Here is a 54298-nt window from a genome sequence, read left to right as displayed (position 1 = left end):
AAGAGCTTAAAATGGCACACCTGCCTGCTCTTTATGCTATTGCTGTCTTACATTTTATATCTACAAACACTATAAATCTAACAATACGTGTTGTGATTTTGAATTAAATATCCAGAAGAAGGATAGTTTTTATATCTGTCCACATATTTACAATTTACTTGTTCTTTATTCCTTCATGCAGATCTGAATTTTTAAAAACATATTTTATTTAGTTATTTGACAGAAAGAAACACAGCAAGAGTGAGAACACAAGCAGGAGGAGTGGGAAAGGGAGAAGCAGGTTCCCTGCTGAGAAGGGAGCCCAATGTGGGACTTGACCCCAGGACCATGGGATCATGACCTGAGCTGAAGTCAGATGCTTAACAACTGAGCCACCCAGGTGCCCCCACAAGGGGTATTATTAAGGACTCGAGAGTAGAGAAATCTTTGTAGAAATAACAAAACTTGAATGGAGTGAGGCATTTAGATTAGAGGAGGACTAATTGAAGAACTTTCTAACGAGGTGCCTGGGTGGCTCAGTGGGTTAAGCCTCTGCCTTCAGCTCAGGTCATGATCCCAGGGTACAGGGATCGAGCTCCACATCAGACTCTCTGCTTGGCGGGGAGCCTGCTTCCCCCTCTCTCTCTGCCTGCCTCTCTGCCTACTGATGATCTCTCTCTCTATCAAATAAATAAATAAAATCTTAAAAAAAAATAAAGCCTTTCTAACAAAAGGAAATGCACATGGAAATGAGCATGAAATGTCCTACATGGAGACTAGGCTTTCTGTTGGGGACTAGCAAGGAAATACAGCTAGCTGGATCTGTGATAGGATCAGAGAGTGAAGGATGCTGACTGCTAGATCTAGAAACATAAAGTTGAGCCTAACTGTAACAAGGGGAGGTTTTTGATCATGGGATTGACCGTGTTACAGTGATATATTAATAACAAAATCAGTCAGTAGAAGGACAAAGGATGGAGTAGATGATGAGAAAATAAGGGAAAGAAAACAAGTTCAGTTGCTACTGCAGTATTTAGGGCCAAGATGATAAGAGACTATACAAAGATGACAGCACTAGAGACACAAAGGAAAATACTTTAGACAAAAGAAGCCATAGAATTTGACTACTACTAGATAAAGAAATTGAAAAAAAAAAAAAAAGAAGAAATTTGAACTCTGGTCATTCCGTGAGTGACTGAAATAAAAGGTGCTAACATTGATAATCATTTGGAAAGGGGATGGTAAATTGAATTTAGGACATAAACAATTTGAGGTTATCAAATGTATGAGGTATCCAAGGTGAATTGCCTCAGTGGTAAATTGAGGTATGGACTGAAAATACAGATCTGAGAGAAATCACGTGAGAGGATGGACTTGAAACTAGAAAATAAAAATTGCTCCCTAAAAGAGTAGAGAGAACAGAAAAGAGGATCACACTACAAATTGAACTCTGGGAAATAGCTATAGTAAAGGAGTAAGGGAGAAAAGAAGGATTGGTGGTAGAAAAGTAGATAGAAAATCAAGAAACTTCTGTGTAGTGGGAGCCAAGAGAAGCAAACAAAAGCCAGCTGACTGTTCCAGAAATGTTCAGATAATGAAACTCCAGTTCTTGGAAGGAAAAGGTAAAGGTAAATAATTGTGAAAAGGGGACTGAAAGTTTGTATAGGGTCTGTGTAAGTAACAGTTAGAACCTTACTTTACATCATGGGCGCCTGGGTGGCTCAGTGGGTTAAAGCCTCTGCCTTCAGCTCAGGTCATGATCCCAGAGTCCTGGGATGGAGCCCCACATCGGGCTCTCTGCTCAGCGGGGAGCCTGCTTCCTCCTCTCTCACTCTCTGCCTGCCTCTCTGCCTACTTGTGATCTGTCAAATAAATAAATAAAATCTTTAAAAAAAAAAGAACCTTACTTTACATCATATACAAAAATGAACTCAAAATGATATAAAGATTAAATGTAAGACATGAAAGTATAACATTTCTGGAAGAAAACAGGGGAAAACCTTCATGACACTGGATTTGGTGATGATTTCTTGAAAGGTGCAGGCAACAAAGGCAAACATAGACAAATGTATCTAATCAAACTTAAAAACTTCTGTGCACAGGCACCTGGGTGGCTCAGTTGTTAAGCATCTGCCCAGCTGAGGTCATGACCCCATGTCGGGGTCCCTGCTCTGTGTGAAGCTGCTTCTCCCTCTCCCACTTCTCCTGCTTCTGTTCTTTCTTTCTCTGTCAAATAAATAGTCTTCAAACAAACAAAAACAAACAAAAACCTCCCACAAAACTGGGCATAAAAGAAAACAATCAACAGAGTGAAAAGGCAACCTACAGAATTGCAGATAATATTGCAACACATATATATGATCAGGGATTAATATCCAGAGTAAAGAATTATAAAGAATTCCTTTTTGCAAAAACTCCTATTTGCATTCACATATATGACTAAGGTTAATATTCACAATATATAAATAATTTCTATTTCAACCACAAAAACCTAATAACACAATTATAAAATAGGCAAAGGACTTGAATGAACATTTCTCCAAATAAGATATACAGATTCTCAACAAGCATATGAAAAGATGCTTAATATCACTAATCATCATTGAAATGCAAATCAAAACCACGTGAGATATCATCTCATACCTATGAAGGCAGCCACTATTTTAAAAAAATTGAAAATAACAAGTATTGGCAAGAATGTGGAGAAAAGTGAATCCTTGTGCACTGTTCATGGGAGTATATATTGATGCAACCACTTTGGAAAACAATACAGAGGTTCCTCAAAAAATTAAAAATATAACTACCATATGATCCAGCAATACAACTTCTGAATCTATATCCAAGGAAATGAAAATAAGATAACAAATAGATATCTGCAACTCCTATATTTATTGTAGTATTAGTCACAATAGTCAAGATATGGGAACAACCTAAGTGTCCATCAATGGATGAATGAATAAACAAGAATTGGGACATACAATGGAATATTATGGAGGCACCAGAAACAAAGAAACCTTGCCTTTTGTGACAGGATGGACATTGAGGGCATTATGCTTAGTGAGATAAGCCAAACAGAGAAAGACAAATACTTCATGGTATCACTTATAAGTGACATCTAAAGGATATCATTTAGTGTTATCTAAGTGATATCTAAAGGATATCATTTAGTGTTATCTACAGTCAAGCTAATACAGACAAATAGTAGGAAGGTGGTTGCCAGAGGCTAGGGAGTAAGTGAAATAAAGAGGTTAGTAATAAGATAGAAAATTTCTGCTGAGTTAAATAAGTTCTGAGGATCTAATGTACAACAGGGTGACTATAGTTGATAACACTGTATGTATAATTAGGTTTTGTTAAGAGAGTGGAAAATGTTCTTACCAAAAAAAGAAAAGAAAAAGATAAATATGTGAGCTGTTGGGTGTGTTAATTAACTAGACAGGAGAATCCTTTTACAGTGTGCATGTATATCAAATCACAACAATGTACACTTTAAATATCTTAGAATTTTGTCAATTATATCTCAATACAGTTGGGTGGAAAATGAATGAATTTAATGGAGTTAACTGATTCTTACCACACTTTGAAGAAGTTTGCTGGTGAGTGAGAAAGGAGTATGAAATAAGAGCTAAAAATGGGCCTGGTGTTTGTTTCCAAATAAGATCTTTTTATGCTTGAAGGTAGACATAAAAGAGTTAGTAGGTCTATTATTTGTTGCTCCCAAACAAATTAACCTAACACAAAGCTGCTTAACTGAACAATAAACATATATTATCTCACAGTTTCTTTGGTCATGAATTTGGGAGCCTCTTAGCTGGATGGTTCTAGATTGAGAACATTCGTAAGATTACAATTTAAAATATCAGCTGGAGTTGCAGGCACCTAATAAAAAATGGTTCATCCAAGGTGGATCATTCACATGGGTAGCACCAGTCTTTGTTTTCACCATCTGGACTTTTTCATAGAGCTGCTTAAGTGTCCTCACAACATGGCAGCCAACTTCACTTTATTCCTTCTTCCAAGGAAAGAGCAAGGTAGAAGTCACAATGGCTTTTATAAGCAAACCTCAGAAGTCACATGGTCAACCTTATTCAATATAGAAAGGAACTACACAAAAGTATGGACACAAGAAGTGACAATCATTTGGAAGCATCTTGGAGGATGGCCACCTCAGGGGAAAAGAAAAAGTAAATAGAAAATGCATTAAGAGAGGGGTCTAAGCCATTTCTATTTGGAGCGGCATGGTTCATAGAGTGTCATCATTTGAGAGACTGTCAGAAATATAGAATCTCAGGCCTTGTCGCAGGCTTACCAAATCAGAATTTGTTTTTTATAAGATCCTCAGGTGACTCATTTGCATATTAAAATTTGGGAAACATTGATCCAAAATACAGAGATAGGGATTGACTTTAAAGAAGTAGATTTCATCCTCCACAGGAGAAAAGAAGTGTGGAAGTAAGTTTTATGACAGAGGTGAAGGGGAGGGTTATTGAGAGTGCATATAATAAAGATGACCACCACATTGAGTTAGTTCACTGAAGGCCTACTGGCAACTAAATTAGGAGACTTAATGTAAATTAAGTCTGCTTTCTTCAGGAAGTAATATAATGCAGTGGAATGAACATAACCTTAGAATAAAAAACTTGAATTTATATCCTGATTCTAGTACTTATTAGTTGTTTATCTTTGGGTAAGTTTCTTAACCTCTCCAGTTCTTTATTTTTTTAAAGGTTTTATTTACTTACTTGAGAGAGAGAACACAAGTGGGGAAGAGGGGCAGAAGGAAATGGAGAAGCAGACCCCCTGCTGAGCAAGGAGTCTGCTGTGGGGCTCCAGGCCACGTCAGACACTTAACTGACTGAACCATTCAGGAGCCTTTAAGCTCTCCAGTTCTTAATTTTTTTTTTTTCAGATGTAATATCATGATAATGCTAATTTCATAGAATGAGTGAAATTTAAAAAAATTATATAAAGGACCTAATTCAGAGTAAGTATCTGAAAAGATCATTTTCACTCCTTATTTCCCTCTCTTATTTCAACTCTTTAAAATCTCTCTTTAGTCCTATCTTTTGGCCTTTCAATTATAGTTGTTACTTGGGGGAAATTTCTCTTGGATTCTCCAGATTCTCCAAGCTCAATCTTTATAATTTTATCCGAGTGCATTGATTAAAGAGAACACATTACATTTATGAACACCTTATCCAGAAAAGCATATATATTCCAGAAAGACCTTGATTTCTCTCTCATTTCATCAGAGTTGATGTAATAATAGGTGCTATATTGAGCATAAAATTTTGGCCAAACAGTACAGCCCAATTGTACAGGTGAAATTGTGACTAGTGTTATCACATGGGATTCTGCTCCCTGGACATCACTTTCTGGAATAATCCCTATCCCCACCTTATTGTCTAGCATTGGACATTCATCCTCTTTGTAGTTCCCCTGGGCCCTCTTGAAAGCCTAAAACAGGTTTCCTATTTCTTCCTCTTTTTTTCCCCTTATTTTTCCTTTCTATTTTTTCCCAATACCTTACATTTGGGACTTTTCAGAAGACATTTTATTACTACTAACAAGCAAACTGATGAATCTAATAAATATATGAACAACCATGACATGACAGTTATAAGAATTCTTCAAAACAAATACAAGACATGGGCGCCTGGGTGGCTCAGTGGGTTAAGCCGCTGCCTTCGGCTCAGGTCATGATCTCAGGGTTCTGGGATCGAGTCCCGCATCGGGCTTTCTGCTTAGCAGGGAGCCTGCTTCCTCCTCTCTCTCTCTCTGCCTGTCTCTCCATCTACTTGTGATTTCTCTCTGTCAAATAAATAAATAAAATCTTAAAAAAAAAAAAAAAAAAATTTAAAAAAAAAAAAAAAAAAAAAAAAAAAAAAAAACAAATACAAGACAAAACTATTAAAGGTAGTTATTATCAACAGATTGAAAAGACAACTCACAAACTTGATGAAAATTTTTGCAAATTCTATATCTGATAAAAGACCTGTATCTAGAATATGTAAGGAAACTTTATAATGCTATCATATAGACAACTCAATTTAAAAGATAGGCAAAAGATTGGAATAGACTTTTTTCTTTAAAAAAAAAATACAAAAATGAGTGATATCCCACACTGATAAACAAAAGGACAGGAATCATATAATCCTCCCAGCAGATGCAGAAAAAGCACTTGACAAAATACAGCATCTTTTCTTGATTAAAAACTCTCTACACTGTAGGTATAGAAGGAACATACTTCAATATTGTAAAAGCTATATATGAAAAACCCACAGCGAATATCATCCTCAAGGGGGAAAAATGGAGAGCTTTTCCCTTAAGGTCAGGAACACAACAGAAATATGCATTCTCACCACTCTTGTTCAACAGAGCACTGAAAATCCTAACCTCAGAAATCAGACAACAAAAAGAAATTAAAAGATCCAAATCAGCATAGAAGTCAACCTTTCACTCTTTGCATGATACTCTATGTAGAAAACCCAAAAGACTTAACAAAAAATTGCTAGAACTGAAACAGGAATTCAAATATAAACATAAATACATGCAGAATATAAAATAAATGCACAGAAGTCAGTTGTATTTCTATTCATTAAAGATGAGGTAGAAGAAAGAGAAATAAAGGAATTGATCCCATTTACAATTGCACTGAAATCCATAAGAAATCAAAGAATAAACCTAGACAAAGAGGTAAAGGATCTGTGCTCTGAAAACTATAAAACACTTATGAAAGAAATTGAGGAAGACACACAAAAAAATGGAAAAATGTTCTTTGCTCATGGTTTGGAAGAACAAATATTGTTGAAAAGTCTATGTTACCCAAAGCAATCTAGACATTCATTGCAATTCCTATCAAAATACCACCAGCAGTTTTAACAGAACTGGGAAAAACAATCCTAAAATTTGTATGGAACAAGAAAAGACCCTGAATTGCCAAGGTAATGTTGAAAAATAAAACCAATCCCAGACTTCAAGCTATACTACAAAGAAAATATGGTACTGACACACAAAAATGGACACATAGATCGATGCAAAAGAATAGAGAACCCAGAAATGGACCCTCAACTCTATGGTCAACTAATCTTCAACAAAGTGGGGAAGAAAATCCAGTGGAAAAAGGACAATCTCTTCAATAAATGGTGCTGGAAAAATTGAATAGCCACACGCGTAAGAATGAAACCGGACCATTTTCTTACACCATTCACAAAAATAAACTGAAAATGAATGAAAGACCTAAATGTAAGATATGAATCCAGCAAAATCCTAGAGGAGAACACAAGCAGCAACCCCCTCAACCTTGGCTGCAGCAACTTCTTCTTAAACACATATGAGGCAAGAGAAACAAAGCAAAAGTGAACTATCAGGACTTCATCAAGATAAAAAGTTTCTGCAGAGCAAAGGAAACAGTCAACAGAACTAAAAGGCAACCTACAGAATGGGAGAAGATATCTGCAAATGTCTTATCAGATAAAGAGCTAGTATCCACATTCCATAAAGAACTTATCAAACTCAACACCCAAATGACAAATAATCCAGTCAAGAAATGGGCAGAAGACATGAAAAGACATTTCTTCAAAGAAGACATACAAATGGCCAACAGACACATGAAAAATGCTCACCAACACCAAATCAAAACCACAATGAGATACCACCTCATACCTGTCAGAATGGCTGAAATTAATACCTCAGGAAACAACAGATGTTGGCGAGGATGCAGAAGAAGGGGAACCCTCTTGCACTGTTGAGGGGAATGCAAACTGGTGCAGTCACTCTGGAAAACTGTGCAGGTTCCTCAAAAAGTTGAAAATAGATCAACCATAGGACTCAGCAGTTGCACTAGTAGGTATTTATCCAAAGAGTACAAACATGGTGATTTGAAGTAGCACATGCACCTCAATGTCTATAGCAGCAATGTCTACGATAGCCAAACTATGGAAGGAGCCCAGATATCCATCGACAGATGAAAGGATAAAGAAGATGTGGTATATATATGATGGAATACTACTCAGTCATCAGAAGAAATGAAATTTTCCCATTTGCAATGATGTGGATGGAACTAGAGGGTATTATGCTAAGCAAAATAAGTCAGTCAGAGAAAGACAAATCCCATGTGATCTCACTCATATGTGGAGCTTAAGAAACAAAACAAATGAACATAGGGGAAGGGAAGGAAAAATAAAATAAGATGGAAAGAGAGAGGGAGGCAAACCATAAGAGACTCTTATCTCTAGGTAACTGAGGGTTGCTGGAGGGGAGGCCAATTGAAGGGTGGTGTAATTGGGTGGAGGGCATTAAGGAGGGCACTTGATGTAATGAGCACTGGGCGTTACATGCAACTGTTGAATCACTAAATTCTCCCTGAAACAAATACAATATATGTTAACTAACTTGAATATAAATAAAATCTAAAAATAGTAAAAAAAAAATTAGAAACACTGTAGACTAGCTAGTCGGCCCATATTCTGATACCAGTTTAACAATTTATGAGCCATTAGATGTTGGGCAAATTACTCCTATGTATCTTATTTTCCTTATATGTGAGAGAGTGAAATGTGTACCTACCTCATAGGATTGTTAGAGGATTAAATGGGATAATACAAGTAAAACAGTGTGGAAAAAGAAAAGGAACTATTCAAGGAATTATAATAGGATACTGACAAATATTCAACTAATAAAAAAGAAATTAGAGAAGAAAGAAAATAGAAACAAAAGAAAAGATAGCATAAATGGAACAGAAAGAGCAAAATGGTAGACCTAAATGAGGTGATTTCGAATATAAATGAGTTAATATTCCAGTTAAAAAGCAGAGATTGTCAGACTGATTGGAAATAGAGTCCAACTGTATGCATCTAAAAGAAGCTAACTTTATTTTTTTAAAGAGTTTTTTACTTATTTGAGAGAAAGAGAGAGAGAGCACACAGGGGAAGGTACAGAGCAATGGAAGACAAGCAGATTCCATACTGAGTAGACAGCCCACATGGGGCTCTTTCCCAGGACCCTGAGATAATGACCATTAGCTAAAATCACAAGTCAGTGGCTTAACCAACTGAGCCACCCAGGCATTCCCACCAAAAAAATTAACGTTAAATATAAAAACACAAATGAATTGAAAGTTAATGGACAGGAAAAAAATACCAAATAAATGAACATCACAAAGATGGTGTGACTGTCCTTTTTTTCTCTCTATTATATATAAAAAATATGTATACATATATACACATAATAATATGTAAAATATACAAAATAATATATATACTTAATGAAATAAAGTAAGATATAAATATATATTTATATGTAAAAGCTTTGCTTTCCTTGTGATTTTGGGATGTAGTGTCCTCTAACACACAGACCAAAATTCAATCAGAAACAAGATCACCCTGCTTTGTCCACCCTGTGAGATTATAGTCTCTCTTTCCCCCTTCCCTTTTTTTATTGTTTTGTTTTATTCTAGCTTTGTTTGCTTTTCTGTGGTGCCTTCCAACCACTTAAGATTTTTTTTTCTATGGTGCATTTTGCTTGAGTCACAGTTGATAATTTCATTCAGTCAATCATCCTTCCTTGGGCAGAATGATAAGGAGGAACTAACAACAATGGAAAGAACCAGAGGCAACATTCTCTGCCACAGAGCTAATCGATTTGGATAAAAGCAAGATGGCAGAGATAGAATTCAGGATAACAATTATAAAGTCACTAGATAGGGTTAAGCAAGCATAAATGACAATGCAGAATCTCGAAGGGTGGAAATGAGATCTAATCAGGCTGAACTTAAAAACCGCAAAGAAATGAGATGCAGTCTAAATTGGATCCTCTAACACCTAGGGTCAATTAGACAGAAGACAGAAAAGGTGATCTGTAAGACATCCTGATGAAAAAGAAGGAAACTGAAGAGAGAGAGAAAAACAACTAAAAGCCCATGGAGAAAGGATTCAAGAATGTAATGATGCATTGAAAAGAATCAATGTCAGAATCACTGGGGTCCAAGAGTGGGGTGGAAAGAGAGAAAGAGAGATAGAAGGTATATTTGAGCAAATCATGGATGAACTTCCCTAATATGTAGAAGGAAACAAGCGTTCATGTCCAAGAGGCAAAGAGGACCTCTTTCAAAATCAACAAAAACACTCCAACATATAATAGTGAAGCTTGCAAATCTTAGAGCCAAAGAAGCTATTATGAGAGCAGCAGGGGAGAGGAGATTCTTTAAATATAGGTGGAGGAAGATCAGAATAACATCAGACTTATCCACAGAAACCTGACAAACCAGAAAGGACTGGCAAGATATATTCAGGGTACAAAGCGAGAAGAACATATAGCAAAGAATACTTCATTCAGCTGTCATTCAAAATGGAAAAAAAAATAAAGAATTTCCAGAACAGACATAAGCTGAAAGAACACATGACCACCAAGCCAGCCCTGCAGGAAATATTAAGGGGGATATTGTAAGTGAAGAGAAACTCCAAGAGCAACATGGACTAGAAAGTAACAGAGACAATCTGTAGAAACAGGGACTTTGCACACAATACAATGGCACTAAATTCATGTCTTTCAATAGCTACTCTGAATGTAAAGGTAACAAAAGACACAGGTTATCAGACTGGATAAAAAACAAGACCCATCCATATGCTGTCTAAAGAAACTCAATTTGAACCTAAAGTTACCTCCAGATTGAAGGTGAGGGGATGGAGAACCATTTATCATGCAAGTGGGCCTGAAAAGAAAGGTAGGGTAGCAATCCTCATATCAGACAAATTAGATTTTAACCCAAAGACTGTAGTAAGAGATGTAGAGGGACACTATATCATACTTAAAGGTCTATCCAATGAGAAAAACTGAGAATTATAAATATCTATGCTCCCAACATGCAAGCAGGCAATTACATAAACCAATAAATAACCAAAATAAAGAAACTTATGGATAATAATACATTAATAGTATGGGACTTCAACACCCCACTCACAGCAATGGACATATCATCTAAGCAAAAGATCAACAAGAAACAAGGGCTTTGAATGATGCACTGGACCATATGGACTTCACAGATATATACAGTATAACATTCCATCCTAAAACAACAGAATACTCATTCTTCTTGAGTGCACATGCAACTTTCTCCAGAATAGATCGCATAGAGGGTCACAAATCAGGTCTCAACCGATACCAAAGGATTTAGATTATTCTCTGCATATTTTCAGACCATTATGATTTGAAACTGGAACTCATCACAAGAAGAAATTTGGAAGGAACCCAAACACTTGGAGATGAAAGAACATCCTGCTAAAAAACAAATGGGTCAACCAGGGCATTAAAGAACTAAACAATTCATACAAGCCTATGACAATGAAAACACATCGATTTAAACTTATGGGATACTGCAAAAACAGTCCTAAGAGAGAAGTATATAGCAGTCCAAGCTGCTCTCAGATAATTAGAACAATCCCAAATGCACAAGCTGACCTTACACCTAAGGGACCTGGAGAAAGAATAGCAAATAAAGCCTAAACCAAACAGCAGAAGAGAAATAATAAGAGATTAGAGCAGAATTCAATGAAGTAGAAACCGGAAGAACAGTACAATGGATCAATGTCATTAAAAGCTTGTTCTTTGAAAGAATTAATACAATTGATAAACCTTTGCCAGACTTATCTAAAAGAAAAGAGAAGGGATTCAAATTAATAAAATCATGATGAAAGGGGAGAAATCAGGACTAAAGCCAAGGAAATAGAGCAATTATTAGAACTTGTTACCAGCTGCTATATGTCAACAAGCTAGAAAATCTGGAAGAAATGAATGCATTCCTGGTTACTCATAAACTACCAAGACTGAAACAGGAAGAAATAGACAATCTGAACAGACCAATAACCAGCAAGGAAATTGAAACAATCATCAAAACCTGCCAAAGATCAAGAGTTTAGGGCCAGGAAGTTTCCCAGGGGAATTCTGCCAAACATTCAAAGAAGAAATCATACTTATTCTACTGAAGGTGTTCCAATAAATAGAAATGGAAGGAAAACTTACAAACTCATTCTATGAGGCCAACATTACCCTGATCCCCAAGACAGACAAAGACCCCATCAAAAAGGAAAATTACTGACCAATATCCCTAATGAACATGGACACCAAGATATTCAACAAGATCCTGGCCAATAGGACCCACCAGTACCTTAAAAGGATTATTCACCACGACCAGGTGGGATTTATTCCCGGGATCCAAGGTGGTTCAACATTCACAAATTAATCAACATGATAGAGCACATTAGCCAAAGAAGAGACAAGAACCCTCTGATCCTCTCAATTGATGCAAAAAAGCATTTTTACAAAATACAGCATCTTTTCATGATTAAAACTCTTTCAGAATACAGGGATAGAGGGAGCATACCTCAAAACCATAAAAGGCATCTATGAACAGCCGACAACAAATGTTCTCAGTGGGAAAAAATGGAAAGCTTTTCCCTTCAGGTCAGGAACACAGCAGGGATTCCCACTCTTATCACTTTTGTTCAATGTAATACTAGAAATCCTAGCCTCAGCAATCAGACAACAAAAAGAAATAAAAGACATTCAACTCCGCAAAGAAATCAAGTTCTCTCTCTTCACCAAGATGACATGATACTTTATGTGGAAACCCAAAAGACTTCACCCCAAAATTGCTAGAACTCATACCGCAATTCAGCAACATGGCAAGGTACAAAACCAATGCACAGGAATCAGTTGCTTTTCTATACACTAACAACGTGACTGAAGAGAAAGAAATGAAGGAATCAATCCCTTTTACAATAGCACCCAAACCCATAAGACACCGAGGAATAAACCTAAACAAAAAGGTAAAAGATCTACACTTTAAATAAGTCAAGCGGAGAAAGACAACTATCATATGATCTCCCGGATATGAGGAATTGGTGATGCAACATGGGGGCTTAAGGGGGTAGGAGAAGAATCAATGAAACAAGATGGGATTGGGAGGGAAACAAACCATAAGTGACTCTTAATCTCACAAAACAAACTGAGGGTTGCTGGGGGGAGGAGGGTTGGGAGAAGGGGGGGTAGGGTTATGGACATTGGACAGGGTATGTGCTTTGGTGAGTGCTGTGAAGTGTGTAAACCTGGCGATTCACAGACCTGTACCCCTGGGGATAAAAATATACTATATGTTTATAAAAAATTAAAAAATTTTTTAAAAATTAAAAATAAATAAATAAATAAATAAAATATTTTTAAAAAATCTACACTTTAGAAACCACAGAACACTTTTTATGAAAGAAATTGAGGAAGACACAAAGAGATGGAAAAGCATCCCATGCTTATGGATTGGAAGAATAAACATCGTTATAATGTTTACGCTGTCCAGAGCAATCTACACATTCAGTACAATCCCTATCAAAATTCCATCGACATTTTCACAGAGCCAGAACAAACAATCCTAAAATTTATATGGGACCAAAACGATCCCGAATCCCCAGGGGAATATTGAAAAAGAAAACAAAAACTGAGGGCATCACATCAAAAGAAATGAAATCTTGCCATTTGCGATGACATGGATGGAATTAGAGGGTATTATGCTGAGTGAAATAAGTCAATCAGAGAAAGACAACTATCATATGTTCTCCCTGATATGAGGAAGTAGAGATGCAATGTGAGGGGTTTGGGGGGTAGGTAAAAAATAAATGAAACAAGATGGGATCGGGAGGGAGACAAACCATAAGACACTCTTACTGTCATGAAACAAACTGAAGGTGGCTGGTGGGAGGGGGCAGGGAGAAGGTCATGGGGTTATGGACATAGGGAAAGGTATGTACTATGGTGAGTGCTGTGAAGTGTGTAAACCTGGCAAATCACAGACCTGTACTCCTGGGACTAATAATACATTATATGTTTATAAAAAAAATAAAAAATTAAAAAAAAACCGAGGGTATCAGAATACATGGCTTCAAGGTATATTACAAAGCCATGATCATCAAGATAGCATTGTATTGGCACAAAAACAGACACAGAGATCAGTGGGACAGAATAGGGAACCCAGAAATGGACCCTCAGCTCCATGGTCAACTCATCTTTGGCAAAGCAGGAAAGAATATCCAGCGGAAGAAAGACAGTCTCTTCACAAATGGTGCTGGAAAAATTGGACAGCCACATGCAGAAGAATGAAACATGCACAAAGATAAGCCCAGAATGGATGAAAGATCTAAATGTGAGACAGGAATCCATCAAAATCCTATAGGACAACACAAGCAGTAACCTCTTTGACCTTGACCACAGCAACTTCTTCCCAGACACATCCCTAAGACAAGAGAAACATAAGCAAAAATGATCTACTGGGACTTCGTAAGAGAACAAGCTTCTGCACAGGAAGGGAAACAGTCAACAAAACTAAAAGACAAATTATGAAATGGGAGAAGATATTTGCAAATCATGTAACAGATAAAGGGCTGGTACCCAAGATGTCTAAAGAACTTCTCTAACTCAACCCTCCACAAAAAAATAATCAGGTTAAGAAATGGCAGCTGACATGAATAGACTCTTCTCCAAAGAAGACATGCAAATGGTTAACAAACACATGAAAAAATGATCCATATCGCCATCAGGAGATGCAAATCAAGACCACAATGAAATACCACCTTAAACCAGTTAGAATGGCCAAAATTAACAAGACGAGAATCAACAAATGTTGGCAAGGATGTGGAGAAAATGGAACCCTCTTACACTATTGATGGGAATGTAAGCTGCTACAGCCACTCTGGAAAATAGTATGGAGGTTCCTAAGATATTACAAATAGGGCTACCGTATGACCCAGCAGTTGCACTACTAGATATTTACCCCAAAGATACAGATGTGGTGAAGAGAGGGGCATATGCACCCCAGTGTTCATATCAGCAATGTACACAATAGCCAAACTGTGGAAGGAGCTGAAATGCCCTTCAACAGATGAATGGATAAAGACAATGAGGTACATATATCCAATGGCATATTACTCAGCTATGAGAAAGGATGAACACTCATCATTTGCATTGACATGGATGGAATCAGAGGGTATTATGCTCAGTGAAATAAGTCAATCAGAGAAAGGCTGTTATCAGATGGTTTCACTCCTATGTGGAATATAAGGAATAGTGCAGAGGTCCATGGGGGAAGGGAGGGAAAACTGAATGGAAAAAAATCAGAAAGGGAGACAAACCATGAGAGACTCTGGACTCCAAGAAGCAAATTGAGAGTTGCAGAAGGGAGGGGGCTGTGGTGATGGTATAATTGGGTAATGGGCATTAAGGAGGGAATGTGATCCTGGTTTTTGATAGGGATTGAATTAAATGTATAGATTGCTTTGGGTAGTATAGGCATTTAAACAATATTTGTTTTTCCAAAGGGAAGTAATTTTTATAGAGAACTTCTGACATGTTAGGTACTGTGTTTGGCACTATATATTTTCATACCAATTAATTTTGATATATCCAGGAATTATTATCTCTATTGACAGGTGAAGGAAGTGAGGCTTAGTTTAAAGTGTCTTAGCCGTGGTCAAACAGTAGGAAGTGGTCAGACAGATCCAGTCTACAAGCCCATGCTCCCCCAATCACCCTGGGCAGTCTCCCAGTTTTGGGAAGCCAAGGGGTTTATCTTCTAGGAAGAAATCGATGATGAGATCAAGGCTTGGAATTCTGGGGCAGTCTATCTTTTGAGAAGAGGAGCTAGTGACAGAAAAAGAAAAGTCAGAGAAGTTTAAGACCCAGCTACCAGGAAAGTTACCATGGAAGATAGTGTCCCTGAGTGCTTTGAAAAGCAAAAGGATGGCCAGTCATCAAATTATTCAAAAACATCAGGAAGAATGAGGAGTGAATTGGATTTGGTAATTAGAAGCTCAAGCCTGACCTTGGTGAAAACCGATTTTGTTTGTTATGAAAGTAGAAGCCAAATTATAACGAGCACACAAGTTCATAAGAATTAAGGGGAGTAGATTTTAAGTTCATGAGAATTGTGGGGAGCAGATTGTAGGTACTGTGAAAGGAAGAGAAGAGCCAATAGTGATGGCGAATCTCAGAATTTGGAGTTCCAAGGAGAAGGAGATATGGAAGATCAGCCATGGATAGAGGTGCTTTTTGAAATAGGAATTAAGGTGGTAAGTAAGGAGTCATTACGGGCATGTTTGTGCATGTGTGAGAAATTTGGGCAATTTATATATGTTTGAGAAGAGAGGTCACTCTACAAAAGTAAAAATAACAGGATCTCTGTATTGGAAATTTCTGTAAGTGCTTTACGAGCTAATTTGTTATTCCTATTTTACAGATTGGGAACTTTAGGTTCATAAATTGATCAAAATCAAACTGCAGAGACCAACTCAAGACTGCGCAGTTCTAAGTCCAGGCTTGGGTTGAAGTCAGCAGTGAGTAACCCGACGTAGCCCAGGGAAGACCGCAGAGGATAGGGCTGGAACTACACTTCCCAGTGTGCCAGGCGGGGCGGGGCGCGGGCGGGGAGGGCGCAGGCTCCTTCCCAGAAGCAAAAGCGGAAACAAAAGAGTCTTGCCGGCGTCCCCGCCCGCACACTCGCGCACACTCGCGCTCGGGCGCACACTGAGCAGGCACTGGCGCCCGGAGCGAGCCAGCGAGCAGCGAGCAGCGAGCCGGGGACCCCGGGCTGAACCAGCAGAGCAGCCAACGAGTCGAGCCCGCGAGACCCTACGCCCCCGCGCCCCGTAGCTGCCGCCAGCCGGCCGGTGTCCCCGCCGCCCTCCCTGACCCATGGCGCTGAAGAGGATTCAGAAAGTGAGTGCCCGGGCCAGGCCTGGGGCGACGGGGCGCGCTTCGGCTCCCTGCCCACACTGACCCCGGCGATGGTCCCGAAAGACGCGCCGGGAGGGCACGGGATGGGAGGGTGCGCGGGGATCAGGGGGCCAGAGATGCCGGTGGGGCCAGCGGGCACTGGACAGGTGAGGTGGGAGCAGGGACAAGTCCCGGCTAGCTTGGAAGCCGGGGCCCCGCTGCGCGCTAGCGCCGGAGCTGCGCCGGGAGTCCCTGGGTGGAGATCCTTCTGTGGCTCCAGACCTTCCCAAAATCTGTGCTTTAAGGTCACCGCTGGATTTTGCCCTACACTGGTCTAGTTTTGGCCCCTGTCATGCTGTTTTCTCCACACCCGTTCTTTTCTGTTCTTGCTTCCCCGGGCTCCCTGCGAGGGCAAGGAAGGTGTGGTGGGCCTGCAGGCTGTCTCCTCGATGCTGTTGGGTTTGTTCCGTTTCTCCTCTGCGGTTGGCTCCTGCTCAGATCCCTGAACGGGCTGGAAAAGCCCATTTGGGGCCCAGAAGCCAGGAGAAGCCTCTTGCCTCTTCTATTTTGGTACCTCTTCTGCTGCCACTTCAGGTCACATAGCTCTAGTGAAAACATAGTTGCTGATACACAACAAGATGACCTCCTGGCTGTGATTCATCGTGAGTCAAGCCAAACAGGTCCACCCCTCCCCCCATGATAAACTTACATGTAAAGTTCGAGACACAACAAAAACTGCCACAATATAAGTTGTTTGATGCTTTGACACATGAGTATAGAATGAAGAAGAAATGTATACATTCATTCAACAAATATTTATCCATCCCAACTCTGTAAGGAATTGCCTTCTCTTGCATAATACTGTATTTATTGCTACTGTTTCAGATGTGAATATCTTACAAAATTGGGGTTGGGCCATTTTTTTTTTCTGTTCACTTTTATTTCTTATTGGGTTATGGGTCTATTCACTGACACAGGTTTTAGGAAGGCTTTATAGTATATGGAGAACGTGGAGAATTTATTTTTAAATGGGGAGTGTTTCAGTAAGTTAAGCCAACAGCATGCCATGCAAATAATTTTAGAAGAAATCAATGCTACAAATAATTTTACCAACTTTTTAAGACATGAAGTGATGGAGATATATACATTGTATTCCAGTCACAACTGGTGGCATCTTCTGGTACAGAGGACAGCAACTTTCAGGTCCAGCCTTTTTTTTGTTCAGATGCTGAATGTGTAGGATACTGTTTTTGTGTGTGTGCCATTTGAGGGTCTTCTCTCTATAAAACATAAAGGTAACTGCATTTATAGATTCATGTTTTCTGACTTGAAGGTAATGCAGTTACACATTCAAAATTACCCTAATTTCAAAGCCCTAACCAGCATCTTTGTCATGACTGGTATGCTTATTAATAATATGTAATATTGGCTTACATTTTAATTAAACAATACACCTGTTCCAAGGAAGTTTTAAACTCCATTTCCTTCTTTCTTACTTGTGAGAATTCTTCACAAGACTTTGCATATACAATAGATTTTAAGTAATGTAGAATTTTGTCCACAGTAAGTAGACAGTCAAAGAAAATGGACATTATTTGTAAATACTTTACTGGGCAATTGTCAGTCATGCTGAATATTTATAATACAGAATACACCCAAATCATATTTTTTTAAGCTATTAGTTACTATTGGTTTATAACTGAGTTGTTTGGTTAAAAAAAATCACATAAAATTGATGATAGACCTGTAACAAATTGATATTTTGAGAATAAATTGGGGGGTCATATAACATCCCATCTCTGTGTGCCAGTCTTTGGCTTTCCTTTCCTGTTATCAGGAAAGTTGGCTTGCACAAATCTCCTTTCCAGTCATCACATGTTCATATCATTCCCTCATACTTTAAGGGGTGTTATTTTGTTTGATTCTACACTTTTCTTACTGTTTACACCTCCTTGATTAGAAGCCAGTTCCAATTAAGGTGTGTGTGCTGTTTACCTTATGAACAGTTACAGAGCCATCTTTGATATCATCCTTATATAAATCCTTACTTGAATCTTGCATGTTCTAACAAAAGAAGATACATATTAACTCTGGGCCTTTCTTTTTAGCTGTATTGAGGTAGCAGGGTCAGATACCTTCCAGGTCATTGGGTTGTACTTTTTGTGTACCCAAAGTGGCAGACCTTAAAGCTGTGTAAAACCTCAGAAAACTTCAGTTTGGAGTTGAGTGGAGGGCAGAGGCTAGAGCCAGCATCGAGGGTAGTGTATCAGAAATATTTGTGGGACATTTTCAGACTGTCCCCACTGCTGCAAATGGAAAGATATGGAATCCCCCAGATGGGCTGGGGTGGAAAAAAGGTTGAGAACCACTGATGTTCTGGTCTATTATTATTCAAAGAAGGAACCTGAGACCAGGAGTGAAGGAGTGCTTTGTCCAAGTTAATCTCTGAAGAAGTGACTTGGCATATTTGAGAATGTTTAAAAAAGTTCATGACTTCACATTTTTTCACTTCATATGAAAAGATTAAAGATGGTTGAATTAAAATTGTATGTATATGCAAAGCGTGTAGATATCAATGCTTAAAATATATTTTTATATTAGAGTATGCTGAATGATTTCATATTCTTATTTAGACATCCAGTGCCAGTTTTGCATTTCAGCTCATAAATTTACACACCCATGCCCTATTTTTAGATATAGTGGAAGATGTTATCAGTCACCTAAATCACTAAAGGGAAAAATTTAGAACAAAATCTGAGGAAAGACACCTAAAATATGTTTGAAAAAAGAGGATAGTTTTTCACCTGGGCATCTATTATTTTCTAGAATTATTTCTAAGTGTTTCTTTTGTCAATGCAACTTTTAATCCTTGATAAGTCTATTTTGGAAATCACTTTTAAGATTATGAATGTTATATCATAATACTGAATGTTTTGAAAACCAAGGGGAAAAATAGGAGATCCTACTATAGTCATTATTATCATCTTAGTTTGTTTCCTTCTAGACTTTTTAAATGTGATAAATTGAAGTTATGATCACCAAAGTAACATAGGCTTTATTGCCTTTTTGGTCTTTGGAAAAGAGAAGCAAAAGAGTTTTGTTTTACAAATATAGCAACACAGGTAACTACTCCTTAGTGTATAGTTCTGTCCTCAAAATGGAATATTTTCCTTTTTAAAAAGCCCTTTAACTTAAAATGTATATATAAATGGATTATAGTACAACTTTATAAATGTTTTGAACTGCTGAGTTTTTTGATTTGTACAATTCCACATTAAATACTTTATATCAGTCTAGAAAACCTTTAGGATACTTAAAAAAAAATCCCAGCCCTCTGTGAATAGAACATCAAATAGAGGAAGATCTGGTTTTTATTTCTGGCCCTGTTACTTAATTAGCTTATTTCCCTATCCATACAATGATACAGTATTAAGTACAACCAGCATTCATAATATATAAAGGTTACTCTGTGATAGATTCAGTTCTGAGTGTTTGACATATATTGATTGATTTAGTCTTTAGTGGGCCCAAGAAGTAGATATGATTGTTATCCCTATCTTACAGATGATGAAACTGAGTCACAGAATTGTTGAGTAATGTACCTGAATATCGTATCTAGTAAGTGGTAGTGCTAGAATTTGAAACTAGACAGAGGTCATCAGATTCCATGCTCTTAACCATTTTAGTATATGGATTTTCTTAACCAAATGGACTCATATCTATTATATTTAAATTGATAGATACATAGAGTTAAATGAGTGTATGGATGTAAGTTCTTTGCAAACTGGACTGTTCTATACACATGTAAAGTGGTATTATCATTAAGACTTTGGCATATTTAATCATGCATCATTCTGTGTGTTGATTGTGCATTATAAATCTCCGCTCTGAAGTAATGTACACTGGATCATTAAACATGGTAAATGAATAATATAACTTTGTTTATTTTTGTTCCATCACTTAAAATTTTTCTTCTCCAAAAGACTTTAGAAAAATTGTAATTTATAAATGTTCTGTCGAAAGTATCATTTCACTTGAGAAAACTATTTATGAACTGATACAGCAATTTAGTTCCTCAAGTGGCTGTGAATAGCAGTCGACTGTTCAGATTGCACAAATACGTTAGGAAGACTTGCAGATTACAAGATTTAATCTAAGATTCCAGAGTCTTTCAGTAAAAAAGGATGTAAGTTCAACAAAAATTTTTTAAAAGAAGAACACAGTATTTATGCTCCATGATAAAGTGGTTTGCCTTGAGATGAAAGGAAGACAGTGTTCTTTTTCTAAAAAGCCACCATGTGAATTTTTCTTTTAAATCTTTGTAATTAAGCTCAATCTTCTTTTACCCCAGGTAACATGTATTTTTCCTTCATCATCACAACAGAGGTATAAAAAAAGAAGATAACCTATTAAAAAGTTCTGAGGTTCCTTCTCTGTGGAAGTAAATAGCATAGATCTAAATAAAGGCTATTTATGCCTATTTTGGAAGCCAAACACATATTATAAAAACCAGCTTAGCAGGATGTGGGATTGCCCCTAGTAAAGTGGAGTAGCATCCTCACTTGCTTTAGTTCCCTGAAATACATATCGAAAACATATTTAATGAGTGACACTAATCAAAATAATAAGCCTCATACTCTCCACTAAGCTGAATTAATGGTTGTCTGTAATGTTTTGGCTCTCTTCCCTTCTTCACTTCTTTTTAACAGTAGAGGAACTGATACTATGTTAATTAAAAACAGATACTGAGATATTTGTCCTCTCTCCTCTTAACCCTAAGATGCTAGACTAAATGATGCTGTAGTATATAATCCAGATTTTTAGGCATTTGGAAGGATCCTCAGATCACCTCAGAACATCTCTCTGAAGGCAAAACTTGTTCTGTTTCTAGCTTGCTGTGTTGGTCAGATGGCCTGAGGTTTTTCTGCTTTTAATTGATTCTGGGATGAATCTGTGAAGGTTCAATTACCATATTAGGCAGTATGTTCCAGGAGTTGTCCTTAGTATGGGGAGGAAACTACCATCCTGAAGTTTACAGTTTAGTGCTACCCATCCTCTTTCTGGATGTTGCCTCCACTTCTCTCTATTCATTTTATTCTGGTTTTTTTGGTGGCTCTTCTCCTTCAGTGATACCACATTGAAAATCCTTTCAGATTTATGAAAACCTTTCCAGTAGGGATGAGGTTGGGATATTGCTTTGCTTACCTCAAATTTCCTTAGTAGTGCAAATCTGCTGATTCTCAGTCCAGGTGACTACCCTCCTTATGTGAGCAGAATTTGGATTTCCTTAGAGAAAACCAAAGAGACCTGATGGCCTGGGCTCAATGTTCTTCTGTAAACCAGTAAAACTCTGGCCTGTGTTTTTGCTTCCCCCAAATTTTGATGTGTTATATTTTCAGTGAGTTAAAAATATTTCCTAATTTCCCTTTTGATTCTTCAACCCTTATTTAGCAAGTTTTATTTATTCTCCCAATATTTGTGATTTACAGATAGCTTTTTATTATTGATTTCTAAGTTAATTCCATTGTGAACAAAGAACTTGTTATTTGACTCCTTTTAAATTTTTGGGACTTGTTTTATGACCCAAAATATGGTCTGTATTTTTTACTTACATAATAATGATGCCATTCTAGTGCTCAACATAGCTTTTGAATGAAGATGTTTAATAATCTCTAGCCTTAAGTTTTGCCAGTTTCTGGTTGATGTTCATAAAGCCTAGGTTATTTCTAAGGAATGAATGCCAGACTAAGTCTTACACCTTCCCAGTGTCTTCTAGCACTTTTATGAATTTCCAGAACAGGGGTGATGAAACCAGTTTAGTGGGTCACAAACAGCATTTAAAAAAAAAAATGTAATACAAAATATTAATGCTTTCGGTGTAGTAGGGTGATAATTGTTTCATGAAACTTTTAATTATGTATTTGTGTCCCTGTGCTTGTGTATATGTGTACTAGGTTGTGATGTATGTATTATGTTTGTCTTGTTATGAATTGCTGTAAGGAAAGTTTGGAAATCATAATATGAAATCCTTAGATAAAATCAATATTATTGAAAATACATGCCACACATTTATATGTATAGACATATATATATGTATGTATAGAGAAAGCAGATGAGTATATATACACAAAAATACATACACATACACACACATACACAATGTCAAATGTTGTAGTCTTAGAAACAATTCTCTTTGATATAAACTTCAGTGCTCGTTTTTTACCAAAAGTTGTAGCATTTTATAGTCACTGATGTACAACCACAATATTGAAGAATAGTGCTGGGCGATACAAAGATTAATTGATTTATTATGCAGATACTTATTAAGTACCTGCTATATACCTGTCATTTGGGATAGAAGTATAAGAAGTGATGTTTAATAACAAATATTTGGTAAATATTGAAAGGTATTTAAGTTGGTTTTAAGAAATTGGCTGCTAGCTTTTATCATTTCATTTTGTCTTTATTTTTTCCTGAAGCATCATCTTTCTTGATGACTCTGAAGTAAATGTACTTTATGATTACTTGTACCTTATGTATAAGTAATGTACTTTACGATGTACTTGATTACTCTGAAGTAAAAAAAATTATGAAGTAACTTTTCTTAATGTAGCATTGAAAATGCTCTGTGTTGTATGTTCTGTTATGTGTCAAATTCTATTATGTATTTTGAAAAGTTGTATGTAACTTCTTATCATGTTTTTCTTGCTTCTCAGTGTCTTTGAACACAAACACTCCTCCTCAAAGCTTATGGAGTGGTATTTATTTCTAACCTTTTATAAAATAGAAGCCCCTGGGAAAAGATAAAAAGAACCCTTTTCATTCCCTCACTCGTCACACTTTTGTTTCTCTCGAGCATGGCTGAAACTGTGCAAATGGCTTTAATTCAAGTACTGGAGCATTGTTGGTTCCAATGTTGATTGAGAATAATGGGCTGTAGTTACTACAGTCTTGAGGTGAATATTGTTTTGAGTGGGAAGAGTGCTGGAGTGGAAGTCAGATGGTTGGACCCCTTGTTATAGCTTTGGCCAAGAAACCTCATAGTCTTTATTTTTTATTTTTATTTTTTAAAAAGATTTTATTTATTTATTTGACAGAGAGAGATCACAAGTAGGCAGAGAGGCAGGCAGAGAGAGAGAGGAGGAAGCAGGCTCCCTGCCGAGCAGAGAGCCCAATGGGGGACTCGATTCTAGGACCCTGAGATCATGAGCCGAGGCTTCAACCCACTGAGCCACCCAGGTGCCCTAGTCTTTATTTTCTTTATCTAGAAATGTTATGCATTGAACTAGATAATTTCTGTTGTCCTTTCTGATTTATAACTTTAGGCACACCTAAAGAATGTTATTTGCTGTTTGTTTTGTTCAACTGACAGTAGAAATGGTCACAAAAACAAATATTAAGCATGGGATGGTACTTTGCTGCTGTATGAAACTTGAAGTAAAATTCTATTTACTTTGAGATGTCAAAATTGAAATTAATGTTGGCATCTTAATGTATAAGATAAATGAGTCTTTTAATATGTCTTATTCTTTGATTAAAAAGCAGTTATTTGTGATACAAATAAGATACATTTCTGTTTTTGTATCAGTATCATTATAAGCTTTTCTAATTCCATTTAGCTTCCATCTGTTTCACAGGCATCTTTATACTTTAAAGATTGTTTTAGCCACATATTTAGAAAATTGCCATACAGCTACCTTATATGTAGTAGATTTTTTGGATTCTAGTGAATTCATTTATGGAACACCTTCTGTATGTAAGGCATATACAAAGTGAGATAAGGAGAAATATGGAAAAGTGACATATACCCAGCATTATCTAGGAAATTTAAAACTATTAAGGGTAAGAAAAGTGCCATTAAAGATTAGGTAGACTTAGGAAAGTACCATAAGGAAAATATAACATAACTGAAAAGAGAGTCAAAGTAGGAGAGGTGAAATTTATTTAGGGAAGATCAGGAAAGATTCTATGGAGGAGATGGAATTGGATGTTAAGTTTGGAAGAATGGGTAGCATTTTCAAAGACAGGGCTCATAAAGGGAGCTACAGAAATGAAGGCACCACAAAGTCCTTATCCTGTTCTGGAAGGAACAGATAATTCTGCTTTTGTGAAGCATTTGGGGGAATAGTAGGCATTAAAGTTCATACTGTGGAGGGTCCTGAAGACCCATGCTGAGAAACATGTCCTTAATGCAGAAGTTTGGGGAAGCCATTGAAGTTTTTTGAGTAAGGAAGTACATTCTTAATCATATTCTTAGGTATGCATTCTTGCCCTCATAGAATATAAGATTGTTTACCATTTGTAATTACAAATCTGTTGAATGTCCTGAGAAGGGGAGTATAGGGTACTATGAGAAAATAGCAGGAACCCTTTGAAGGGTTCAAGGAAAATCTTACGGAAATGTTTAAGATGAGATAAAGCAAATCAGTGTGTGTTGGGGGGGGCAAAAGGGTGGGGGGTAGGGGAGGTGCTTAGGAGTCTTCTATCTAAAAGAAAACTATGGACAAGATAGCATTTGGGGGACTTTAAAGTTATGACTGGTACAGAGAACATTGGTTTAGAGTTTGAATTACTGGAAAAAGTATATTTTTATCATAACACTTCATAAAGTAGATTGAAATACAATTTTTACTGGGATGCCTTGGATTTGTCTAAGATACATTTTTATTTATGTACTTATTATGATGGAAATATATATAAAGGAAGTGGCTGGGAGTCTTCTCTTTAAGAGGAAGCCATGTTTTAAACTAGAGGCAAGATAGTATTTTGGGAAATTGAAAGTCATTATGGCTGCTGTTGAAACCACTGGGGAAAAGTAGTTGCAGATCTGAGGCATTGGGTAGATAATGCACCTAATCTTTACCTCAAATGTTTATTCTTAATTGTGCTATTTATAGCTCTGATGCATTAAATACTACTTGGATGCAGCAAAACCAGTAGTGTCATTGCTTTATTCATCTTCTTCCTTTTGTGTAGAATTTGGCATTATTATTATCATTATCATTATTATTATTATTTTAATAGCCTTTACCAGAGATACCAGATCCAAAGAGTGAAGCAGCTAGGGCCAGTTTGTCAAAGTGAGTTTGGTTCCTATAACTTAATTAATTGGATATCATTAGCATTTTGAAGTGTTCCAGGAAGAATCTACATGGTTAAAAATAAAGCTGCTTTTTAATTTAAGGGTTTAAAGAGGTTCTGTATTTGGAGACCTTTCTGACAATTGTTTGATATCTCTCTATTGAAATAGCTCTAGTCAACTGGATAAGGAGATCAGAGTCTGAACTGTAAGTCCATGAAATATTTATTTACAGACAAACCAAATATAGCTCATATATCCCTTTAGAGAAAACATCAGAAATGCAATCTGGTAAGAATCACTGTCTTGTTTTAGGAGTTTTTAGGTAAAGATGGTTGTGTCACATGAGTTAACAGCCTTTTGAGCCAGGATTTTTGAAATGCTTTCATATGTTCTGGATTCAGTAGTTTAGATTTTTGACTGTTTATTAGTCCCTGTGCGCAGGCTACTTAATGTTCTTTACACACATCCAGTGGGATATGTATTCTATCTATTACAGAGATTTAGACCTTCTGAATGTTGAAGTTAGAGAACAACAATGCTTTTTCAGTCTGGTCGGCATAATTTTTTAGAGAATATTTAGTGCATAGTGTCATATTAGGTTTCATGGTAAAGAAGGCTGCTCTGACTGTTCATTCTTTACTGTTTAGATTGGACTGTTACCCTTCTGGGAGCTGAGAGATTAATTTGGACTTCTCTTCTACATTCCCTTCTTTGTTTCCTTTTATTTGTTTACTTTCTTTGAATTGGGCTGCCTCATCTACTTTTAGATTTTAAGTTCCCTAGAGGCAGGGACTTGTATCTAGGTTGGTTTTATGGAGAACAGTCAGCATATTGTGGGGGTGTTATAAATGTACCATCTGTGCCAATTTAAAATTCAGTTTCAGACCTCTTAGTACTTTCCTTTGTGTCTATTTGGTTATAGAAGTCTGAACTAGAATAGAGCTGCTTAGCCATGTAAGGCTATGTAAATCCATTAAGTACACATTTTTGTGGACTTATAATGCTTCTATAGTTTTAGTCATAACATAGGGACACAATCTTGTAATCTGTCTTTCATTACTATATCTTATACTTTTATTTTAAAATTTAGATATCCTCATCAGTTTTCTTTCTTTGAGTGTTAATTACACTGGAATAGAAAATTGTTTCACTGACACAGAATGCTTTTGTCTGGGGCATACTTTAAACCAGTTTGATGATATTTATTGCCTGATCTGTGTTTAAGTATAGGGTTGGTTTGTTTAAGGCTTACTTTGTCTCAAAGGAGGAAAAGGGTATTGGATCAACTATGTATTTCAATTTTAGCTTTTAAAAGTTACTGGAAATGAAATATACATTTACACATAAACACAGTGTGTTTACTGTAATGAGTTATTTTTGTATATGGATTTATAACTAGTCTCATTGTCTGATAGACATCTGTTACATTATAGGATTTCTACATATTTCTCTTAGGTATATTCCTGGCAGTAAACTTGCTGGGTCATTGAGTATTCCAGTGTACAGCTTTGGTAGTGAATGTCAAACTTTTCTTCATCCACCAGCAGCATGAGAGTTCTAATTGCCTTACATCTTTGCCAACCCTTATACTTTTTTCTGGCTTTTTCATTTTAACCATTCTTTTGGGTTTGTAGTGGCATTGCATTTCCTTGATGCCTAATGAAGCCAAGAGCCCCTCTTATATGTATATTGGCCATTTGGATAGTCTTTCTTTCTTACAGCTTCTTTTGCCTTATCCAAGTCTGTCTTTTAAAAATTGATCTGTAGGTAAAGTTTTTACATATTCTGGATATGGGTCTTTTGCCAGATATATGTACTGTAAGTATTTTCTCCTATTAGTTGCCTTTTAACACTTGTAGTGTATCTTTAATGAACAAATGTTCTTGATTTTAGTCAAGTCCAAATTTTTTTCTTTTATTTTCTCTTATGGGTAGTGCTCTTTGTATCCCGTTTAAGAAATTTCTGCCTCCTCCAAGGTCATTAAGACATTTTATGTCTTCTTTAAAAACACTGAGACACCTGGCTCAGTAAGTGAAGCATGGACTTTTGGTCTCAGGGTTTGAGTTTGAACTCCATGTTGGGCATAGAGATTACTTAAAAATAAAATCTTTTAAAAATACATAGAAGTGTTATTTTATCTTTCATATTTAAAACTAAGATCTATTTAGAATTGATTTTTGAATAAAGTTTGAGGTAGGAGAGGTCAGGGTTTATTCTTTTTCCCATATAGTACCCAGATGACCATCTACTGAGAAAAATTTTCTTTCCCTCCATTAGAATGCCACTGACTTCACTTTTAATTTTTGAGTACTAAGTTTGCCATTGTTTTCCTACCATTTGCAACTCTATTTGATAAAGTTAGTGCTCATGATCCCACTCAGATGTTAAATACCATCACTTTTACTTCTACATCAAAAGGCTATTTGTTTATCAAAAACAGTGATAATATTCTAAGTTGGGTTTGAAGGATATGTTATCCATTTCTTTGAAGTATAACTGTTTTCAGGGAAGCTTTGTAGAGCCCTAGTGAGGCACCACCACACTGAAGTATGTGAAAGACACCCCTTGGTTTTTGCTCACTTCCTGTGTGGCAAAATGCAGCAGTCCCAACTGCTACTTGTAATAACTAGTACATACAAAAGAAAAAGAAACAACAACAACAACAACAAAAATTAATAACTTTTCTGTGCCCCAGCAATCCACTCTTTTTGCAAATAAGAGTCATATATATTTTAAGTACAGTATTGTAGGGTGACACAGGTTTAAAGGGGTGGAGTAGGAAGTAATCTCTGAAGCAATATATGTGGCTTTTCAGAATTTACCAGATCTTACAATCTTATTTATTAATGTTTCATATCTGTGTTTATTTTTGATTTAGAACGTAGTTTGTGTCCGTCAAGATATTTTATAACAGTTCCTTAGTAGATCACACTTCTGTCTTAGGAGAAACTTTCTAGAACTTCTTAGAGTGTTCTGAACTTGAATAAACACATTTAGAAGGTGACCTTTGTAGTGTAAAGCTACACTAACATATATTTTTTTGGAGATACTACTACTATTAAGTTTCTAAGAATCCAGAGGCCTGCTTTCCTATACTTTTTAAATTGTATCTTATGAAGTTCTTTTTCTCCACAAACCAGTTCTCCTTGAATTTCATGGGTCAGTACAATCATCAACAAATATGTCCAATGATTTAGGAGGATTATGAGCATCATAATCTGATACCATTAATTCTTTAAAACATTGGGAGGGTAGATTTGGGATGAGAATATAAAAACTGAGTCATGGGGCACCTGAGGGGCTCAGTTGGTTAAGTGTGTGCCTTCAGCTCAGGTCATGATCTCCTGGTCCTAGGATCTAGCACCACATTGGGCTTCCTGCTCAGTGGGGAATCTGTTTCTCCCTCTGCTCCCCCCACCGCAACTCATGCTCTTTCTCTCTCAAATAAGCCAATAAAATCTTAAAAAAATAAAAATAAAAACAGAGTTGTGATCCCTATTCGATAGGATATGGAGACATTTAATAAACTTCTGCTATGATTAGTCCACTGGTTAAATTGGTCATGGGACAAAAACCAAAAATAAAAAATTATCCATGTCCCCCAACTGCAGCCCTGTTTCTGGGCAGCTCTGTCACCAAGGACTGCCAGTGGTTAGAAGACAACTTTACTTTGAGACTGGTCAACTCAGCACAAACTCCTAACCGCTCTTGGAAAAGCAACCAAAACCTGTATATCCTGACAGTATGTCAGCAGCATCCTAAGTAAGGTATAAGGGTGGAATATTTAGAGTTTTGAGGTCTTCTAAACCAGAAAAACCAAAGCCAAAATTTGTAACGAGAATTTTATGTGGCTTTGGCTACTTTGTTGCCATAGATTTTGTAAGTTGAAAATAGTTGTGGCAGTAGCATGAGTTTTTAATAATTTAATGATTAATATTCTCTTGAGATTCATTTTTAGGTAAGATTATATATTACTTAAAAGGCTAGCCCTGTGTTTTTAAGTAAACTGCATTATTCATACAACACCTGTTGTTATATTTTATTAAATGCAGTCTACATATATGCATGAGGGAGTAATTGATTTTGATTCTGTTGTCAAATCTAATGATTTGTTTTCCTAAAAAGATTGAAATTTGAGATGTCTATTCCCTGCTGATCATGTTATTACTTAAATTTTATTGGTTAACTCAGATGATATCACACACCTTATACAAAAGGTATTGTGCTGAGTATTGTGGAGGAATCCATGAATAAAATGCATAAAGTCCTGGATTTTAAAAAACATTCTGGTAGAAGAGGAAGGTGAGGGAAGATTAGCATTTTTTTTTTTTAAAAGATTTTATTTATTTGAGAGAGACAGAGCATGAGAGGGGAGAAGGTCAGAGGGAGAAACAGACTCCCTGTTGATCTTGGAGCCGGATGCAGGACTCGATCCCGCAACTCCAGGATCATGACGTGAGCCAAAGGCAGTTGTTTAACCAACCGAGCCACCCAGATGCCCCTCCCCCTTTTTAAAAGATTTTACTTATTCATTTGTCAGAGAGAGAGCGCACACAAGCAGAGGGAATGGCAGGCAGAGGGAGAAGCAGGATCCCTGCTGGGCAAGGAGCCTGATGCAGGACTTGATCCCAGGACGCTGGGATTACGACGACCTGAGCAAAAGGCAGCTGCTTAACAGACTAAGCCACCCAGGCATCCTGAAAATTAATGTTTCGTTTCTTTTCTTTCTTTCTTTCTTTCTTTCTAAGATTTTATTTATTTATTTGACAGAGAGAGACATGATGAGAGAGGGAACACAGCACAGTGAGTGAGAGGGGGAGTATCTTTTATACATGTTAGGTATTAAGCTAGGTACTTCCATGGTTTTTTTTTTTTTTTTAAGACTTTATTTTTTAGAGAGAATGAACGAGCAAGTGGGGGGAGGGGCAAAGGGAGAGGATCTCAAGCAGACTCTGCACTGAGTGTGGATCCCATGGCAGGGCTCCATCTCAGACCCTGAGATCACCTGAGTCCAACACTTAACTGATTGAGCCACCCACGTACCCCCATACTTTTGTGTTTTTATTCAGTGGTCTGCATAGTTCTTCAGGATTACCAGTGATGTCCCCATATGAGGTACTTGAGACTCAAAGAGGTTAAGTTGCCCAAAGTCCCGCAGATAGTAAGGGTTAGTGCAAGGCCAGGTCTGATCCAAGTCTGACTCTAAAACTTATGTTTTTAAAGTGGCTGTCGAGAAGACCACTGTTAAGGAGAATGGGTATAATTTGGGCATAGGGAACTAGAAAAAAAGGTTATTTTAGAAGAAAGAAAGTTATGAAGGCCAGGAGACTTAGCCATGTAACATCCAGGTAATCAGTTGAAACCTGACTATATGGTTCTCAAATTTTGGGTCTTAGGACCTCTTTGTATTAAAAGTATCAAAGGGGTGTGCCTAGGTGACTCAACCCATTAGAATTCTGACTCTTGATTTTGGCTTAGATTGTGGTCTTGGGTTTATGGGGTGGAGCCCTGTGTTGGGCATGGAGCCTGCCTGGGATTCTCTCTCTTTCCCTCTGCCCTTCCCTCTGCTTGTGAGCTCTCTTTTTCAAAAAAAAAAAAAAAAAGAAAAAAATATTGAGGGCTTCAAAGAGCTTTTTTGTTTGTATGGTCATGTCTAATAATATTTACCATATGATAATCTAAAACAAATTTAGTTATAGTAATTTAGAAATAACAAAGCTATTACATATTAATACAAATAACATTTTTATTAAAAATAACTTTTCCAAAACAACAAAAAAGTGGCATTGCTTTTTTAAAAAATTAATTAATTGATTGATTAATTATACAGAAATCACAAGTAGGCAAAGAGACAGGCAGAGAGAGAGAAGGGGAAGCAGGCTCCCCACCAATCAGAGAGCCCAATGCAGGGCTCAATCCCAGGACCCTGAGATCATGACCTGAGCTGAAGGCAAAGACTTAACCCACTCAGCCATCCAGGTGCCCTGACATTGCTTTATAAATGTTCAGATCTCATTAGTCAGGCTTATAGATAATAGTTGAATTTTCACATCTGCTGAGGAATTCAGTCTGTTACAATATCATATGTCATATAACTGGAAAACTCCACTGTATACTCAATTAGATACTGAGAATGAAAAAGACAAATAGCATCATAGTTTTATTGCAAAATTAATGTTGATGTCCATAGACCTCTTGAAGGTGTTCTGGAAATGCAAGGGAGTTCTTTGGAATATTACTGGGTAGGCTTGGACCAGATAATGGAAAGCCTTCATTGGTTGAGTTTGATTTTAATAAGCAGTAGGGAGCCACTGAAATTTTCTAATGGAAGATTGAAATAGAGCTGTGCTTCTAAGAAGATTATTCTACAAACAATGCATTTAGGGAAACAATTCAAGTTGTACTATAACTGGTTTTTGAGGTAACTGTAGGAAGCAGTATAACAGGTATTGAGAGTATGTTGTATTTTCATCTGACTATAAGTGAAGGAAAAGAGAAAGAAAGGAGTCAAAATGATGCTGTGATTTTGAACCTGGTGGCTGGTAGACTAATATTCTATTAATAGATGTAGGAAACAGGAAAAGAAGCAAGCTTGAAAAAGAAAGTAGATTAGATTTTGGAATATATAAAAAAAGTTTACAGTATTATGTTGAAATACATTTAGTCTTACAGAAATGTTATAAAAAATAATAAAATTCACATGTATTCTTCACATAATTTTCCTTAATACTTACAACTTACATAACCAAAATGAAGAAAGTAGCATAAAGTACAATACTATGAACTAAACTACAGACCTTATTTGGGTTTTACCAGTTTTTCTACTGTCCTTTTCTTGTTTGAAGATCTAGTCTGGAATCCTACATTGAATTTAATTGGTATGTCTCCTTAGTATATGTATTCTTAATCTGTGACATTTCCTCCATCTTTCCTTGTCTTATAAAAATTATTTAGTGAAAAGAGAAGACACTTATTATAGGTGTAGTGGAAAATACCAATGTCCTTTAATTTTTAAAAAATGCCTAAGAACCTGAGTATTAAAAAAATCACTAATTTTTATATAAAAAGTTACAGAAGTATTGTTAAAGTTGAAACAAGAGACATCTGGGTGGCTCAGTCAGTTAAGCAGCTACCTTTGGCTCAGATCAAGATCCCAGGGTCCTGGGATTGAGTCCTGCATCAGCCTTCTTGCTCAGTGGGGAACCTGCTTTTCCCTCTCCCTCTGCCGCTCCCTCTGTTGTGCGCTCTCTCTCTCTCTCTCTCTTTCTCCCCTCAATTAAATAAACAAAATATTAAAAAAAAAAAAGTTGAAACAATATAGAAGACATAAAGGAAAAATGACGACCCATTCCCAGAAATAGTAGCTAATAGTTTGGTGTGTATTTTATTTATTTTTTATGCATGTATGTATATATGTTATGGGATCTAATGGGCTTATCCTTCTGTAACTTGTATTTTTCACTCAAAAACTGTATTATAGGCACACAACATTTTTAAATGTAGTATATACAGATCTAGCTCATTCTTTTGAATGGCTGCACAGTGGTACATAATGTGGCTGTATCATGAAACCATTCTCATATTGATAGAATTTTAGGTTATTCTTGGTTTTTCATAGTCACACAAAATGCCTCACTAAACATCCTAATATATGTATCTTTGGGATTTGGACAATTATTACTATGGGGTGGAATTACCAGGTCAGAGGCTGTATGAATTTTCCACTTTCAAGGTTGTTACCAAATTGCCGTTTAAAAGGATGTGTCTTTTTTTTTTTTTAAAGATTTTATTTATTTGACAGAGACACAAAGAGGGAACACAGCAGGGGGAGTGGGAGAGGGAGGGCTTCTTGCCGAGCAGGGAGCCTGATGTAGGACTTGCATGACCTGAGCCAAAGGCAGACACTTAACGACTGAGCCACCCTAGTGCTCCCAAAAGGATGAGTCTTAACTTAAAAGTCCCTCCAGTAGTAAATGACATGTTTATTTTCCACTAAAGCTATGGATGAAGTATTCTAACAGGTCAACAGTGGTTTGGTAATGGTCTTATGGGTGTTTACACGTTGCTCTCTGGTTTTTTTTTTTTTTTTTTTCTTTACAAAGCATTGCTTTGCTTTGTTTTGCTTTTGTAACACAAACACACACTCATATATACCTCTTAATTAAAAATAAATGGTTTCAAATGCTTTGTCTTTGGATTTTTTTTTTTTTAACACTTTTAATCAGTGTGAGGTAAAAAAGCATGGCCATGAAGACGCCTATGTGGGGAGCTAATGAAACAGTTATTGGGAAGCTACATACAGAGTGCATCCTAGATTTCAGGGGAGTTGGTGGAGTAGGACAAAGTGTTCAAGGAGTGAGAGCCAGGGTCAGGTCATAAATTGTACTTTAGCGGGGCTCCCATAAGCAGCAAGAATTGTGGAGTTAAGTTTTGGCTCTTATGTGAGTATCTTACAGACTTGAGCAATTTGTATAATTCAGTGTTAATTCTTATAAAGACAGTGGAGAGAAGAGCAAAGGAAGAGATTACTAATCCTTGAAATAACATAGGAATCACTAAATTATTTTTAATACTCCATTTGTGGCTATGGACATTTCTATATGGGAATAAGAATGCCAGTTAAAACAGAGAAACCGTGAATCAGATTATAAGACTGTTTTGAGAAATTTGGAGTAAACTAAGTTGAATTTAAAGATTTATAAGTAGTTCTTGGTTTCTTGTGTCTTATCTAAAAGTATAGTAGCTGGGGTGGAGGTGGGCAAGGTGGTGACAGAGTGGGGGACCTCGTTTCATTTGGTCCCTCGAATTTAGCTGGATATCTGTCAAACCATTCTGAATACACATGAATTTAACCTGAGGTGTAAGAAGATTTATCTGGATCTCTACAAGCAGAACAACAACTACTTTTTGCAAGGTAGGAGGTACGGAACCTTGAATCTTCAAGGAAAATATCAGAAGATAAATGAAGGGGGTAGGGAGCCTCCATAAGCCAGTCACCAGAAAGTGATATAACACCAGAGCAAAAAATCAGGACCCTTGGAAATCTGCTCTAGTAAGAGACACCCCTTTTAGAAAAGGGCACAGGGGATGAACAGGGCAGAATTTTAGGTGGATCATTGTGGTATCAGGATTCCAGGAGACTAAGAAAGAATGGGGGAGCCTAAACCAATAGAATGCCCAAGCAGTTGAGTGGGTAGACTGGTTTTGGTCAGTGAGCCCAGAAGGGACTCTCAGCTCTGGTCACATAAACCATGAGCCAAGCCTGTAGGGAGATCTCTGGACCACCCTGAAAAGGACTAGAAGGTGTGGGCTGTTTAATATTCTAAGGGAGATATAAAAACAACTTGCATCCATGATACAGCAATAGATTTCAGGGCAGTGTGGCTCATGAAAGAACACTGGGGTAGCACCCACCATGACCTGGGAGCTGCAGAAGAGGGTGCATACATGGGACCAAGGCTACTGCAATTACAAAATCACATTGTGCAGAGACGCTCACAAGTATCCATAACTCCTCTGGGAAAGGGGAAATGGCAGGAGCTGTGGGATTCAGCAGTTTGGCTCATAAAGAGGCCTCATCCATGATTGGGCATCAGCTTTTGGGGTAGTGTGACCGCTGAAGGGACACTGGGACACCTCCCAGAATGACCTGGGAGCTGCAGAAGAGGGTACACGTGAGTCCATGGCTGCTATTGCAAAGTCACAAAGCACAGAGAGGCTCAGGGGTCCCTGTATCTCCTCCTGGAAAGATGAAACAGACACAAATAGTATGAGTGTGTGGAGCTTGGTAGACAAAGAAGTGGAGATGGTTTGACCTGAGGATTTATTGAAGAAAGGGGACCACAAACCTGTGGCTCTGGACCAGCGATTTCTGCATGGCCATATTTGCTCTGATCCTCTAAAGAGAAGTGGAAAGCCACCATGGAACAAAAGCCACACAACCAACCAGCTCACATTAAGGCCATCCCACTGACAAGGGGTGGGGCAACTCCACCCAAGCAAAGACCCCTGAGAAGCTGAGCAGCAGGTCCCTCCTCCAGAAGACAGGAAGAACAGGTGAATCATAGCTTATTTTCCACAGGACTGTAAAACTCCAGCTCTAGGGGAAAATAATAAAGGGAGCTCCAGGTGTTCTCTCATGACTCATTAATACTTCAGCCTAAAATTTTACATTTCTCTGTTTATTTCTTTTCTTTTTCTTCCTTTTCTTGTCTTTTTTTTTTAAATCCTGTTCCCATTTCAAATAGATTATTTGCCAACTTGTTTTTAAGTCACTTTTTAACTTTTTCACATCTACATTTTATAGATTTATGCCCCATACAAGCCCATTTTCACTATTCATTTTATCTTGATATATGAGTTCTGATTTCTTTGCAGTTTTGGGATATAGTGTCTTCTAACAAAGAATCCAAAAATCCATCAGGAACAGGGGGACCACCCTGCTTTGTCCATCCTGAGAAATTATAATCTGTCACCCTTCCTGCCCCACCCTTTTTATTATTTTGGATCATCTTGGCTTTGGTTGCGTATCTGTGGTAGCTTTACACCACTTAGGGTTTTTTGCATGGGATGTGGTTGATATTGTACACTCTATTCATTCACTCAACCATCCCTAAATAGAATGACTAGGAGGAGGAACTCTAAGCAAAGAAAAGAACAAAAGACAATGTCCTCTGCCATAGAGCTAATAGATATGGATATAAGCAAGATGTAAGAGATAGAATTCAGGATAGCAATCATGAAGTCAATAGCTAGGGTTGAAAAAAAGCATTAGTGACAATATAGAATCTCTAAGAGCAGAAATGGGATCTAATCAGGCTGAATTTAAAAAATGCTGTGAATGAGATGCAGTCTAAACTGGATAATCTAATAGCCAAGTGTAAATGAGACAGAAGAATGAATCAGTTATCTAGAATATAAGGTGATAGAAAGAAGGAAAGCTGAGGAAGATAGGAATAGGCAGCTAGGGCCCATGAAAATAGACTTAGATCAATGATGCCATGAAATGTTCCAATGTCAGAATTATTGGGATTCCTAAGGGAGTGGAGAGAGAGAGAGGACTAGAACATATTTGAGGAAATTATAGCTAAGAACTTCCCTAATCTGGGGAAGGAAACAAATATTCCTGACCAAGATGCAGAGAGGACCCCTAAAAATAAAAATAGATAAACACCCTGACATATTAGTGAAGCTTGCAAATCTTAGAGCCAATGAAGCTACTTTAAGAGCAGCAAAGGGGATGAGATCTCTTTTGTACAGAGGGAGGAATGCCATAATAACATCAGACCTATCCACAGAGACCTGGCAAGCCAGAAAGGGCTGACAAGACATAGTCAGGGTACTAAATGAGAAGAACATACAGCCAAGAATACTTTATCCAGTAAGGCTGTCATTCAGAATGGATGGAGAGATAAGGAGCTTCCAGGACAGGCAGAAACTGAAAGAATATGTGACCACCAAGCCAGCCCTGCAGGAAATATTAAGGAGGAATACTGTAAACAAAGGAAGACCCCAAGAGTAAGATAGACCAGAAGTTAACAGAGAAAACCTATAGAAACAGGTACTTTATAGGCAATACAATGGCACTAAAATAATATCTTTCAATAGCCTCTCTCAATGTAAACAGGCTGAATGCTCCTATCAAAAGACAAAGGGTTTCACATTTGATAAGAAAGCAGGGCCCACTCATATGCTGTCTACAAGAAATTCAATTTGAACCTAAAGACACCTCCAGATTGAAGGTGAGGGGATAGAGAACCATTTATCATGCTAGTCGGCCTGAAAAGAAAGTAGGGGTAGCAATCCTCATATCAGACAAATTAGATTTTAATCCAAAGACTGTAGTAAGAGATGTAGAGGGACACTATATCATACTTAAGGGGCCTATCTAATGAGAAAAATCTGATATTATAAATATCTGTGCCCCCAATGTGCAAACAGGCAATTATATAAACCAATTAATAACCAAAAAAAAGGAAATATATGGAAAACAATATATTAATAGGGGACTTCACCCCACTCACAGCAATGGGCATATCATCTAAGCAAAAGATCAACAAGAAACAAGGGCTTTGAATGATGCACTGGACCAGATGGACTTCACAGATTATATACAGTATAACCTTCCATCCTAAAACAACAGAATACTCATTCTTCTTGAGTGCACATGCAACTTTCTCCAGAATGGATCGCACACAGGGTCACAAATCAGGTCGCAACTGATACCAAAGGATTTGGATCATTCTCTGCATATTTTCAGACCATTATGATTTGAAACTGGAACTCATCACAAGAAGAAATTTGGAAGGAACCCAAACACTTGGAGATGAAAGAACATCCTGCTAAAGAACAAATGGGTCAACCAGGGCATTAAAGAACTAAACAATTCATACAAGCCTATGACAATGAAAACACATCGATTTAAACTTACGGGATACTGCAAAGGCAATCCTAAGAGAGAAGTATATATAGCAGTCCAAGCTGCTCTCAGATAATTAGAACAATCCCAAATGCACAAGCTAACCTTACACCTAAAGGACCTGGAGAAAGAACAGCAAATAAACCTAAACCAAGCAGCAGAAGAGAAATAATAGAGATTAGAGCAGAAATCAATGAAATAGAAACCAGAACAGTACAATGGATCAATGACACTAGAAGCTCTTCTTTGAAAGAATTAATACGATTGATAAACCTATGCCAGACTTATCAAAAAGAAAAGAGAAGGGATTCAAATTAATAAAATCATGATGAAAGGGGAGAAATCAGGACTAAAGCCAAGGAAATAGAGCAATTATTAGAACTTGTTACCAGCAGCTGTATGTCAACAAGCTAGACAATCTGGAAGAAATGAATGCATTCCTGGTTACTCATAAACTACCAAGACTGAAACAGGAAGAAATAGACAATCTGAACAGACCAATAACCAGCAAGGAAATTGAAACAGTCGTCAAAACCTGCCAAAGATCAAGAGTCCAGGGCCAGGAGGTTTCCCAGGGGAATTCTGCCAAACATTCAAAGAAGAAATCATACTTATTCTACTGAAGGTGTTCCAATAAATAAAATGGAAGGAAAACTTCCAAACTCGTTCTATGAGGCCAGCATTACCCTGATCCCCAAGCCAGACAAAGACCCCATCAAAAGGAAAATTACTGACCAATATCCCTAATGAACATGGACACCAAGATACTCAACAAGATCCTGGCCAATAGGACCCAACAGTACCTTAAAAGGATTATTCACCACGACCAGGTGGGATTTATTCCCGGGATCCAAGGTGGTTCAACATTCACAAATCAATCAACATGATAGAGCACATTAGCCAAAGAAGAGACAAGAACCCTCTAATCTTCTCAATTGATGCAAAAAAGCATTTGACAAAATACAGCATCTTTTCATGATTAAAACTCTTTCAGAATACAGGGATAGAGGGAGCATACCTCAAAACCATAAAAGGCATCTATGAATAGCCCACAGCAAATATTCTCAGTGGGAAAAACAGAAAGCTTTTCCCTTCAGGTCAGGAACACAGCAGGGATTCCCACTCTTACCACTTTTGTACAATGTAACAACGTAATTCAACGTAATCCTAGCCTCAGCAATCAGACAACATAAAAGACATTCAAATCAGCAAAGAAGAAGTCAAGTTGAAAAGAAACTGAGGAAGACACAAAGACATGGAAAAGAATCTCATGCTTATGGATTGGAAGAATGAACATCGTTATAATGTTTATGCTGTCCAGAGCAATCTACACATTCAGTGCAATCCCTATCAAAATTCCATTGACAGGGGCGCCTGGGTGGCTTAGTGGGTTGAGGCCTCTGCCTTTGGCTCGGGTCATGATTCCAGTGTCCTGGGATTGAGCCCCGCATTGGGCTCTCTGCTCGGCGGGGAACCTGCTTCCCCTTCTCTCTCTGCCTGCCTCTCTGCCTACTTCTGATCTATGTCTGTGAAATAAATAAAATCTAAAAAAAAAAAAAAAAAAAAATCCATCGACATTTTTACAGAGCCAGAGCAAACAGTCCTAAAATTTATATGGAACCAGAAAAGATCCCGAATCCCCAGGGGAATATTGAAAAAGAAAACAAAAACTGAGAGCACCAGAATGCATGGCTTCAAGGTATATTACAAAGCTGTGGTCATCAGGATAGCACTGTATTGGCACAAAAACAGACACAGAGATCTGTGGGACAGAGTAGGGAACCCAGAAATGGACCCTCAACTGTATGGTCAACTCATCTTTGACAAAGCAGGAAAGAATATCCAGTGAAGAAAGACTGGTGCTGGAAAAATTGGACAGCCAATAAATGATGCTGGAAAAATTGGACAGCCACATGCAGAAGAATAAAACTGAACCATTCTATTACACCATACAGAAAGATAAGCCCAGAATGCATGAAAAATCTAAATGTGAGACAGGAATTCATTAAAATCCCAGAGGAAAACACAAGCAGTAACCTTTTTGATCTTGGCCACAGTGACTTCTGTCCTTTTTTTTTTAGGCCTTTTTAAAATTCATTTTTTAGAGAGAACATTTAAGTAGGGAGGACATCATGCAGAGCAGGTAGAGGGAGAAGCAGGTCCCAGGCTGAGGAAGGAGCCCTGTGCAAGACTCTATCCCAGGACTTGGGATCATGACCTGAGCTGAAGGCAGACGTTTAACCAACTAAGCCACCTACGTGTCCCTACAGTGACTTCTTTCAAGACACATCTCTAAAGGCAAAGGAAGCAAAAGCAAAAATGAACATTCGAGACTTCAAGATAAAAAGCTTTCTCATAGCAAAGTCAATAGTCAACAAACTAAAGAGGAGCTCACAGAATGGGAGAAGATATTTGCAAATAACATTACAGATAAAGGGCTGGTGTCTAAGATCTGTAAAGAATTTCTCAAACTCAAGACCCAGAAAACAAATAATTCAGTCAAGAAATGGGCAGAAGACATGAACAGATACTTTTCCAGAGAGGACATCCAAATGACCAATAGACACATGAAAAATGCTCCACATCACTTGCCATCAGGGAAATACAAATCAAAACCACAATGAGATACCACCTTTAACCAGTAAGAATGGCCAAAATTAACAAGACGGAGGAACAAATGTTGGCAAGAATGTGGAGAAAAAAAAAATCTTATTACAGTGTTGGTGGGAATGCAAATTGGTGCAACCACTTTCAAAAACAGTAGGGTGGTTCCTCAGATGTTAAAAATAGAACTGCTCTATAACCCAGCAATTGCACTACTGGGTATTTACTCCAAATATACAGATGGCGTGAAAAGAAGGGGCACCTGCACCCCAGTGTTTGTAGCCACAGTGTCCACAATAGCCAAACAGTGGAAGGAGCCATGATGTTCTTCAACGGATGGCATGGATAAATAAGATGTAGTTCATATATACAATGGGGTATTACTCAGCCATCATCAGAAAGGTTGAATACCCATCATTTGCATCAACATGGGTGGAATTGGACAGTATTATTCTATGTGAAATATGTCAAGTAGAGACATGTCATTTGGTTTCAGTCTTCTGTGGAACATAAGGAATAGTATGGAGGACCACAGAGAAAGGGAGGGAAAACTGAATGGGAAGAAATCAGAGAGGGAGACAAACTATGAGAAACTCTGGACTCCGGGAGACACACTGAGGGTTGCAGAAGGGAGGGGAGTTGTGGGATGGGGTAACCTGATGATGGGCATTAAGGAGGGCACGCGTGATAATGAGCACTGGATGTTATATGCAACTGATGAATTGTTGAACACTACATCAAAAACCAATATGTTGGCTAAGTGAACATAATTTTTTTTATTGTGTTATGTTAGTCATCATAAAATACATCATTAGTTCTTGATGCAGTGTTCCAAGATCATTTAAATGGATATAATTTAAATAAAATAAGATAAAATAAAATTAAAAGGTTCAAATAAAAAAAACGATACTGGCTGCTGAATAGGCTAAGAAGAAAAGAGTGGGGATTTGGTTTGGTTGTACTTTTGTTGTTACATATTTTCACACTCTTAGCACATCTCAGAATTCCTCATTTTTGTTTTTTCAGACTTAAGGTCTATTTTTGTGGGTGAGGGAGGGTATATTTTGAGCCTTTTGTTTTCTGTTGGTCATTCTGTCTGTACTGATGTACCATAGTTTCAGTCACGTATTTCCAAATATAACAGGGTCTGAGAAAGGGATAGAACAGTAGGCATTTAGACTCCTAAAGAGTCTAGGATGTTTAAGTCTCTTCACCTGAGCATTAGTATCATTATTAGTAAGTAATGACCAGTCTCACTCTGAAGAATGTTTGAGGTACTGTCAGCTGCCACTTTCCTATAATAAGTGAGCTTTAAATAGACAACTTAAGAACCTGACCTTTGCAGTTTGGTTGTGAGGTTTTTGTTTCTCATCCTGAGCTCTAACTGCCCCTAACAGAGGAGGAAGAATCAGGGCACAAAAACATACGAACAAGAAAACCTTGACTTTCCTATATTATTTTAAGAGATTTGAAAACAGTCTAACATTTGAAATTTGAACATGATTTAAGGCCATTACAAATTACAATTTGGGGTTTTTTGTTAGTATACAAAATAAATGTGTATTTATGGATAGGTATGACTTATTCACATATATAGTAGCTCTGTAAAATATATACATGCAAATGAATTCCAGCTTTTTAACTATAGAAATTGATTTTCAAAATAACTACTTTTCTAGTTAAAATAAGGGCAAAGTAGTCCCATTTACCCATTTATACTAATTTTTGGAAAACTCAACATGATTAATATTTTCAGAAGCAACCTCCTAGAAGTCCAGTTTAGAAAACTATCAAATAAAGCACAGTCACTTCAGATGGGTATATGACTTGGGAACTCCTCCCCCAGTCATTTAAACTGGTTAAATAATTGCATTCTGCTACTAGAGAATTGGATGGTTGTTATCCATTCCATATTAACATTTACTTGAATGCTTATATATGTCAGAGATTGCTGTACATTTCACATGTGTCATTTCTCTTGTTATAGAAACTATGGATAAAAGTAGTAATGCCACTTTACATTAAATGAAGGTTTGGAGAGTTAAAAACAAACAAACAAACAATGTTTTGCCCAAGATCATGTGGCAGTGGAGTAATGGTACCATTATCACATTAACCATTATCACTAAGTCAAGGACTGAAATATTCCTCTTTATTTTTTAATTATACTTGGACCAAAGAAGCTGCTCTGTTAGTTAATTATTATCAGGAAGAAGAGTACAGCACTAGCTGTATAGATAATAGCAACAAAAACAAATGAACGGACCAAGATATATACTGGAGAAGATTTAGAAGGAGACCAGAGTTGGTACTTGGCTCCGTTTTTAGCTTTCTTAGGAAAGCTTTCCCTGCCACATCCTATTCCTTATCTGTCTGTTAGAACACTGAACTCATTGTTGTAATTACCATATTGCAATGATTCTAAGGTGCACATATTTTTCATTTAACATTTCTAAAATCTGGATGCATCTTATAATTGATGTCGTCTTTTTTTTTTTTTTAAGATTTTATTTATTTATTTGACAGGCAGAGATCACAAGTAGGCAGAGAGGCAGGCAGAGAGAGAGGAGGAAGCAGGCCCCCTGCTGAGCAGAGAGCCCGATGTGGGGCTCGATCCCAGGACTCTGGGATCATGACCTGAGCAAAGGCTTTAACCTTAAAGGCAGAGGCTTTAACCCACTGAGCCACCCAGGTGCCCCTAATTAATGTTGTCTTAAAATTAGTTGTCAACATTTCTCCTTAATAATTGGTTCAAAAAATAAGGATGTGATATATGGTCGATGGCATCTTAGATTTGATGCACAATATTTACATGTGTTCCCATGAAAAGGTTTATATCATCCCAACAGTTTTAAATACCAGATATATATGGTGATTTTCCAGTTTCTAGTCTAGTCCTCTTTTAAGCTTCAGACCTCTATGTTGAACTACATTTTCCTTCAAAACCACAGGCATCACCAATTCAATATGTCTACTTTCTGAACAAACTTGTCTTTCAGTATTCCCCCATGTCAGTAAATGGAATCTCCGTTTGTACATTTGTGAAGCTGAAAAGCTATCGGTTTGACTGCCAGGGTGTGAATCCCACTTCCACCTTACACTAGTTATGTGAGGACACTGAGACATGTGTCTGTCTTCATCTGTAAAATGGGGAGCATAATAACACCTATCTCTGAGAGTTGTTGGGACATTAAAACAAGGAGTAAATGTTAGCTGCCACTGATCTTTATGATACATATCTGTGACCTCTCTCCTTAACTCTGGACATGTAACTCATCCTCAAATCCTGTGAGAGGTAGGCCCTTTAAAATACTTCTGTCCACTTTTATCTCATCGCTGCTTCTCCACTCCAGGCCCTCATTTTTCTCACCTATAGTAACTAATAGCTTCTACTCTTTCTCATCTCTAGTCTATTCAGTACAAAGATCAGTCAACAATCTTTTAAATCAGATCACACAACTTCTTAAAAACCCACAGTTCTTAGTATGGTATGTATTGTTCTCAGTTGTCTGCCTAGCCTCTGCCCACTTTTTCAGCCTCATCTTATGCTGCTCTACCTTGTAGTGTCACTCATTTCTCCCAAAACGAACTCCCACTCATCCTTTACTTTTCTTCTTAGCTGCCACTGCCTCAAAGACATGTTCTGATCTTCCAAACTAAAGTAGTTACTTCAGTCCTAGTGTATGATCTTTTATATTGAATTTATACCTTTCATATTTGGGGTGAAGATAAGGAAGTCGAGTGATTTCCCCAAGGATTGTAATGCTGATTATGGTAGAACTAGAATGCCAGACGAGGACCGGCCAACTCTAAACTCTCATTTCCATGGTCCTTCCTTTGCTTTCTTGAGAACAGAAGAAAGCATATGAATCAATGTGCGAGGCTTCCAAATATGGCCTGACTTCTCTCCTTTCTTTCTATTTAAACTTCAGGTAGGTTGTTCTCTCAATATCCATTTCTTTGGAAGCCGTCCCTCCCAAATTAGATTGTAAACCTTTGAAGATGTTCGTCTATTCATATGGTACTAATATAACATTCTTCTAGCAGTTCTTATATATACCTAGCAGTTATATAAATTACCTTGGTTACAATAGATACTGATTAAATATTTTTGTCTTAGGGATGTTAGAGAAAAACAGTATTTTAATCCATTTAATTTATTCAGGGTTTGGTGATATTTCATGAAAGAATATAGTACTTGCCATACTCTTCTACCAATCAGTTACTACATTTTCTGTTATCAGATTTTGAATAGAACTGCCTCAAATTTAATTTTAAAGTAAATAGTTGGTGTCTTCATAGATTATTATGCTTGTTTCACTAGAAAAACAATTAACCTTAAGTATTTTTGCTTTGCTTCAGGAATTAAGTGATCTACAACGAGACCCACCTGCTCATTGTTCCGCTGGACCCGTGGGGGATGACTGTAAGCTTTGCTATCTTGCTAGAATTTTGCTACCATTAATAATATAGGTTTGAATGTTTGTTAATGACTTCAAAACTCTTTGTTTGTTTCAGTGTTCCACTGGCAAGCAACTATTATGGGACCTGTAAGTATGATTCATATATATGAAATTAATTCCCTCAGCCATACCTCATTCTTACCATTTCACCTTTGATGAGACGTTTGTGGCTAAGGTTGAGTTTTCATGTACTCTGAACACTCAGGAAGCAAAATACAATGAAAGGATTTTTGATGATTTTCTGGAGCACTGGTGGCAAATCACTTGTTTGGATCACTTTGATGTTTCCCTTTGACAAATCCTTGGTCATTACACATAGTCATGGATCACCCACCATTTGCACCGAGTCTATATGTTACACATTTGCTTTATCTGTTTTTAAGCACAAAAGTCAGTTGTTCAGAACCCAGTATAATGATCCTCGCATCAACAATTTTAGTAAAAGAAAAAAATAATATTTTAGTAGGTTAGAAATGACTCTTATTAACTCAGCAATGGAATACCTGCAAGCAACAAGCACCAGTTTGCAATAACTCTTCACTGTTCCTGTGTGTGAGAGGGAACTGGTAAGATAATTGTAACAGATCTGTCTTTGCCAACTCCTGAATTTGTTGTTTTTAGTTTTGTTGTATTGTACTGAACTCAAAATTACCTATTTTATGACTGGCCTTACCTAACACTTACTACCCTTGTTAAGATTATTTCTTTCTGTACCTAGAGGCAGTTATGACTTGAAAAAGACTTTTTTTTTTGTGCACAAAAATCTGATTGCATAGGAATGGGCATAGACTACTTCCTGGGTGAGAATATACATACTAGTAACCTGTTTACATGAACATCATTCTCTCCCTCCCCTGAAAGAATTTTATCTAGTAAGGCATAGAGGTTTTAATCATATTACTAGTGTTTCACTTTTAAAAACAAATACTGAATTTTCAGAGCAGAAGTCCTGGGCAAATGTCTCAAATTCCTAAACTGTTATGTTAAGTTAGTTTTTTCTAAGGGTAAAATGCAATATATTTAAAGAACAACTTGAAGAATCTAATTATTTGTTTTTCATTGCTTACTAAGAACCTTCAAAATACTATTATTTATTTATTTATTTATTAAAGATTTACTTATTTATTTGACAGACCAAGATCACAGGTAGGCAGAGAGGCAGGCAGAGAGAGAGAGAGTGGAAGAAGCAGGCTCCCTGCTGAGCAGCGAGCCCGATGCGGGACTCGATCCCGGGACCCTGGGATCATGACCTGAGCTGAAGGCAGAGGCTTTAACCCACTGAGCCACCCAGGCGCCCCCAAATACTATTATTTAAAGGCCCACCCTTACCATTTGAATTATAGCCCTTCACAGATATTCCTTAGATGAATCACATGTAGCAAATGGTTACAATTATGTTACTCGTACCCCCTTTATTTTAGTAATGCAAACAGGCCACTCTCTAATATCATTTGAATTCATTTACATTTTCTACATTCCCTTTAACTTTTGAAGAACTAGAATTAAACTATATATAGTTAGAATAATTATACAGTGTAGTCCTCTAATGCATATGCAGAGACTTGGGGAAGTAATGATAGTTTTGCTGTTATTACCAAAGTGGTAATATAACATGATAACATGAAAAATTTCATTAAATATTAAGGAGGGGCCCCTGGGTGGCTCAGTTGGTTAAGCATTTGACTTTGGCTTAGGTCATGATCTCAGGGTCCTGGGATTTAGCCCTATGTTATGCTTGTCCCTCTGCTCCTCCCCCAGCTCATGCCCTCTTTCTCAAATAAATAAATTATATATATGTAAGTAGATATATGAATATACGTGTGTGTGTGTGTGTATACACACATATATATATAGAAATATGTGTGTGTGTATATATATATATATATATGAAGGAATATATATAAAGGAATTAAAATAGATTTTACCTTTATTCTTTAGCATTTTTTTCTTGCTTGTAACATTGAATGTATTTTCTAACTGCCATAAAGAAACATGGCCAAATTTAAATTCTTCCTATATAGTTGGTTCCTAATTTGATTCAATGACTATTGAATTTATCTAGTTTTATTTTGAGCTTTTTTGTGTTTTCCACATTCTATTGTAAACTGTTACTAAGTGAAGGTTGGAGGTCTGAATTGTGTGTCATGTAGCCTTTCCTTTTTATAACTTGGTCTTTTTATTTCATTTCTATTCTTGCCCCTTAAAGGACGACCATTGGTGCCCCTCCGAAGCTCAGTCAGTTAAGTGTGCTGACTATTGATTTCAGTTCAGGTCTGATCTCAGGATCATGGGATCATTTCCCATGTCAGTTTCCCTGCTCAGTGAGGAGTCTGTTCAGGATTGTCTTTCCCCCTCTGCCCCTCCCCCTGCTTTCACTCTCTCTAAAATAAATAAATCTTAAAAAAAAAACCACGACAATCAGATCTTAAGTTTTATAAATAAGAAGGTAAATAAATACTAGCCCAAACCCTGTTTCCCATACTGATTACTGCTGTGGAAAATTCTTCTTTTCTTAAAGCAATCTTGTGTATATACTAATCTATAAAACTCTAGACTCATAAAAAGATCTGTTTAGGTAAGTAACATCACTGTGTGTGTCCTATTTTTGTGTTTAACTTTGATGTCACCATGATTATTGGAGATTCTTCCTTCATACCTGCAAAAGGAAACCTGTTTTCAAGGTAAATGATTTGAACTTAGGACAGAATGATGGCTTTTTTTTTTTCCCCAAATCAATTTGGGGGGAAATCATCTTAGGTTACTAAATAAATATAGTAATCACTAAATAAATATAGTAATCACTAATGCAAATATTTGTAATTTCAGCCTGATAGCGCCTATCAAGGTGGAGTCTTCTTTCTCACTGTACATTTTCCGACAGACTATCCTTTTAAGCCACCAAAGGTATTTTCATTTTTATGATTGATTTGACTCCTTGTCAGAGATTTTACTCTCCACCCCAAGATATGTACATGATGTCAAAGACTGTGGGTAGCTTAGCATGTTCAAACTATTCTGTAAAATCACTGAATTTAAATATGCTTATTACTCAAATATTGGACTATATCTGTAAAACAAAAGGCGATATCTGTTATATGATAAATTAGCTTCCTTACCTTTTTTTCTCCTCCTCATTAGGTATATGTAGTTTGGGAAATTTTTTATGGTCAAGAATCACACTTTTGTATTCAGGGGATTATTTTTGAGAAAGTTGACCCTATTTCTCAGGTCTTAAGTTGTGATTCAACAAAAATTTATTGAGTACCTCCAGTGTTCTGTTAACATTGGGGAATACAGAAATAAATGTGACACAGTCCCTTTATTAAGTATGGTAAGAAAAATAAAAACATGTCCTTATTACATTAAATTTACACTGGATCTGAAGAGGAAATAAATGATGGTGACAGCAAGGAGGGAGAAGTTTATTAACAAATACTTCCACTCAGAATAATTATTTTAGATTTTTAAAAACACCTGATTAACATTATATATATGAAACAATGTAACAACAACTCTTGTGGAAAATTAGAATTCTTAGCAGATCCCTTAGGATAGGTAACAGGCTGAGGCTCCTCAACTTTCTTCTGGAACAGGGTCGGCATGCTATTTTTAAATTCATTGTTATTTGTAGGTATCAATGATAATCAAATTAAGAAATGGATTACTTTGAGGGATGATGAAACCCATGGTTAATTACTCCAGGTACTACTCCGGCAGTCATACCAGCTAATATAGATTTATTTATTATATTCCAAAATACTTCTCAGTTCCAGGGGGCCAAGGGGAAACTGACTATTTGCTTTCACACTCCCATTAGCTAAAACTATGTGCACAAAGTAGATGCTCAATTTGTTGCTGAATTTCTCCTCTAAGGTCATGTAAAGTTGAGGACATTTTGCAGATTGGTTCTGTTTTGTTCATAGTTTGTGGGTTGTCACATTTTTGTTTCGTTTTATTTATAGATTGCTTTCACAACAAAAATTTACCATCCAAACATAAACAGTAATGGAAGTATTTGTCTTGATATCCTGAGGTCGCAATGGTCACCAGCTCTGACTGTATCAAAAGGTAATTTTTATTTACCAGATTTATAATTATTGATAACAGTGAGACAAGAAAAATATAGCAGAACTATCTAAGGACTAAAGTTTTTAAAAAAAATACAATTTACTGTTTTCTCCTGCTTTGATTTTGCTTTGCTTTCATAGCTCTTCTACTACTCTTTTGCTTTTGTCAGTTTGATGTGGCTAAGGGTCAAATCTTAATAATAAAATGAGACAAATTTAAATATGTTAGAACTAGAAATTTGGTTGAGCCTACTGACATTTTACCCCTTTAGTTTGGGCTTTAAAGAGAGAGACAGAGTGAAAATCAGATTTTAGGATCAGTTGTGCCATTTATTAAATAGTATTGTTAATGTAATGAGTAAAGCTTTACATCTCTTACTTCATCTAAGAAGACATATTTCACACTTTAGAATAATGCAGTATATTTATTAGGATGTTAGTCTAAACTTTTAATAACCAATAGCATTATTTATGACTGATAACATAATCCATGTGGATTCTCAGCTTTAACAGTTACATACTTTTTTCTTGCTCAATTATCAGGTGTGTATGTAGACCTTCTAGTACCTAGCCAATAGTTTCTGCTGTGCTAGCGCTCTTAATTCATGTCTTGTTTCTCCAGCAGAAGAGAACCCAACCATCAGAAAATACTGTTTTGAGTTAGAAGCTTCTGCCCCTGAAGTAATTTGGTAGTTTTCCCTTTTTATAAAATTTAAGAAAACTATTTCTCTTGAAGGATTCAGGGGAGGAATGAATCTGTGCTCTTTTAAAAAAATATTTTTAATAAATGCTACCTGCATGTTTAACTTGTTTTTAAAAGTGATTAGGTTTATAGTAAGCAGGGTCCACAGCAATAATATTTCAAATATTAGGTAAGTAGTAGCCCTTCACGTCAGCTAGTTATTATGAATGGCAGTTTTTCTGACCTAAAATGTTTGTATAAAATGTTCATGTTGATTCTAGTGTCTCTTTAAAAATCACATAGTATAACTGTTATGTACTAGATGCAAGAAAGTTTTTGTGTCACAGGATTATTCGAATTAATACACTCTTTCCTGGAATGGAAATGGAAATGTAATTGATTTGGTGTAAGTGGTTAAGTACTTACACATACAAAAGAAATGGCAGACTGCCAGATATTGAGCACTAATTTTCTAACATCGGTAGCTTTTTATAAATATTAATTAGTTTTCTTGGCTTCTGGAAACTGCCCTTGAAGAAGAATTTCAAGTAGCCTCACTATCCTCATATGTAAAATGAGGATTATAAGAGTATTACCATGTAAGGTCACTATGCATCTGGCACATAGAAGACATTCGACTGAATGTTAACTATTATTACCTTTTTCTTTATCTTAAAACATTTGATTTGTGTACATTGTAGTGAAATCAGGGCACATTGCTCTTGGCAGCAGGAGTGGGAAATGAGGAACTTCCCTCTTGCCTTATTTTATAAGGTAGCTTATACTTTGCTTATTTGTACATTTTCTACTTTTTTATATTTTAAATGTCTTATTTTGCTTTCTATTGTGAGTTTAGTCTGGAAACTCTGGAGATGTGAGCCTAGATAATCTACCCTACTAGTTTAATATAAAAGGCTTAAAATTTCAGTAGGCATATGGAAGATAAAGAAGATGAATAAAATACTAATTTTTTTCATTAGCCCTTAGCAGCTCCCTTTCTGTATTATTTAAGAAATTAACACTGCTTTATAAATTTGCTTGTGGATTTGTAAGACTAGGAAAAGATAAAGGAACATAGTAGAACATCTTGAAATGTTCTTCCAAAGATTCCTCGTACACCCTCAGAAGTTTTGGCATGCAATCATAACAGACAAATCAGGAACCAGAGTCCTTGTTCCTTCCTTTTTCAGATACTTACATTGTTTTTAAGAATGCAGCTATTTGAATTAGTATTTTGATGTGGGAAGAAACAACTACTTTTATAATTTTCACTTATATTTTAAAACATACAAGTTATGAATTGATAATTGTTCACATTATTTTTAAATGACTGTGATACAAATAATGTACATGGAATAAAAGATTCATTGAAAAAAACCTGACAAATATTTCTTCTTTGTAGGCAAACTAGCACGAAGCCAAAGTAAAAAAAGTGCATAAACATGTGTCCAAAATGGTTTGGACTGTTAACTGCAATTTGTTTGCTGTACTTTGAATTGATTAAAACATAGATTTTCTGCATTAAAATAAAATAAAAAATGGATGGTTTCCTTATTAAAGTACAAAAGTATCTTTAAAAAATAGCTAGGGACGCCTGGGTGGCTCAGTTGGTTAAGTATCTGCCTTCGGTTCAGATCATGATCCTAGGCAGGGTCCTAAGTTTGAGTCCCTCATTGGGCTCCTTGCTCAGCAGGGAGCCTGCCTCTCCCTCTGCCTGCTGCTCCCCTGCTTGTGTGCTGTTTTCCTCATATCAATAAATAAGATCTTTAAAAAAAATACCTAAAGTTAGGATGCTGTTCTAAAAATGTTTTGATTAGGTACCATATTTGGTATATGTATGTATTACCTAAAGTTATTTTTATAGAGAACTCTTCAGATTAAATGTTTAGTTACTTTATAAATGCACATTTTTTAAATAAGTAGAAATTCAAATAAAATTTAAAACTTCGAAAGTTATAGTGATTTTGTATTATATACATTGTATGCTAATTTTATACTTTCTAATTAAAAATTAGAAATATTTGCTTCTAAGCTAAGTTAGTCTAAAAAGTAATTTAACATGCTCATTTGATTTTGTTTTCTTTATAAGTTCATTGTCTATATTCAGTAAAAGCGTTTTCATATGTGTAATTGTTATAAAGCAGAAAGATCATTATCTGATGTGATGTTCTTTTTTCAATCTAGTTTTATTGTCCATATGTTCTCTACTTTGTGATCCTAATCCAGATGACCCCTTAGTACCAGATATTGCACAAATCTATAAATCAGACAAAGAAAAGTAAGTGTTTACTTATATTAGTTTCTGCCTGGGTGTATTTCTGTGTGGTCTGCCAAAACACAAGTATTATCAATATATTTAAGTACATTTAATTGTGTTAATTGTACTAAATTTGCCTATCTTTATTAGTCTTTTTGCAAGAGATATTATTCCTTCCCATACAGTGTTTAGTCCTTTACTATTTAATAGTAACATGTTCTGCATTTGTGTAATATGTCTGTTTTTTGACAGGAGAGAACCATATATATAGTTCTGGGTAGTAAATTTAAAATTAAAGAATTTGATAGTTGGAAAGGCTTGAATATTTTTCTCCCAGGAAGAGAAGTTATCCCTAACCCCCTCCAATCTGACCCAATTTTCAAGCTGTTTCATCTTGCTGGAACCATTGATTCATTTGCATTTTATAGGTGATGCCCATTCAGGGTTGGCTTTTATAGACTTTGTTAGAAATTGATTTCTTATTTTGTTGTTTATAATTTAGGCATGTTTCTGTATTGGTGGTAGAGAAATCCATCAGTTAAAAAACCACTTGTTTTCTATTTTATTTAATATATGAGCCTAAGTCACATTGACTCAATAATTGGCTTATGAATTATTACTGCAATTAAGTGTAAAAAGGTAGAGTGTACAGTTTTATATAAATAGTTCTTCTAAAAGATTCATTTTATCTGTTTTTATGATATCCCTTTTGTATACCTACAGATACAACAGACATGCAAGAGAATGGACTCAGAAATATGCAATGTAAAGTCAAAAAAAATTTCATATATACCAGAGTACTGTAAAATCTAGGTTTTTTTCAACATTAGCAGTAAATTGAGCACTGTTTACTGTTTCATTGTATCATGAAATCCTTTGATTTTTACCCATTTTACATGTATTTCTGAAGCAAGACAAAACAAACTTACAAAAATACCCTTCAGACTGTGATGAGAGCATTTGTCATTTTGTATGCATTGAGAAAGACATTTATTATGGTTTTTAAGATACTTGGACATCTGCATCTTCAGCTTACAAGATCTGCAATGCATCTGAAAAGCAACCAAATTATTTTTTGCTGAAACTAAATGTTTTTACATGAGAAATGCTGTATGTGTTGTCTAAGATGTCATCAGTTTTATAAATCTGTATTCAGATTCATTCTTTGTTAGCTCACTTTATAATTTGTATTTTTTTACTGTATAGACTAAATATATTCTATTTACATGTATGTCAACTCATTACCTTTTTCCTGTGAACAGTATTGAAAAAACCCAACAGCTGGTAATTAAATGAATTAACTGTCTGTCTCCCTTGTCTTAGGGTAATCGGTAGATTGATCGCAGATTTCTTAAACCTGAAAGGATCTTTACACTGTAATTCTCAGTATCCTGATTATGGAGAAACACTTGTTTTGATTTTGTTATACTTGACTTAACTTTATTGCAATGTGAATTAATTGCACTGCTAAGTAGGAAGATGTGTAACTTTTATTTGTTGCTACTCACATTTGAGTTTTTCTTCTGTATAGGCAATGTTATATTGACACCTTTTACAGATATTAATGTAGCTTTTTCCATATAAATAAAATGCTTTTTCTACTATTTGTCTTGATTACTTAAAGAAATAAATTATCTATAAGTAAGGATCAAAACTATAAAATTTTGCATGCAAATTAATTCCAAATTGTGCAAATGAGGTCTATTGTATTTGAAATTTTATTGCTTTAGGTTTGTATTTGTTTGCCATATTATTAGTCTAGAGGATGGAACACATTGGACCCTTGTTATAGAAGACAATTTAGAATAAGTTGGGGTTTGTCTTGGATCACATTTTAAGTGAATCATTTACTAAGGTACTGTGATGAATATAAGGCAGGGTCACCCACACTGGAGAAAGTATTGACCTGAAAAATAGTTTAATTATTAAAATGCCCTCTAGGTAGAATGGACATTGTAATTTCTTAACATTTTAAAATCTAGAATTTTTAAAAT

At 36.5% G+C, this 54298-nt stretch overlaps 1 protein-coding gene across 2 annotated transcripts; it reads left to right on the top strand.

The window, feature by feature from the left end:
- Window positions 1-16476: 16476 nt before the first annotated feature.
- UBE2D1 (ubiquitin conjugating enzyme E2 D1) lies at window positions 16477-53908 on the top strand. 2 transcript variants are annotated; one of them, XM_004780648.3, is made up of 7 exons: window positions 16477-16734; window positions 45198-45261; window positions 45354-45385; window positions 48125-48202; window positions 49261-49366; window positions 52232-52325; window positions 53028-53908. In XM_004780648.3, exons 1-7 carry the CDS (start codon window positions 16711-16713, stop codon window positions 53071-53073), a joined length of 444 nt encoding a protein of 147 aa, XP_004780705.1. In that variant the 5' UTR covers window positions 16477-16710; the 3' UTR covers window positions 53074-53908. The 2 variants fall into 2 exon arrangements, with proteins under 2 accessions (XP_004780705.1, XP_012905545.1); XM_013050091.2 differs by lacking the exon at window positions 16477-16734 and adding an exon at window positions 16764-16898.
- Window positions 53909-54298: the final 390 nt, after the last annotated feature.

Source organism: Mustela putorius, unplaced genomic scaffold, assembly GCF_011764305.1.
Source record: "Mustela putorius furo isolate JIRA1106 unplaced genomic scaffold, ASM1176430v1.1 tig00003949_pilon_pilon_pilon, whole genome shotgun sequence".
Lineage (NCBI taxonomy): Eukaryota > Metazoa > Chordata > Mammalia > Carnivora > Mustelidae > Mustela > Mustela putorius.
Note: the sequence above shows the minus strand (reverse complement) of the source record. Positions and strands in the feature narration are given on the sequence as shown.

Coding starts and splice junctions, on each gene's coding strand:
- UBE2D1 (XM_013050091.2), top strand. CDS start 16,803: ATGGTCCCGAAAGACGCGCCGGGAGGGCACGGGATGGGAGGGTGCGCG. Junction 45,386..48,124: donor AAGCAACTATTATGGGACCT/GTAAGTATGATT, acceptor TTGTAATTTCAG/CCTGATAGCGCCTATCAAGG. Junction 48,203..49,260: donor ATCCTTTTAAGCCACCAAAG/GTATTTTCATTT, acceptor TTTTATTTATAG/ATTGCTTTCACAACAAAAAT.